The sequence below is a fragment of the Suillus discolor genome (genome assembly GCF_016758755.1).
Source record: "Suillus discolor strain FC423 chromosome Unknown F5147scaffold_148, whole genome shotgun sequence".
Classification (NCBI taxonomy): Eukaryota; Fungi; Basidiomycota; class Agaricomycetes; order Boletales; family Suillaceae; genus Suillus; species Suillus discolor.
Window position 1 is genome coordinate 1 of NW_024541395.1, and position 60,547 is coordinate 60,547.

The following is a 60,547-nucleotide window of genomic DNA, read 5'->3' on the forward strand; positions in this document are numbered from 1 at the left end:
AGCGTTAGAGGGCAAAACACCATATGAGATGCTCTATGGGAAGAAGCCAAATATGAAAGACCTACCAGTATGGGGCATTAAGGTATGGGTGCATGACCCCAACCAGCACAAAATTGGACATGCGGGCACACAAAGGTCATTGGATCGGGTTGATGCCGAAATGGGAGCACATAGAGTGTATTTCCCAGATTGCCAGACCATTGGAGTCGAATGAAATGTCTCGTTGAGAGACAATCAAAGGAGGGCCCAGCACCTCCACCATCCTCACTGATTGAGAAGGAGAGCGAAACTACAAAGGAACCAATTGTTACAAGTAACATCGGTCACATGGCCCCCTATCATTTTCCCTTCATCCTCGCCCTCACCATCTACCGGCTCGTCCTCCTTTACCGACTTTCCGTTGACAGATCCTCGGGACCATTCCTGTCCCTCGCATCGCCCGCCTCTATGCGCGTGCATGCACGTTCTTCCCCTGACTCGACCACCAATGTGGTCCCGCACCTATGACTCGGTCTGACTCGTGCCACCAATGTGGCTTTCCTCTTTCTTTTCCTTCTGACTGCAGATTCCCGCACGTTGTATTCTTACCGTTGGTTCGTTCCAACAGTTTTTTTTTTTTTTTTTTTTTGAATCCAATTTATGTCCTTTGCAGAGTTGTACTCTATGTAGGACACTACTTTCTAATCTAAGGGACCCCCCGGTGTCCCTATTTGCGTCCCTGAGTGCGCGAATGCCCTGACATAGGGCGTACCCCTGCCAGTTCCGCCGTTCCCGCCGGCCGTTTTAGACGCGCCACTCTGGTGGGGGGATTTATAGGTGCTCTTCGTGCTGATGTACTAATCGTGACATAATCTAAACACATACTCGGTCGCTCGAGGCGATCTAGTACAGGAGTCAGGTGGGCATTTGTATAGGGATTTTGGATAGTCTTTGGGCTGATCTGACTATTCTGGGTCCGTATGTCTTGTGCTGCTGTGGATGCTTGATTCCGTGTAGGCGAGTGGGTGAGTGAGTTGAGGGTGTTGTACATGGTGTTAGTACATGATGGTGAGAGGCGCATTAGTGTTTACAGGTTGGATCTACAATATGTGCTGTATCAGGCTGTTGGCTCGTGAGGTAACGGGATCACACCTATCGTATTTTTGAATCTTCCGGTGGTGTTGATGTAGCGCACTAGGTGCGACGTTGCAGCTGGGGTCTGAGAGGAGAAACGCGACAGAGGTGGCTTCGCGGCCTAGGGCTGTGATCATTGCGTGACGTTCATGGCGATATTGGGGGGCAGTCTAGGAGGAGATGGGGGACTGTTTCGTCGGTTCCCGGGCAGTGAGGGCAGTGAGGTGAGCGTTCCTTTCCTATGCGATGCAGGTACTTATGGAGGGGGATGTGTTGTGTGCGTAACACTATGTACAGGCCGGTGAGTCGTTTGGGGAAGGTCGTCATTAACTTAATGAAAGCGCGTTGCAGGATTTTGGTGTTGATACGGTTGATGCGTTCATATCTGGGCGATTTGCTCCAGAGTCCTCACCCAGCGGGCGTGAGTGGGCTTTGTGATGGGCTTCCTTAAGTGCCGATACGCTGAGCGGGAGTGTGCCGTATCTTAGATATTCCGGGAGGGATTCCTGTGGGCTGTTATTGCGGTGTCCTTCTGCGGCCTTCTTTGCGCATTTGTCTACTTCCTCGTTGCCATGAATGTCCGCATGGCCGGGTATCCAATGGAGGGTGATGTCGAAATCTTCGTGTGTCTTCGCTAGGCGGTTCATTCTGTTACAGAAGCGGTCGATCAAATATGAGCCTGGTTTCGAGTAGAGGTTCTCACCGGATTGGATTACCGCCTGGTTGTCCACGAAGATTGAGATGGGGAAGGAGATGTTTTCTTCGGTAGCTATGAGTTCCGCTGCAAGTGTAGTCCAACTGCTTCTGCTTCGAACACAGTATGTTCGTCTTTGGTACCTAGATGAAATAAAAGTTTGCGTGGGCGACGGCCAGCTCTGAACAAAATGGCTGCTGCACCTATCTTATCGTCGTGTCCTGACCCGTCCGTGTATACTTGGATACCGTCGTTGTTTGCTGCGTGGTCTTCTATTGCTTGAGTTTTGGAGGAGGTGATCCGTACCTTGTGTTTGTTGGAGGAGGTTGGGGATTTGCGATCGGGGATAGGGTCTCAATTTCTTGCGGGTCAATGCGGAATTGGCGTGTGAGGCGGTGAAGCGATGAGTGGTGCGATTGCACGTAACGTTTGGCTGCTCGATGGATTGGGATATACAGAGGATGGGAGTTGGGGTGAGTGGCTATACGTACGATTGCTCTGTGGCATATGTTCTGTAGGAGAAGGGATATAGGGAGTAAGTTAGCATGTGCTTCTAATACATCAGTGGCTGTAGTCCGTAAAGCTCCGGTTATTGCGATTTGCCGCAATACGTGAACGCGAGAGAGTTTTCTTGCTACCTTGATTGATCCGCGTTGCAGTTGATCCGTGCCATCGCGATACGTTGGTGTGAACCATAGGTCCGCCGCGTAGAGCATCTTGGGTATGGCGACTGCCATGTAGAGTTGGCGCATGAGTCGTAGGGGAGGCTTTTGGCTGTTGAGGATAGCCTGCGTAGCTGAAATACGTAGGTTGTCCCCTTGGCTACCGCATGGTCGACCTGTGCGTTCCAACGTAACTCTTGGTCTATGATTACCCCAAGGAATCTGTGGGTGGGAGTCGGATGAATGGTTATGCCTCGGATGTGTAGGTCGGGACGTGCTCGCTGACGATTCATCGAAAAATCTATAAAGCAAATTTATTAGTTTCGAACTTAGAGTTGTGAGTACGGGACCAGTCGTATCCTCCCCCTGGCCGTTCGAGCATGTCCGCTAACAGTTTGATGGGTGTCTTCGAATGAGTTACCGATAGCAATAAATGCCGTATCATCCACAAATGCCAGAGTGAGCTCTTTGAGCGTTTCGCGGCCGTTTCGTTTCTTCGCTACTTCAACTAGGTCAGAGCTGTAGATAATATAGAGTATCATAGAAAGAGGGTCCCCCTGGCCTATGCCGTTGTTGATGGGGATCCAGTCTGAAGTGAACCCGTCAAATCGTAACTGAGTCTGTCAGTTGAGTTAGTAAGTGTTCCGTGAATTCAACTACTTCTCTTGGTATGCGTCGCATACGCATATTGTGGATTAGTCTACTGGTGACCGCGTTGGGAAACGCTCCCTCGATATCTAGGAATAGGGCAGATACTACCTTATGCGATCTCCAGGTGTTTTTGACCGTTTCTTCGAGTAGATGTAGAGAGTCCGTTGTTGAGCGTCCTGGTCTGCCGCCGAAATGGGTGTGCGGGAGTAGATGGTGACGTTCCAGCGTGAAGGTTAGACGCTCAGCTACTACTGCGGTGAGAAGTTTCCCTAAGGTATTCAGTAAGGCGATAGGGCGAAACGCTTTGGGGATTGAATAATTGGGTTTTCCCGGCTTCCGGAGTACTACTGTGGTGAAGCGCTTCCACGGTTCGTAGAACGTTCGGTACGTGAAGGCCGCGTTGAAGAGGTGTGTTAGGTATGGTGCTAGAGTGTTAGTACAACGTTTATATACTATATTACATATATTGTCCGGTCCGGGTGCCTTGTAACCATTTAACTTGCTGATGGCGCGAGTGACTTCATGTTGGGAGAACGGGATGTGTGGAGATACCGGGTCAGGGTAGATAACGTCTGGGGGGATCAAATTGTCAACTGGGGGTGGCGGAAAGAATGACTCAGCTAGTACGGTGCTCTTTTCCTGGTTGGTGGAAGCTTCGAGGGGGGTGCCGTCAGGTCTTCGTGTGGTGAGGGTAGGGATCCTGGTTTTCCCGCCGTCGGAGGATTCTGAGGAAACATATTTGTTAGCGGTCCATATATCATTACCTTCTATATTTTCCAGCCACTCAATCCAGTGTTGGCGTTTGGTGGTTTCGATCTGTTCGGCGTATCGGTTCTTAAGTGTCTTGAGCGACGCGTGACATTCGTGATCCGGCAGTCCTCGCAGACGGTACGCTAGCCGGCTGGCATCCGTCACTTGACGGCGAAGTTTGGAGAGGTCTTTCGTCCACCAACGTTTGGAGTGTGGACATGGTTTGGAGATGGGGACCTTGGCATCCATGGCATCCGTGATGGCATTGGTGAGTCTGCGTGCTGCTTGCTGAAATTCTTCCTCAGACGCGAGAGGTGCCGGGGGGAATTGTTCGAGTGAGTCTCGTAGGTGTTTGTCGAATTTCTCCCAATCAACTTCCCTCCAATTCCTTCTGGGTTCGGCGTCGGTCCTTGGCGTGTTCAGTTCTAGGGTGAGGAGGATGGGTACGTGGTCCGTGCGAGGGCCTCGTTGCCCTGGGTCCGTGTCACAGGATACCACTGTTTCCACAATTAGCTCCGTGCCCAGTACGTTATCTGGTCTAGTCCAGTTGCCGGAGTTTGAGGCTTGGAGGGTAGGTATGCCACAGGGAAGCAGTTGGACCATGCCGTAGTTGGCGATTAAGTCGATGAGTGGGCTGGCCGCAGGCGTAATTGAACAGGTGACGGTTACGTGTTTCCTCCCATAACGGATGGTGTCGGTTAAAATCTCCCATCCATAACATGTTGTCGTTCTCGGTAGGTCGGATTGTCGCGATGTTGGTTTCTAGAAAGGAGTCCAGAGCCGTTAGTGTGTCTTGGTTATTACAATCATTATATACGTTGAAGATGGTACAGAGACCGTTTTGGCTTGAGAGTTGAAGGATGACAACGTCCGATGAGGGAAAGGGTATCTGTTTCCATGTGTTAGTATTGATTGATGTATTTACAAGCGTTACCGCGCGAGAACGCTGTTGGGGATTAGTGCGATGTTTAGATGGGTATAGGACGTGCCAACGGTGGTTGGCGTTCGTGTTATGAAGGAAGTTTATATATGGTTCTTGGATTAGTATTAAGTCCCAGTCTTTGGCGGTAGCTGAGTTGTTGAGAAGCGAAGCTTGAGCGACCATTGACGTGTTGAGATTTTGTTGCCAAATACGTAGTCTATCGTTCTGGAGGTTGGTGTGTTCAGGCATGAGGTGGGGAGCTAGGGGGGATGCTATCAGTAGAGTCGCGAGTAGGAGGATAGAAAGGGGAGGCGGAGGCAATTAGTTTATGGATTTCATTATCTTGGGGGCGTTGAGGTGAACTTTCGCGGGGAGTTGAGCGAGAGAATGGGATGGTGGTTTGATAGTATTGGCTTGGGACAGGCTCCTGAGAGTGGCGTATAGACGGCGAGGGTGGAGTAGGCGTTTTTGAGGGACGAGGGGATGCGCTACGTGGGTCCATGCATGTTCTGATGGGAAGTAAGGCATGCGATTTTCCGGAAACCTCTCGTCTATTTCTTTGCGGCATTTGACGAATTCGGGGCAAGATCTGCTCCAGCTGGCGTGGCTTTGGTTGCGACAATTAACACAGCGATTAGTTCGGTATGCGTTGCAGTTGGCTGTGCGGTGTTGTTCTCCGCATGTACCGCATACGTCCTGGGGGGAGGAGCAGTTCTTAGCTATGTGATTGAATTTTTGGCACTTAGCGCAGCGAAGTGGTTCTTTCTTGTCTTTCCGCACGTTAATCCTTTCACTTTCGACACATAATCCCTCCCGAATGATGTTGTTGGCGACGTGGATGTTCGATACTAGTAGGAGCGCAAATGCTTTACGTTGGCCTGCGGAACGTTTCTGCGGGGGTTTTATCCAACGAATTGAGGCGAGAGTTGCGTCTGGAAGATAGTTCTCTTGTTCGATGTCCCTGAGAAAACCGTCTCTGTCGATCTGCGTGATGGTAGGTAAGTATTCTAGGACTAGGGTGTAAAGATGTTGGCGGAACGACTACTGAGGTGTCTAGTTGGCTTTCTATCGCAGCTTTACCATTGGGGGAATTGAACCAGGAGGCTAGTGTTTCGTTTTCTAGTTCTACTATGATGCCCCCATTGCGTAATGTGGAGACTGAGCGAATAGTGCCTGGCGGGGTTGAGTCGTTTCGTACTGCTGTGAGGGCATTCTTGAGTTTGTTGGCGATGTCCTGGTTGGATGTATTCTGCGGGAATAACTGTTCGCCTGGCCTTGGGTCCAGCAGGACTTGTCGAGCTCGAATTGCCGCTCTGCTGATGGCTTGGTCTACCATTGGCGGAAGTTGTGCCGCTACCACCGAGCTGTAGGTGGGACGTGGAGCTTGCTGAGTCTCAGGTGGGTTTTTCGATATCTGTGAATGAAGTAGGTCAATTTTCTCCTGCGTAGCGTCTAGTGAGGGGGTTAGTATTTGTAAAGCTTTCTGATACGTCTCTACTGAGTCGTATAGTGCATCCGCTGCTTCCTCGATCCGGTCTGCTGCCGTCTTGACGTTGTCTTCTTTTTCAGCTCTTTCTCTGCCGATGGAGGTGTGTAGTCTTGTCGAGTCTTCGATGGTGGCATTGAGGGTTTGTGAGGCGTCGTGGATGAGTGCTACTTGGGGAGATATTGCCGCTACCACGTGGTCTACTAATTTGGCTGTGAGGTTGTCAGTGATTTGTTTTGCGGCCAGTTCAGCGATTTCGCTTGCAGCGTGCTCTTTCATTATGAATGCTACAGCACGTATAGCCGAGGTGACGTGAACCGGCGTAGTGCTGGACATCTGGGTGACTTGGAAGAGAGCCAAGATTAGGTGGGGTAACGTAAACGGTTCTCCCACATGGCAGAGTAGTTTCGACTCCAGGAATGCTTTGCCAGTTGTCGAGTCCTTAACCTTGTTTGGCAATGCTTCTATATTTTCCTGGGAGGTATTAGTCCTAGTCGTTCTACGGGTGTTTAGGCCATATGTCGGAGAGGTTGTGCGGGATGATGTCGTAGAGTTGGCGCCGACACTGACACTTCTGCGAGGGCCAGTCATGGGTGATGATATCTAAAGTTAGTAGTATTTGGAATAAGAACTAAAATGAAAATGATCCGCTCGGAACGGAAGAGCGCCTGTTGGCGCTGTTGGCGCTGTTGAGCGCGGTGTTGACAAAGTTTTTTCGGGGTCCTTGTCAGGGTGCCACTTGGTTCGGGTCCAAGAGGCGATCTCCTATTGACTTACCACCTCCACCTCTACCTTTGGTAGTCCTCCGCTGTTTCCTTTCTAGTTTGGACATTGTCTGGATTAGTCTTATCACTTGTTCCTGAATGTCTGCCGGAGTTCCCGCGCATCGGACTCCGGATGTTGTCCATTAGCCCTCGGAAGTTAGGGGCACATACTCGGGTAAGGGGTGCAGTGCACAAGCTGAAGCCAAGCCCTTCAGATACGACCCTTGAGCACGTTCTTAACACTGTGTAACTATCTAATTAAGGAAATATGACTCATAGTGACTGAGACAGAAAAATGACTCATAATGACTCACTGAGTCATGCTTGAAATGTCCCATGATGACTTGTTCACTTCTCAAATATTCCCATCTATTAACTTTCTTCCTTCAGTTTCCTGACTAATCCATCTCATCTTACTAATCCATTTCATCTGACTAAGCCATTGATCACACATGAACTGTCAAAATGTTGGGATGTTACCGTAAATATGTTTCAGAACATACAAAAACATGTGAAGACTTGTAAAAAACAATCATAAGAATTGTGAGAGAATGCTGAGTAATGTGTTGTGGTATGTTTGGAACTTATCTTTAAACTGGATAAGTGTTAATTGAATTATTATGTAGCATTATGGGTTTGTCTGAAAATTACTCAAATCAATCATAATGTGTTTATAGAAAATTCTTAGCAATTTCATAGAGTAAAACAGAGAACATCAAAGCTCAAAAGTAGCCATGACTATGCACAAAACAAGTTTGGTGCATGTCATCATGAGAGCCAGATGAGAGGTATTCAGACCCGAGAAATCACTGGCTGATTGCATGGTCCACAAGCATGAAGTTCTGGCCAATTTATCAAAATTTAAATCCAGTATATCCAGGCGCAAACTGGACAAGGCAGATGTTGGATTGGGGTATATGCAGATTGCCTTTTAAAAACAAGGTCTTTCTCATCATGCATTTCCCCATGCTTTATACAATAAGTCTCTGGATACATTGACATTCATGGTGCTATAGTTGACTAGCTACAGGTTCTCACATTGAGTCACAGGCTGCCACCAGTCAAAACATTACTATCCAGTTGGATTGACATTGGGACATGTGTATTTCGTAGTCATGCACTATTTTTTTGTATCATACCAAGTACATCATGCATCATTGTGTATATTCAATTGATTTTTTAACAGAATGATTCGCACTGGTAGTATCTAGTAGTACAAGTTTATTTGTACTGGCATTTGTCGCTCAACTGGAACAGCATAACTATGATAGCTATACATCCTGTTGGAACTGTGTGAATTACCTGTCTGTGCTTATATGCCTTATGTGAGCGCTGTCTGCTCTGTGAGGGTCTGTGGGCAACTGTGTGAAACTGTCAAAATAGGCATTATCTGGGAGAAATTTGTGTTTTACTGATGTGGCATCTCTGTCTAATGTTACAATGAAGCTACCTTCCTACAGCCTTGACCATGTCCGCAATGTTCATGATTCTGGAGCTCTACATGACCGGCAGACTATTGTCCTTTATTGCTCTGCCATTCCTTGAGTTCAGGCATAAGATTGGAGCAGTGACAGATACAAGGGTACTTTGCATTCTATCGCTCTTGCTCTTTGACATCTTGAATTTGGTACCTGGAGTGAAGGCAATAGGTATCATTGGTGAATTTGTTCCATTCAGTATAGGGGCTCTCATTGTGCTAGGCATGTATTTCTGAGATGAGCTGTGACTTGTTGAAATTCTGACCCTGTGTTAAAACCGTGCACAAAGGGTAGGACTGATTCCGAGGGGCTTGGCTTCAGCTCATGTGCTGTGCCCCTTACCCAAGTATGTGCCCTGAATTTCAGAATGAAGTCTGGTGTAGCACTTGAGCTCACGCTAGGCTCATATTCACTGATTTCCCGATACATGTTCAATGCCCGTCACTATCCAATGTAACCCGCACAACCCAACACAAACCCGACACTTTGACTAGCAGACCTGACATTTCGGCCGCATCAGACCCGATATTTTCCCATGCACTTGTCCTATCCATGTCCCGTCCTGTCTTGCTAGCCCCACTAGGTGCATAGTTGATTATTTCACACATTACTCATGTCATAGCAAGTGCTATTACATGTTTTCCCATCATCCGCAGTGCCTCATGTTAGTTTACATGTACTTTGGACCCGAAATTGTCAGCCACTACTTTCGCCTATAGGGTTCCGGATTTCTATGGACTTACATATATATTGGACTGACTACGAGTATTTTCATTATCCAAGTAGTAGGGAGCCGTTTCCTGATACTTAGTGGTCAAACCCGATATTTCATAGTTCTTAGTTGACATTGCGAATATTACTGCTCTTTCTATCCAAAACACCCATCATTATTGTTAATCCGCATACCACTCGCTTTCCCGATGTTTGCTATCGCCATTCCCGCTAACCCGCTAAACCCAAACCCGAAACCCGCTAACCTGAAACCTGAAAACATCGGACCTGACACTTTGGCATCAGACATCATAGATATACCCTTGGACTTTGTTTCTCGCACTTGGACTTTTGACCATTTATTGTTTCACTAACTACAGACCATTCCAAATAGCTAACCCCTCGGGTCAAATGCACTTGTCTTGCAAGTATAGCAGACTAGGCTGTGCACGATCACAACACTTTTTTATATTGCTAAACACTTACTTCGTGTAGTGTCCAGCAATTGTTGTATCTCTACATCGCCCAGGATTCAACCCTCATGTTCTCCTCATGGAGATCCCCACCTACATCCAAGAGCCGGTCACTGTGATCTGACCGATACAGTAGGGGCAAGTTGTGATGCTATGGAGAGTTGCTAAGCAAAATGTATGTGTATGTCCTTTTCATTATGTATCACCATTAACCATCATGTTTAGACCCTGCAACGCTAAGGATCAGGTGATTCCATACCATCGTACACATCGGTATTTTCCTGGGGAGACCCAGGACAAAGGTATATATACTACATAGGCAAGTCTCTTGTTATATCTCCAGCACTACTGCTACTAACATGAACCATCGTGGCCGTTGTCGACAAAACACTAAAATTCCCCAGGTTGAAGCTGCTCCTGAGCCTGTCGCCCCTGCTCCTTCTGCTCTCCCTCCTGCTGCTCCCACTCCCATTCCTGTCATTCCTGCTGCTGCTGCAACTACCACTGCAGCTGCTGCAATTGCTACTGCTCTTCACCGCCCTAGGAGACAATGGCAGCTTCCTCAGAGATTTAGGCAGGACAACACAGCTACTCATCTGGACAATGGCAAGTGGATCGACCTCAATAATGTCAGCAGCGGTGAAGATGAAGATGACCCACCTGAAGTCATAGTCAACGCCCACACACACCCGAGCCCACTACAGACAATGACTAGTACTCTCCTCACTGATCCCTTTGCCACGAAAAAGAGGCCTTAAGTCTACTTCTGATGTCCAGTTTTTCTTTAGGAAGAACTCGGACACTGGCGAGTGCATTTGCATTCCATGCGAATAAGTAACACATCTGGGGGTCTTCTATGTTCTTTCTCACCACCTTTACCAGGGATTTAAATAAGATTGACTCATCCTGTCCACTAACTATTTACGGTTCATCTACGAGCAATACCCCTCTTCGTTCCCACATATATAAAGTCCATATCGAACTCTACCTCCAGGAATCCGAGAAGCAGCAATGGCCAATTGGCATACATCCTGTTGGGGATCGCCTCAATGAAGGCTGGACCTTCACCCAGATGCTGGAATGACTCAAAGATCTTACATGCACAATCGAGATGCTTGGCCCTCCCCCAAATCTCAGACTTAGCGGTTCACAGCCCAGTGTTGGCAAGTCAGCATCTTCAGATCATGACTTACCAAAATTCTCCATCGAGGAGATGCATAAACATATTGTGAAGTTTATCGTAGCTGACAACTAAGTGAGTACTATCTATTTTCTATGTAATCTCATTAACTGCCATCTCTAGGCAATAAGTGTTGTTGAGTGTCCAGAGTTTCGTCGGCTGCTCTGCCTCTTACGTCAAGATATCAAGGATTTCGATATCCCTCATCGTACAAAATTTCGGCAATTAATTATCAATGCATGGGATGAATACTTTGCAGCTATCAAATGTGACCTTGCTGTAAGTGTACAGCTATCGATTACATATAGTATGTTCATATCTTGCAGGCTGCTCAAGGATGAATTTCATTTACATCTGACATATGGTCTGATTCTAAGCTCTGTCCCTTTCTTGCTGTGACCGCACATTGGATTGCCAAAGAAAGTGAGAAAGAAACACTTGTTTTGAAGGCTGCTCTCATCGCCTTTCATCATATCCCTGGTAGTCACACAGGGATGGCACTCGCTTCGAAGATATTAGAGCTGATTGATTGCGCTGAAGTGAAACATAATGTTGGTGTTTTATTGTACTTCATTGCATACTCTGACTTTGTCCAGATCGGACACTCTACCTTGGACAATGCCAGCAACAACAGGACCACGATGGATGAACTCTCACAACTATTGCAGAAAGATGGGATTGAATTCGACGTGGTCGATTACCGCATCCCATGTTTTCCGCATATAGTAAATATATGCGTCCAACACATCCTCAATAAGCACTCTACTGCAGACTTTTCAGATTTGGCTGACACTTTCGTAGCTGGCCCTTACACCTTCAATAAGGTGGAGTATGTCAAGGCTCTGCAAAATAATGTCATCAATCGGGCTAGAGATATTGTCCGTGTGATCCGCGTATCAGGCCAGCATCGTGATAGCTTTCGAGCCGCCATTACTTCTGGCAATGCAGAGAGATGGTTTGTAGACGACAAGGGCGAGCATATGGCCCTGCCAATAGTTGAATTGCTGTGTGACGAGCCTACTCGTTGGGATTCAACATATATCATGTTCAATCATTTGAGGATCCTACGACAGGTAACATTTCATCTTATTAGAATTTCATGCAGCCTAATGGTTGTCCAGGCTATCGACCATTGGATCGACCTTCCTGCTCAATGCAACATAGTCTGTTATAAATTGACCCCCATGGATTGGCAAGTCCTGCAGGATCTTGAGGTTATCCTGGAGGTATGTTTTAAGATGTCTGAAGTTTATAACTCATTTACTGTTCTACATTAGGCACTGCACCATGCTCAACAATGCATGTCCAGTGAAACCAGTCCTCTGCTAGGCAGTGCCATTCCAGCCTTCGAAGGGTTGATTGAAAGATGGAAGCTCATGGCTGACCTTGTCCCACACTGTGCACCTTTGGCTGCCATAGGTTTATCATGGGCAGCTAAGTATGATGACCGAATGAGCCTCACAGGAGCATATGCTGTTGCAATGTGTCAGTTGTGTATGTTTCTATAAGGTGAATTCTCATGATTGTATATAGTCATCGACCCCACAAGACGTCTATCATGGATGAACGAACATTGGCCAGTCGCACAAATCACAGAGGCAAAATCCTATATTCTCAAACTGGTATGTCTGCCTGGTAATAACAGTCAAACTTTTGACTGATATATCCCACAGATGTGGAACAAGAGATCAACAAATGTTTCCACACAGTCTGATCAGTTGATCCATCAGCCATGCCCTGCAACGCTAGGATCAACCATCTATGGACTTCCTGAGATAGATATACTGCCATGTCACCAGGATGGCCCCCAATCAGTCAATGACAAGTTCAATGCATACAGCACAGGTATTCTTAGCCCTACAGGAACAGATCTGCTTTTTTTTGGATGGTAAGAGTCCTATTCCTCTATTGCAGGTTTTGTTGATAACTGGGCATTGATGGTGAACTAGGTTTCGGCACCAATGTTTCCGACACTCTACAAAATCACAATGGACTTTCTGCCAATTCAGGCCTCTGCTGTCCCATGCGAGTGTGTATTTTCCTCCAGCAGTGACACATTTACAAAGAAGCGCAATCGTCTCAGCCCATATTTGATGGAAGCCCTACAGGTGATCAAATTTGTGCTGAAAAAAGAGCGACTGCACTTCACCAAGGGTTGGGCAGTGTCCCAAAAGGATATGGAGTATAACTTGATGTGTGCCACGGGCTCCACGAGCCACAAAGATCTCTTGACATCTGGCTCTAGTGATTTACTGATATCTGCCACCAGTGGAACTACTTCTGGTGGTCGTGATTATGAGGCCCTTCTCAGAATTATTGCAGAGGATGAATGTGATGATGTTCCAGATGATATCACAACTGTATCTATTGTCTCTTAATTCCTGCCTTTTACTGCTACCTTTACTGTTTCTGTTATCTTGCTCATACTGCTACTTTTGTCATTAGACTGATGACTATTGATTTGTTTCTCCTCTTGACACAACTTTTTCACCTAACTAACCATACCAGCTGCAGTTAAGGTGTCAGTAGTGACTGTGCAACTGGCTTTAGCATTTTTTGTTTGGCTGTCGAACTCACCCCTAGGACGAGCTTCTAGGCAAGGAGTACAATGACGAAGGTGAGCATTAAATTTCCTCTCTACTCTACCCTCACCCTATCTAACTACATGAACTCCAGCGAAGGCATCAGCAGTGACTGCGCAACTGGTTTTAGCATTTTTGCTTAACCATCGAACTCACCCCTTCCCCTCCTCCTCGTGCTCATTGTCATCCTTGTTGTCATCCTTGTTGTCCTCCTTGTTGTCATCTTCCTCATTGTCGTCCCCATTGTCATCCTCCTCCTCGTCCTTGTCATCCTTGTCCTTGTCATTGTCCTGGTCCTGGTCCTTGTCATCCTCATCCTTGTTGTCCTTGTTGTCATCCTTGTCATCCTTGTTGTCATCCTTGTTGTCCTTGTTGTCCTCATCCTTGTTGTCCTTGTTGTCCTTGTCCTTGTCCTGGTCCTCATCCTTGTTGTCCTCATCCTTGTCATCATCCTTGTTGTCCCATTTTTTCCCTCTCATTCAAGGTAGCCTGATGCACCAAGTAAATTTTCAGTGACGGCAGCTCAGGTAACGTTTCATTATCGATACAATTTCACAAATGCTAATTCTAATATCTATCCCTAACCCATACCTTTCAACACAACAGCACTTTGTGACCTAACTTACAGTACCTCCTCCTTCAATCTCAATGAATCCCACTCATTCCCGCCTATCGCCGCTTTGATCTCCCCGGCCATTGACCGCTTTCCCCTCCCCCCGGCCGTTGACCACTTTCCCCTCCTCTCTGCCTTTGAACGACACTTTCATTCCCTCTCTGTCTGCCTCTTTCAGCTCTTTGCCTTGATGCACAGTCTCACTCAGTCTTGTCTGACTTCGCCTGCTCTCGTAATTTTCATCCACGAGCAGCGCAGCCGTATAGCTAACATTTGTTTAGCTTTTGATTGAACATTGACGGAGTGACCTACGTTGTCTTGGGGGCCCATTGGTGTTAGATAGTATTGGTTTTAGAGCACAATGCAAGTTTGTATGATTTGTATGAGCCCCAGTAGGAACCATGTAGTTGTGAGATGACAATATGATTATTTGATGTTTGTATCACACTCAATATGAGATAAGGTGACAGTGTGACAGATAATATTGATCGCATTGCATCGTCTCGTTTTGCGTTGTATCAGCTTCAACATGCGTATAACTTTACTTTATCTTGCATTACATTATATTCATGGTACGTTCTATCAGCTGGTATTGACCTCAAGCTCTCTGATCAATATCACAGACGCCTGTTGACCTGCACCAAACTGGTTTGCTGCATGGACCAGTAATACTTTCCTATGAGTCTTATATCTCAAAAATCACTATGAACATTTTTTTCTCTTGATCTGAAGTCAAACTGAGGCTCAGGGAATATTTTTCGCATTTTTTTTCATTTTATGAGTTTGTACACGAGCAGACTGAATATTTTTGTACATTTAATTCTGCGATGAGTTTTGCTTAGTCAGCCATGAAGATGACTCAGAAAGATTCTCACGCATATCAGGTGACTGTAAAAAATATGTTCGCATAAGGTTACCCTGTGGGAAAGCTTACAAATTGCTAAACACGCACCCTATGTCATTATGCTACCAAATAGTTTATCAGCCACAGATGTCAAACATCTATTCACACATTATGTAATCATTTCTCACTCTTTTCTAGCTGAGTCATCAAGGGATCACCTGACCCATGGGCCATGCACAGCTCTTGCTGACTCATCATTATACCAACTAGAGTTATGAATATTTACTTTTGGCTCAAAGATACTGTGTAACTTGGTACTATCAAACTAAAGTTACAACTTTAAGTGTGAGAAACTAGTAGTATAGCCACCTAATTTGTCTATATAAGGAGCTGCTTTTTGCCCAATAGAAAAAGGAATTCCCCTGCTTTTATACTCTCAGAATAAAATTGTGAGTGAAGTGTGATTCAGCATTCAGCAAGTGTAGCAAAAGGTTGGAGCTCACTGTGCTCAACAACCAGCAGCACACTTCTGAGCTCACTGTGCTGAACATCTAGCACATACCTTGAGCTCACTGTGTCTGATGACTAGCAAGACTAATTTTTCCTTTTCTGTTTTTCTTCTGATTGTCTGTCTGAATTTCTTTGTTTCTTTTTGTGTCTTTCTCTGTGATTTTTTTCTCTGTGTCTGTGTGTTTGTTTTTCTCTCTCTGTTTCTCTGAGATTGTGTCTGAGATTCGTGACTGAAACTCGTGTTTCTGTTTCTTTGTCTCTTTCTCTCTCTCTGTCTCAAGTGTGTGTGTGTGGTGTGTTGGTGACTAACTGTGTTGATTGTTTCTCTGATCGCTGTCTCTGTGTGTTGTGATTGTTGTTACTAATGGTCTACGTGAATGTGATCGTGTTAGTGTTTCTGTTGTAGCGGTCTTGTTTTGTTGATTGTCTTGACCTATCAACTTTCTCTCAAGTACCAAAGTTTCAGTCTCATTCTTACCCAGAAGTTTGGTGTTGTCTCTTTTGTCCACTGAAGACTTAGGATAGTCTTGTGGGGAGACTTTAGGTGTTGATGGTGATACCTGACCTCATACATCTGTGTGTTATACCGGTCGAGGGTAGTCATTGCGAGTTAGACTTTAGCTATTGAAAGGGGATTTGGTATTGAAGTCCAAGATCGCCCATTCCTGAGTCTGTTTGAATACTCATTGTGAGTTCCTTGACAGCAGGTTCAATATTAGGCTAAGAGTACTACAGAGGCTTGACTAGGTCTGACAGTAGTTTCACCTGTTTTTGTAACTGAGGGGGACTCTCATCGTAACTCCACACAACTTTCTGCACTAAGTTTGTGTACAAATCATTGTTGCTGTGTGAAGTGTTAGGAAAAGTATCTGTTTTTTGTTGCCATCTCTATATTGTTAGAGTGATTGTGTTTCCTGATATTTTTGTTGCTATTGTTTTTTTTTTTTGATTGTTGTTGTTGTTGTTGTTGATCGCTGACTGACTGTGTGTTGTGTTTCTGATCACTGTGTTTCATATCCATACTGTTGGATCGATTGTTGATTACTGACTCTTGTGCAGAACTCATTGTGCTGACTGTACTTTAGGAGCATAAGAAAGCCACCCACAAACGACCATGTTATCAGTCATTGGTATTTGTCTGAATCACTGACCATGGAGATATTTGGTTTTATAGGTGTTTATCTATAGATCATCTATCTAAGAAGACACCGTGTCAGCTGGCATGTTAGCTAATACCCATCACCGAACACCTGCATTGCGCATTGTAGTGTGTTGCAACGTGTGGTGACAAGGCAGCAATATATGATTAAAACAAATCTCTACTCGGCTGCACCTGTCTTCCTTCCCTCTCAGACCATTACAACTTCAAGACAGCCTCTATAATACTAGGTGCATTATGTTGGATACAGACAATCGATAAGATGCAACCTCTAAGCACAGATAACGAGTCACTCTCAACTGAAAATCCTCTCCCAATTGGCATCGTCACCTAATGGTGTGGCATCAGGTCTTGCGCAGTGCATGGAGGCCTTATGTCTTGTTTCCTCCCTGCCAAGATCATCGCCTATCATGGTCGAGTATTCGGGTATGAAGGGTTCCATAACCAAGGCATTTGGAAGGGAGCATCTCTCATGGGTGCCGTTCAGGGTGAGTCTCGTCTTGTTTCTCGTGACTCACTCTTCTCCCAATTCCTATTCTCCCCAATACTAATCGATTCATGCAGACTGTATATAGGCTTGTCAAAGCCTCCATGGAGCTCCCTGACGACTCCCGTATCATGTATGCTGCATTCTATCGTGAAGATGGGACAGTTGATCCCACAAAGGTACTCATCGATGAAGACTCGTGGAAAGAGCTTGTACCATATGTGTTACAAGTAACATCGGTCATGTGGCCCCCCTATCATTTTCCCTTCATCCTCGCCCTCACCATCTATCGACTTGTCCTCCTTTACCGACTTTCCATTGACTGGATCCTCGGGACCGTTCCCGTCCCTCGCATCGCCTGCCTCTATGAACGTGCATGCACATTCCTCCTATGACTCGACCACCAATGTGGTCCCACACCTCTGACTCGGTCTGACTCATGCTGTTACGCTGACCGTCGGTCGGCGTGTGCGAACTAGGATAGGTCTTCTCAGCGACGACTCGAGTGAGTCTACTGAAGCTGAGGGTGGTTCTCGGCTTTGACGGAACGTCAAGGGTTCCTCCGGTGATCTCGGTAAGACGGCACTCGTCGAGATACAGGGCTAGCGGATACGTGCTAAGTCGTAAGGGAGCGACTTAGAAGTGCGGTCTTATGCAAGGAAGCTGGGAAGCTTAGTTGAACAAGTTCAGGGATGAACCTAGTAGATTAAAGTAAAGTCTAAGTACAATAATCTGTCTACTTATATGTGCTACATGTAAGTGTTCAAGCTCAGTCTGTAATCAATAGTATATCTAGGATCTATGATAACAAGACATGAGGGTCAGATAAGGTACATGAGGCTTAACCTCTGATCAAGCATGCAGCACCAAGTGCGACTGCGCATAAGTACATGAGGCGCCAAGGGCGCTCCGGATCTTCATGAAGTGACATGTGGTATACATGCACTGCTCTAGGGTGACCATGAGGTGTACAGCCTCCATGGACCAGGTACAAGGCCATCTAGGCCAGGGGCGGGTGTTACAGTAACATGGCATGAGTCCCCCGCCAGCAGACAGCCCTCTGCCACCGCACGGCTATAGACGATACCGGAGCCTCACCAAGCTCTATAAACGATAGATGACGAGAGATGATGATAGACGATAAGCGGCAACTGCCGGCTTAGATAAGCGGTCTGGACCACACGTGACATGATATGACGACATAGGTCTAGAAGACCTATTTATGTTATCAAGATAGAAGGCAAGCCTCGTGTTGCCTCATGTACTGATAGAAGGGTACCGCATGGACCCTATCTACGATAGAAGCCCACCTCATGGACGCTATCTCTGACTCATGTAGATAAGCAGATTAGAACCCAGCTTTAGGCTGAGCTTAGATACGAAGAGTAGCCTTATATAAGGTCGAAGATTAAAGTAGACGTTCCTTACTTTAATCTTACTAGGTTTACCCTTGAACTCCTTGTCCCGCTAAAGCTACCTGCTCGACATCGACTCGTACCTTCAGTGACGCCTCTCACTGTCTGTAAACCCTGCTATCATCTCAGCGTAACCCCTCGTTAACCACCACGAGCTACGTTCGAGTACGCAACCTTTGCTTGTCTGTAAAGGCCGACGACTCTCAGCACTCGGTACCACTGTTGTGGTTGTCGCTGTTAGATTATCCTAGTCGCACACGACCGTTTGTCGTAACAGCGGGGTCATAGCGCCAGGGGCGGCGTCACAGCAGTCCAGACCGCTGTCTTTCTAGGCGCAGGCGGCGCACCGTTGCGCGGGGAGTCTAGTAGAGCGGGGGCAGGCATAGGCAGAGCTGGGGCTCCTGTAGGTGCTACGGATGCCTGTAATACATGCCACCAATGTGGCTTTCCTTTCCTGTTCTCTTCTGACTGCAGATTCCCGCACGTTGTATTCCTACTGTTGGTCCGTTCCAATGTTTCTCGGTCTCATTCCACATTCGACCATCCACCACTAATCTGGCTCTGTTGCCAATGCACCTATACCATTCTTGTTTCCCCTCTACCCTTACCTACTATGCAGTAGCCTTGCCCTTAACCCTCTCCACTTAGTATAAGTAGTCAGTCACCCTGTACTAGATTCTCTAACTTGAATCTACTCAATCTTCCCTGGAACATACTTCCCTCTGAACGCCCCTTTGGCTTCAGTCTCTAGTATCTTTTCTTGCTCATCGCGACTGAGTCTACTTCAATCAACCTCATCGTTTGGACAAGACTGTCCTTACCTTGAGTGACTTCATAGACATCCGTCTTAGAAGTCACGTGACATGCGCGTACTGTGATCACTGCCGACTCATCGTTGCCAGACTCACTTGCTATACCGGATCCTTCCGGTTACGTCACGAATGTTAGCGGACGAAGCCCCTCTTAGGGCTCCGCATAACAGATCTATTTGAGTGCGTAACAATATGTGCATACATTGCACATCAAGGACGACTGTCAAGCGATCTCCCCAGCATGTATGTCATATCTTTCATTTGAGGTCACACAGTATTGTTCATATCAACCCCTAGAACTGTATCGTTGTCGATGAGTCTAGCATCTGTCAGGCCTTAGTCAATACGGTCAAAGCAATCGAGTCCTGTTAATTAGTTTTATCTAATATTAGATTCTATTTTTGACTTATAGTTTAAAAATATATTTGAGCCGGTTTTAACCACTTAATTTGACTTAACTGCAGTTAGTTAAGCTGAGTCAGACTGTAAATTATATAAGCTGGAACCATTTGCCAGTTCAGCTATTCATAGCTCAGGCCACAGCTAAAACCAGCAATAAGCCAGAGCCACGGTAACACTACCAGCTGGCGGAATGCACATTTGTGGACCACATCCCCCTCTGAAGGTATTCTCTCAAACACTACACCAATAACAAGTTCCTTTGGTTTCACTGAAGTAAGTGTTCAAACTCTTTTCAGGATCAGCAAAGTTTACTACCATTGTATCATAGGGTCTCAGTACTAGCTAGTGGTAGGTAGATTATATTACTGACTTCAACATGTACCTTTTATGAATCACTTTCGAGCTTACTTATTCTCGTGACTTTGGTGGAGTTTGATATTATTGCCCCAACATCCTAGCATGTCGCCAATACTAGTATACTGTAATATTCACTCCTTCACTTCTTGGTGCCTATAGGCTCTCTAACATTTTCGTATCACTTATCACAATCATATGAAATGGTGGGGTGAACATTGCACGAAATGTTTGCACAGCTTATACCTTGATGAAGAAATCCCGTTTGACGGAGACAAGTAACCAACAAAGTCGGACAGCATTACAGACACGTGACTGACGCGTCACGGGGTGACCTTAGCAACGATACCAGTGCACCGTGACCAAGTTTCACTGGCAAGAACATTAACCCAATACCGTCCCGACTGTACCAAGGCTACTCGGAGCGATATATTGCACGACATATAAAGTGTTTCAAGAAACTCTAGGTTCTTACCTGCTCACGAATTTAGCATTACCGGTTCCCAGTCTAACAGCCAGATCAACTGTGACAACGCGGCGGCGGCGCCTTGCGACATCACTATCCTCAATTTGTTCCAATTGTAACCGCCTATCAACCCCATCAGACACTGTCTTCGTGGCATGCAACAGTGGTGACTCAAAGAACGTCGTTCTAACCTTATTTATCATCACCTGTATTCGAAACGATGCCTTGCGACGTCACACCCTTGGCACTACTTCAAAGAGGTTCACACGGGGCTGCCCGGTTTCTTTATTATGGGAAACTGGGCTGAAAGCCTATCATCTCTGGGAGGGTTCTCCCTCGTTTCTACAATCCAAAAAGGATGAGTGCTGCCTTCGATCTAGTGTTGATAAATCATTCAGAGGTAATAAATGCCTCTCAGGCTTCCTGAATTTCCAACATCAAAGGCTATCTACGCCCGAGCTTCTTGTACGGTACCAGTGACCAGGATGGAACTCCAGCACGGCCGAGCGACATCTTTTCGTTCCGCGGTATTATGTTGCAGGTACGTCTGGGGTAATTCCTCCCTCTGAGACTGGTTGATGTCATCAGCTCCGCTTATAGGTCCTCACCGATAATACTCCCTATTATGACCTTCGGAATGATGTAGCCATCATCTGGGCTATGTAGAAGCTTGTAAAAGCCTTCCCGATCGTTATGCTGTGCCCCCTGAAAAATATTAGGGGAGAAGTTATCGAGCAATGTCGGTCTACTGATCCTCGGGACCGTCCATATCGACGGAGAGAGCTGATGTGACAATCAGGAATGAATATTACTCGCTGTCGAGATCTTGTTGAAATGTTTTTTGTAATACTGTTGTAGCCCACCCAGCTGATGATTTCAATCTATGTGGATATATACCAAATCTGATATTGCACAACCAACTTGAACGATGCCCATAATTCGGCGACCTTATTCGCTATGGTTTACCTTTAGCTATAGGGCGGTTGTTTCCAGATTCCCTTGCCAAAATCAGTGACCTCGAGAAAAGTTCTTGGCTATGGCGGCAGGACTCACCGATGAGTCGTGACACGTGAACTGTGACTCCGGAGTGACAACACACACTGACCACGATCTACGATGGCGTCTTCTGAGCTTTTGAAACAGATTCAGGCCGGCAAGAGGCTGAAGAAAGCCGAAACACATGACCGAAGTAGTCCTTTGATTGATGGAAAGGCAAGTGGTGGTGGCGGCGGCGGTATTGCTGCTGCTGCTGCTTCACGTGGAGTACCATCGATGGGAGGACCTCAACTTGGTGGATTGTTTGCTGGAGGTGTTCCTAAATTGAAGCCTAGTAGTCATAATTTGGGTATGCCGGTTTCATTCATCTTTCAATGTTTGAACTAACCTCCTACGCTAGGAAAGTCACCATCGCCTACTGCTAGACCATCAGCACCTCCTCCTCCTAGAGGTCCCCCGCCTGCACCTGCACCACCTGTGCTTCCTAACCGAAGTGTACCATCACTGCCAAATAGATCTGCTCCTTCAATGCCTCATCGATCTGCACCGTCACTGCCAAATCGATCCGCTCCTTCACTACCTTCAAGATCTGCTCCTTCTAGAAATACTCCTACACCTCCCCCCCCACCGCGTCGACCACCACCACCTGCAAGGACAGCTTCCCCCGCTCCTCCTGCTTTCCCGACCCGTTCACCACCACCACCACCAGCTCGTCCTGCCTCTTCACCAGTTCGTCCCGTCTCTTCACCAGCTCGTCCTTCCTCTCCCCCTACTGGTCCAGTACCACGTCCCATTCCTCCAGCTCCACCTGCAAGGAAAGCCCCTCCTCCTCCCCCAGCCAGACCCTTGTCGACCGCTGGTTCTCCTGCTCGAGCAGTCCCCCCTCCACCTTCTCGTAGGCCACCTGTATCAGACAGTCCACCTGCTCCTCCAGCTCGTGTCCGACCTTTATCAGAAGTTGATTCCCGTCCACAAACTCCACCTGTAAATCGCCCTCCACCTTCCCGTCCACCTCCCCCTCCATCTGCTCCTCCAAGACCTCCTGTATCTGCTCCTCCTAGACCCCGTACCGTTTCAACACCAGTCACTGAGCCTCCCGCTTTAGCTGTCGAACGGCCCTCCATCAATGGTAGTGCTAGGACACCTCCATCTCGCAAAAGTAAGTTGTATCTGTCCTCTACTGTTGCCCATAACTCATCCTTGTTCACCAGTACCTTCTCCCCCTCCAACCTCTGGCCCACATACGTTTCCCGTAACTGATTTCCCACAGCCACGTCCGTTTGTCTCAGCCACAAGGCGATATGCCAGTGGTCGAACCACTGGCAGTGATTTCGACCTGTCCACCTTATAGCCTGGCCCTCGCTGTACATAGTCTTACTCTAATCGCATGATATATCAGACTTGGTTGATACAGTTGCTTGGACTCTAAATTATACAGTAGATTACGTGGCGCTCGAATTTGTTCCACAACAGATTATCCCGCCAGATTTTCGGAAGTGAGGTCTTGCCACATAGCAGTCTTATATCGGCAATACTACACCGCCAAGGTGACACGTATACACTTACTTGCATTATAAAACCTGCTTCGTCACAATTTATTGGCAGCTAACTCTCACCAACGCATCGTTCAATGCGCTTTCCCTCTCTCGTGTCCGTGGCCTCTGCCATTGCCCTTGCCTCTTTGGCATCAGCTGACGTTGCCGAGTCCTCCGATGTGCTCGTCCTTACAAAGGACACCTTTACTTCTGCTGTCAACTCAGAACCTTTGATTTTAGTCGAGTTCTATGCTCCTTGGTACCTTTTCATCGTCCTTTTACGTGAATTCTCGCCGACTTTTACCATAGGTGTGGCCACTGCAAAGCTCTAGCTCCCCACTACGAGGAGGCAGCCACCACACTCAAAGGGAAAGACATCAAACTTGCCAAAGTCGACTGTGTCGACCAGGCAGACCTTTGCCAGTCCCATGGCGTCCAGGGTTACCCGTACGTCCATACCATTCGAAATATTCTCTCTAGCGCACTGACCATCCCTCCATAGCACCCTCAAAGTCTTCCGCAACGGTGAACCCGCCGAGTACTCCGGTCCCCGAAAGGCAGACGGTATCATCAGCTACATGCTCAAGTATACTCTACCCTTCTGTCACCTATTCGTACCTATTAACATCACCCTCAGACAAAACCTCCCTGCCGTTTCTGACGTCACCGCCTCTAACCTCGCTGAATTCCAAAACGCCGATAAGCTCGTTGTCCTCGCCTACGTCTCCTCCACCACAAAGGCCCCCGCACCTGAATTCAGCGCAACAGCAGAAAAGCTCCGCGACGAGTACCTCTTTGGTATCACCTCTGACGCTGCAGCTATCGCAGCCGCAGGCGTCACTCCTCCCGCTATCGTCGTCTACCGCAACTTTGATGAACACACCACCGAGTACCCGCACCCGCCGTCTGCAGTTACCACCGCTGAACTCGAAGCATGGGTTCAGCAGCTGTCTATCCCTATCCTTGGTGAGGTGAACGGAGAAACGTATGCCATGTACGCCGGCAGCGGTAAACCTATCGCATACTTGTTTTTGGACCCTACAGACGAAAAGAAAGACGAGACGCTCGCTATTCTCAAGCCTGTTGCTGCCAAGTACCACGGCAAGATCCACTTTGTTTGGATAGACGCAACCAAGTTTGGCGACCACGCAAAGGCTTTGAACCTTGCTGAACCCAAATGGCCGAGTTTCGTTATTCAGAACCTGGAGGATCAGCTCAAGTACCCTTATGACCAGAGCAAGCCTATAGAGGCTGAGGCTGTGTCTGCTATGGTCGGCGAGTACCTCGCTGGGAAGCTTCTTCCTAAGCTCAAGAGCCAGCCGATTCCTGAGAGTCAGAATGAGAGCGTGTTCACGCTCGTTAGTGAACAGTTCGATGAGGTTATGTATGATGATTCCAAGGATGTGTTTGTTGAATTTTATGCTACATGGTGCGTTGCTTTGGCCATATTTCATCACGCATGCCATTCAAGACCTGTTTAGGTGCGGTCACTGCAAGCGCTTGAAACCCATCTGGGATTCCCTCGGTGATCACTTTGCTGACGTGAAAGATCAGTTGGTCGTGTACGTCCACATTTCCTCCAACCTTGTCCACAAAACTGATCCATCGTTGCAGTGCAAAGATGGAGTCCACAGAAAATGATCTTCCAGCTTCAGCCCCATTCCGTATCAGCGGATTCCCCACCCTCAAATTCAAGCCTGCAGGATCGCGGGAGTTCCTTGAATATAACGGGGACCGGGAATTGGAATCTCTCATTGCGTACGTGCAGGAGCATGCCAAGAACAACTTGAAGCCTTCTGTCAAGGCTCCTGAAAACGAGTCGCAGGCCACGTTTGAGGCACCGCGGGAGGCTCATGATGAACTGTAATTTGTGCGCAGTGGTCTTACCTCTATTGTTATCTCATCTTTTGCATGCATTCAATATTCATGGGGGTGTAAGTGGAGCGACTCGTACGATTGCTCTAATATAAAGTGATGGAAGCTATCGATTTGAAAACAAGTATTACAGTTTGACTTCCTTGAGACCGTGCTTCCAGAAGGTGAAGTAGGCTGTTGAGGTGTGATGATCATGATGACGCTACTTGACAGAAAACACGTACGGGTGACTCCATCCTCCTGAGATGAGAAACCATTGAGAATACGACATTGTTTATTCTAACATCGCAACTCACCCGGTAGTTCAACAAGGCTACCATTCCGTCAGCGTTCATGTTCTCGCCAGTGTACTGAAATTTTGTTTGTCAACGCGTATAAGGGGCAAAGCACAACGTACAAATTCATAGTCTTTGAAATTACCGATTATCTTCTTGGCAAAGACATTTGCCTTGGTCTTGAATTCATCAACCACACTAGGGTCTTTCAATTTGTCCGCTACAGCCTTCATGTAAGCCTAACATGAATATCCTCATCAGTTTCGATCTCCACAGGTATAGCAATAATATGATATGATACCTTGAGATGAGAAAGATATGCTTTTTTGTCATAAGCGGTAGCTTGAAGACGGAAGGAATGGGCGATATTGTTAACTGTAATCGCCCCATCCTCGAGTGTTTCTTCCTGTTCTTCAGCTGAGGCGTTAGCACCTACAAAATCAAGTAGATGAGCCATGTTCCTTTTTCTTTCGATCGGACGCATACCGATATCGACATTGCCCTCCTTGAGTGTGATCATCTGACAATCTACTTCATAGGCGATGCCATCCACCTCTTTCCTGTTTTTTTTGGGTAGTCAGTATATGATGATAGGCTCCAGCGCCAAGATTGGAGCATACATAGGAAACGCATCGGAAAACATCTCATCACCGGAGATGACATCTTCGTAAAGAAGCATTTTCGAACAGATATAATAAAGGTGTAGAGAAAAAGAAAAAGGGGGGTTCCAACGAGGGAGATAGAAGTTGAGGTAAGAGAGATCTTCGAGTCTTATGTACACCGACAAGATCAGTAGATCATCATCTCGTGGGATACAAAAATATTGTCATCCGAATCCCGACATCTGCTTCATGCTACCACATGGACTATCAGCCGGTAGTCGTACAGAGGCATGCTCGGCCAGCTGCGGCTAAGCATAGTCCAGAATCAAGATATTGGCGTCAATTCAAACACCCGGTATTTATCAAGGAATACGCACCAGTCACATCTATCCAGTTCTCTCCTTCTAAACCTCATAGGTATGCTGTAACAGCAGCAACGCGTGTTCAGATTTATGCACCCCGAACCCAGAAAGTGACAAAGACAATCTCGCGCTTCAAGGATGTTGCACGCAGTGGTAACATCCGTCCTGACGGCAAGCTCGTCGTTGCAGGTGATGATACAGGTCTCGTGCAGGTATGGACGCATACCCACGGTATATTCACATCCCTAATCAATCTGCTCGCAGGTCTTTGACATCAATTCACGCGCCATCCTTCGTACCCTGGACTCGCATAAGCAGCCAGTACACGTCACTAAATTTTCCGCCCTCGCACCCACGCAAGTACTCTCCTGTTCAGACGACACCACTGTAAAATTATGGGACGTCCCATCACAAACTGAAGTAGTCACATTCCATGCACACACCGACTATGTCCGCTCTGGTGAAGTTTCGACCTCGAATCCCCACCTCATCCTCACTGGTTCTTATGATGCAACCATGAGATTATTCGACACGCGGACCAGCCAATGCGAGATGATAATGGGCGGCGGAGATGCCTCGAGTGCAGTACCAGTCGAGCAAGTCAAAATGTTCCCATCTGGTACAATGGCCTTGTCTACCGCAGGTCCTATCCTGCGCCTCTGGGACTTGGTCGCTGGCGGCCGTTGTTTACGTGCATTTTCGAATCATCAGAAGACTATTACCTCGCTAGCATTTGATGGGTCTGCGGGTCGTCTGTTGACGGGGAGTTTGGATCATATGGTGAAGGTTTATGATGTCAGCTCGTACAAGGTCGTGCATACCATGCGATACCCCGCGCCTGTTCTTTGTCTTGCCATTTCCGTATGTAAAGTTATAGTTTCCTGTCATGCTCCTTTGCTAACAGCAGTGCAGCCGGATGAAACTCATATCGCCGCGGGAATGTCAGATGGCACGCTCTCTGTTAGACGGAGACAGCCAAAAGCTTCAGAAGGCGCGGATCCGCCCTTCGCTACTGCTTTAAAATCTGGAGCTTTTGAGACATTCTTAGGAGGTACCCTTCCTGTAATTGGTCAAGGACGCACAAAGTCCAAAATCAAGCCCAAACCTACCGGAGATGTGGACGAGTTGAGAATCGAAAGCAGAAGAGCAAGGCGTCTGAAAGAGTACGACAGGCTTTTGAAAGGGTTTAAATATTCAGCAGCTTTGGATTCGGTGCTCAGAAAGGTGATGTTCGTTCACCATAGTTGGGAAATTCAATGTTGATTCGCCTTATAGAACGTCCCACCGACAACGGCTTTCTCTCTGATACAAGAACTGATACATCGTGACGGCCTTCGGAGCGCATTGGCAGGTCGAGATGATGTTCTTTTGGAACCAGTCTTGCGTCTTCTCGTGAAGCATGTCACTGATCCCCGTTTTGGTGAAATGGTGTCCGACGTCTCAAGTCTGGTCATCGGTACGTGATTGATCGTCTTGCATTTTTGCTGGCTTGACGTATCTATGCAGAGATGTACACGCCGGTCCTTGGACAGTCACCTCTCATCGATTCACTCTTCATGCGACTTCGAAAGAAAGTCCTTGCCGAGATTCGGTTCCAAAAAGAACTGGTCAAAACAAAAGGCGCACTCGAAATGATTTTCGCGTCCGCTACACTGACTGCCGCATAGCAGGCCACACGACTTGTACTCTACGCATATATTGCTACATATTTTAATGCCCCGTGTCCGTTATAAACATTCATGCAGAAAGTCGACGAGATGTTGAAGGATCTCCTTTTGTGATAGTGCTCCACCTTCTGGTGCGTGATCAGTGGCTAGGCCATTGCTCTGTGTGTCAGCGTCGAGGTTGTCGCGGTATATTTGAAGGGTTGAGATGATATCTTTCAAGGACTGGTTCTTGCGCTCAAGCATTTGTGTGATATGGCCGCGAATCTGGAGTGTTGCTCGACTTAGCTATCACAGGTTATCGAAAAATGTTGCTTACTCCATCGTCCTCCATGACTACCCACGCGAGGATATAATCGACGGTCTGCAGTGTGAACAGTCCGCCCTCCAGTCGGCGCAGATAAAACAGATCCTCGTCTTCTGACTCAATTTCACCACCGTTAGCAATGGTTTCCTGCGCATTCAGCATTCGGACTGGATGTTCATTAGTGAATATTACATGGCACATACCTTTTTCTCCGCCGCGATCTCCGCGTCCACAACTTTCAGACGATTACGAGCATTTTCCCGCACCTCGAGTAGTTTATCTGCTTTCTCATAATTATTTTCCACAAACTTGGCAAGCAGACGTATTCGATCTGGAGAGTCTGATGGAGTGTTTGAAAACATTGAGGAGATAATGCCAAGGATATGTGGGATATCTTCGGAAGCTGCTGCTGGTGCATTGGATTTAGATTTTTTTGAGCCCTGCGGAGTAGGCTTAATCAGTTTGAACCGTACTGAGAACACTGCATCTATACCTTTCCCATGAAAGTAGCAAAGAGCGTCTTTAGTCCAAGGACCTCGATAAAGTTTGCGCAAGTGGCGGTGCCTGCTGGGCCAGACATCGCATAGTCGAGAGTTTTGATTGCTCTCGACTTCGATTGCAATTTTTCTCTACCAACGGCACAAGTTAGCATTGCATCGACATCCCCAGGACGCACTCACCTCATCATAAGAAGCATGAGGTCGACACCTTCGCTCGCAAGGAAAAAAGACTTGACCTCAGGCTCGGCCAACGCAGAACAAAGAGCGTCGAACAAATTCTCCATGAATTCGGTCTCGTCTGCATCAACTGGGTCACGTCTTCGGAATTGCTATATCATAGGAATTAATATTAAAGCTTGTGATAGTCAACTGCAACTTACAGAAAGAACGTTGAGAGCGATCTCGACGCCGTCTTTCTTGCCAAAATCTTGACGGTTCGCTGCATTGTTCTGTAAAAGAATAGAAAGCAATTCTGCGGAATAGCCACGGTTTTCGTCATGAGTCTTGGACTGGACGCGATTGAGTAACCAATTCATCAGCTTGGTCTTCGACACTAGTATAAGGGAAAGGTCAGGGTTAAAGCCAAGTATGTTTTCAAATATGCCTGGAACGTAGGTCAGTAACGAATGACGAGAGATTCTGCGCACGAATACCGAGAATATGGAAAACACCCTGTCGGTCTGATTCTTCAGTCTCGTTTAAACGCGAAAGATTATCAACGAGCAACTCCAGGATTGAATTCTCTAGCTGCGTGGGGTGGAAAACATAGCACTTAAGAACAGAACCATGCCGAAATATGGGAACGAACCAGGGCTTCAATAAGGGTCTTCAGCGCTACCTGCGCCTCCTCTTGTTCCTCCTCATCTTCTAGCTCATTCCCAACATCTTCGTCGGTCAGCTCATGGATCACATCAACGACATCAATGACAATATCGGCGTTTTCATGGCTGAGGAGTCCAATGAGTAAACTGACAGAACCCGAACGCACGAGTTCTGGGTAGGCCAGGACAGGAGACTGTGCCAAAGATAGAAGAGATTTAAGCGCACTATCGAGGTCTGCTTCAGAGTCGATGAACCTGCAACAGCGCACGTATAATCAGTCCTAGGACCATAAGACGTCCAATGTAAATTACTTTGACGGGTCATCCGGGTACTTCGAGCGTTGGTCTTGGTTTTTGTTGGCAGCTCGTTCAAACTTCAGTAGCGTTCTTCTTATACTTGTGATCGATATTCCTTCCGGCTTCACGTCGTGTCAATATTTACGCATTTCGCGAGAATTTTGTATGCGCTCACGTCTTCCGTTGTCCCTTCTCCTTCAGCACTCTCAAAAATACTCAAAATTTGTTTCTGTTCCGAAGTCAGTCCTCCTCCGTAGAACCGCCCTTCTTCATCCTCTTCGACAAAGTAGTCCGCGTCACCCCCTGGAGCAAAGGAGGTGTCAACCATTTTGTCGTCCCCGTCTTCTACAGTTGCGCGTCGCGACTGTCGGCGAGGAGCCGAGCTGCTTTCAGGGATTTCAACGTCCATGGCCGAATCCACCGAGTCCTCATTCAAGGGAGTATCGAGACGCATCTTCTTTAGCATCTCCGGGGTAGGATTATCTGGCATCTTCCGCTTTGAGCTCGTAGGAAGCCTGGGTACCTGGGGCGCGTAAATATCACAACATACATGGAAGAGTGCAAGACAACCCCTTACTTTGAAAAGCTTGTCGATGTCCATGATTCAGTATCTGGCTAATGGCTAGCTAGTAATGCGTAAAGACATGTACATTCCATCATGCATAAAATCACGTGCTCTAGTCACAGTCGATTGCTTGGTGATTGCTCTTCAGAAGCTTCAAAGAAAATAGATTTTTACAACTGTCTTCATTCTTGTAGGGGGTGACTATAAGTCTACGCATACAAAATTTCTACAGCGATGGGCATCCGGCTTATCACAGCGGACGACAGCGTCCCCCGTACTTACATTGCATATACTTGCTCAACAAGCAATTTGAAGAAAGTGCGTATAGCAGGCCTGACTGTAAAATGCAGAAAACGAAGTGGGTGCGTGAGGAATCAAGGGACGGTACCCACTATGATCGTGTGGCTTTAGTATGCACGGTGTCCAATTATCATAATTTCATAGTTGAAATACATAACACGGTGAGCTGCGCTCCAGTATCAAAAAATAAAACATACTGGCAATGTCTTCGTAGACCAGCCACATCGTCTAAACGCACAGCGGCGACCGATTAGTATGGTTTGCCTCTATTCTTCTTCAAGTCCTTTTCGAGCTGTCTAGCCTTTCGGTGCCCTATCTCTACAGGTCGGATAGCAGTATCATCCGCCTTCTTGAGCTTGACTGGACGGTTACCTACATATTTACCTGAAATATGGCTGAGCGAGATTTCGGTGAATTGGACAAGGGTATTTCTCACCATCCATCTCTTTCCAAGCTTTGAGGAAATCTTCTGGATCTGAAAAGGCGACGAAACCATACTTAGCCTAAGAATGTTTTGTCAACAAAATTTGTAGAGCAAGAGGAAACGTCCACACCTTCTGGCTCAACCTGTCGCGTATGACACGAGCTTTCTGGAAAGATGTGTATTTATTAAAGGCATTCGCGAGGACATCATCGGAGACATCGTTGCTAAGATCTCCTACGAACAAGCGGAACCAAGCTACGATAAAGTTTGTCAGTGGCTGACTTTCGTATCAAGTGGCACACTTACATGGATTCCATTCTAGAAGAGTCTGATCTTCCCAGACCTTTCCACCACCCTTACGGAGCACGGTGGTGCGCTTTCCACCCTTTGCAAGTTTCCCACCAGCGCCTCCACGCTTGTCGATCATAGCCCCAGGAACATAGACACTCTGTTGCGCAAGTATGCCGACATCATATTCATACGCATTCGCTGGAACAGGTGCGCTGTGGTTCGACGAAGATCCGGGCAAAGGATACATGGGACCTTGATAAGGCTGGTGGTAAGGATTAACATCATAAGCCTGTTGCTGTTGGCTGAATTGAGAATACTGTGAGTCCATAATGCGTTGATGTTGGTACGATGAGAAGCCGGGGTTATGGGCTATCACCTCACTTACCAAATTGATAATCAATAAAAATAAAAATAACTAATTAAATAAACAAATCAACAAATGTAAACAACCACAGAAACTTTGATTGAAAGGGTGTACTCGCTGTCCCCGCCGTCCTCAAGATCCCTCAAGGTATGTCTTTATGACTGTTCACCGTCCTGGGGCACCGTCTAGTCTTTAACAACTGGCCATGCCAATCGGATTGTTCAAATATTGCCGGTTTCCGATGGATGGCCTATAGCTGCCCAGGATGCATATGTGCAGTTCACTGACAATTCCCACTAGATGCCGTTCGTCAAAAAAGTGAAGTCTGATGCCTACTTCTCCCGCTTTCAAGTGAAATACCGCCGTAGAAGAGAGGGAAAGACCGACTGTGAGCATCCTGTAGATTTCTTGATCGCATGTGCTAAGGTCTACTTAGACTATGCCCGCAAACGCCTCGTGACCCAGGCTAAAAACAAGTAGTAAGTTATCGCAGCATGAAGAACAGCGACATGTTTTAACAACTCGGAAGCAATGCCCCAAAATACCGTCTAGTAGTGCGCTTCACGAACCGGGATATCATCGTCCAGATCGTGTATGCACGTCTACAGGGCGACTTCGTCTTGACCGCTGCACGGTCACAAGAGCTACCAAGATACGGAATCAACCACGGTCTCACTAACTGGACTGCTGGTATGATTCTTTCACGTAATCTACTATATGATATTTGATGAACACCTTAGCATACGCAACTGGTCTTCTATGCGCTCGCCGTGCATTGGCCAAGCTGGGTCTTGCCGATAAATATGAGGGTGTCGCGGAGCCCGACGGTTCCCTGACGTTGACTGAGGCATTGGATGAGGATGATGCACCACGACCTTTCAAGTGTTACCTCGATGTTGGTCTTAAGCGCACTTCCACTGGCCACCGTGTTTTCGGCGCAATGAAGGGCGCAAGTGACGGTGGTATATTCATCCCCCACTCTGACAAGCGTTTCCCTGGGTACGACCCAGAGAGCAAGTCTCTCGATAGCGAAGTGCTCAAGAAGTACATCTTTGCTGGCCACGTTGCTGAGTACATGGAGTCGCTCGAGGAGGAGGATGACGAGCGGTAAGCCATCCCATATGAACCTCAAAAATGTAACATTTATGGTTTTTGCTCAGCTTCAAGAAGCAATTTTCTTCATATCTTGCAGATGATATTGGTTCAGAAGATATTGAGGAAATCTACACCAACGCGTATGCCGCCATTCGTGAGGACCCCACCTTCAAGCCTTCGGAGAAGACCAAGGACTGGAAGGCGGAGAGCCTGAAGTACAAGACGTATAAACTCACGCTGGAGGAGCGCAGAGCTCGCATCCAGGAAAAGATCGAGGCCTTCAAGGCTTCAGGAGGCGAGGCTGCTGCTGCCGAGGACGACGACGACGACGAGTAAAAAATTTCATGCCTTTACTTACTTTTGCATCCACATTTTCATCCACTCAGCCAAGTAGGTCATATGCTTATGATATCATGCAACACGATTATTGGCCAAAACATTTTAAGATTCTAATATGGTCTTCTCGAGCAGCTCTTGAAGCCATGCTACGAGAGAAACTGAGGTCTCAGGAGTGTATGTTTCTAGTAATGATAACTGGTGACTCGCTCTGTTCAGACGGTATGCCGACGAGTGGATGGTAAAGTCCTTGTCGAATATGACGCGGAAGTTCCTGGAAATCTCCTTAGTCTGTGCTGGAAAGAGGAAGAACAATATTAATGTGCTCACAATATATTTCCTTCCCACCTTCCGACCGCTTTGCCGCTGACGAAATCGACAAACCATGTTGCACCGACGCGTTCACAAACTTGTAAGCCCACTTCGCACAACCGGTTGAGAAGGCACCTCTCGACTTCATCTGAAAGAAGCTGCACTAGCTGAGGGATGGATGCAATCGGTAGCGTTGCTTGTGGCAGATGGGCTGTAAGAGATGATGGCGAAAGGAATGTCAAACGAAGAGTTTGCCTGTTGCGAGGAACATAAATACATGCTCAGGAATGTGCTCCAGATCGCAACTTGCCTGACGTCGATACGGAGAAGAGCCTCGCCCCCAATCCTTCTTGCCGTTTCATTGGCGACAAAATGCTCCACTAATTGGTGCCCACTTTCACCTACAGCATCGAATCGTAACGAGGACGGAACACCGGCCTTGAGCAAGGCAGAAACCATCTTATCTAGCTCTACTCTGATTCTGTCACAGAACACCTGATATTGAAGAAGATCAATAATGGGTTGCAACAGAGGAGCCTTATTCGGAAAGACCGAGGGTAGATGTTGTGTGTTGGCTGATGATAGGCGTTGAGATTTCTGCGACGCATGCAGAGACAGGAGGAGTCCTTGCAGTGCGAAGTATATGAGATTACAAGTAGCGGACAAACGTTCATCACTCTTATTGGATTCTTGAGCATTGACAACATCACCATCAACCTACACAAGTTGAGCGCCACATCTCGGTCTGCAATGATAACTCACGAGTTCAAACTTGAGTTCCATTCCCTGGGCAGCGTCGATGACGATTAGCCGCTCGGCCACTCGTGCTGACGCTGTCGGTAAAGTGCTAGCCTCTTTAATCAAGACAGAGAAAAGCTCTTCCTCGACCATTTCCCTTTGCGCGATTTTAAGAGAATCTTCCAATGACGCATCCGATAGGCTTGTTACACTGTTGGAAGCAGTGCGAAGGAGGCCGTTGGAATCGGTTAGAATAAGAGAAACTTGGAGGCGGACTCGCTGACGGTGAGGAAACACAAGAACATGTGATGCAGTTTCATAGGTTGTCATGTGTCCTACCGCTCTTCGTCTGAAGTGAGCTGGGGCTGGACGCATGGTTAAATTCAAGATAGTAAACATGATCAAATGCTTACATTCCTCTAGTCCGAAAGAGACAAAGAAGTCCTTTGACGTTTTATCAGCACCCTTGCCTGTAGGTGCACCAAATGGGAGGGGTGCAGGCACCAATCCCCAATTGGCACGCCGGGTCTTGAGTGCATCAACCCAATACCTTTGACCTCGGAGGCGGCTTCTCTCCAGGTTGTTTGCGGCGACCTTGAATATACTCGAAGCCTTTCTCAGAGCCTCGTCCTTTCCACCGATAGTCAGCTGAGCATTGAATGCGTCCACTGAAGGTATAGGCGAAGGCTTCGTGACAATACTGGCAGTCAATGTAGAAGAAGGTAAGGCAGGGACGGGAGATGGATCAGTTGGTGCAGAAGAAGCCAGTAGCAACGAAAGCAGCTCCCTGGCATGCGTCATCTCTCCTAGTGCGGTACTAGCTTGCGAATGAGACTTCCGACGTTGCCGCCTGGAGGATCACATACAATAGCTGGGGCATGATTTCCATGCGCATTTTGAACAATTCCTCTGGGTTCATATGGGCTTTCGAGACGCCTTCCTCCTGCTGATCCGATTCGACCTTATCGTCTTTGGTATCCAGGGCCTGAGGAATGGACAAATCCCCGGTAGCCCTCAGGGCATCTTGGCGCTCAAAAAAATCTACACCGCGCTCGATGAATATACGTCTCAGGTTTTCACCCAAGAGTTTGGTGGGATCTTGTTGACTGATGCTTGGTTAGCGATAGAATATAACGACGGTTTCGTGACATACGGCTCAAATACTTGCACTCCATCTGGAGCTATGTCTAGAAGGACAGGTATGCGCTCTCCTTTGTCATCCTTGTAGGGTCTTTCCAAGGAGAGTTTAGTTTTCTTCCAGGACGGTTGTTCCATTATGAGCGCTAGGTCTGAGTCGATTTGTGTTGTTGAGGACATTGCGGTAAATAGATTGTATTAGAGATAACCTTTGATGAACAATCCGGATAGAGTCTGTCGCGCCTGGGTAATAGCCGGAGTTCGCTAACGCTCGCACATGATGCCAGCAGTGCCACCTGCACGTGCAGATCGGACTCGGAGACGGAGTCATTGATTTGCCTGTCACTCTCTTCATCTTTCTATTCAATTTCCAAGGCCATCGTCTGCTCCCATCATCCATGGTCAAGAACACTTCTTCAGCTTCCGAAACTTCTAGTCTCAAGAGGAGGAAGACCGAGGATGATGATGGCGATCATATACAGGTCAAGAAACCCAGATCTAGAGTCAGGTTTGTCATTTTTTTGCGCGCTTAGAGCGACCCAGAACCATTTTGTCCGCAGTTTCTCCTGTGGTGAATGTCATCGTCGAAAACAGAAGGTATGTCCATACTCTCATTCAAATCACATTGCTAAAATATTCCCCATGGCAGTGCGACCGGCAGATACCGTGCTCTCATGTATGACTCTTTCATATTGTTTATTACCCGTTCGTCTGACAGTCTTCCCAGTGTATAGCACGAAAAGTACCCGAGCTTTGCAAAGCATACACTCCTGGAAAAACAGACCAAGATCTGGGCGTCCGCTTAGCCAGGCTTGAGCACATCATCGAGCAGGCTTTGCCCCAGTACTTCAATTCGCCGTCTCAGTCCTCCTATTCAGGTGCAGACAGACATCAAAGTTCTACATCTGAAGGCCCAGATGACGATAATCGTTCGATGACTGATGAGCAGGATCCAAGTGGCGGTACCTTCCACAGTGGAAAATGGTATGGCAATAGCGCCTCGGGAAGTGTAGCACCCGCCTCCGTTCTGGAGCAAGTGAATGTTTTGATGGTCATGCTATTTATATTCTCTGACATCCTTTTCACTAGCTGGCAAACGTTGTCGTTGCCAGTTCAATTCAAGAACAATGGGATTCGCCTCATTCCACTTCTAATCTCCATGCGGGGCCTTCCGGCCAGCATGGAACTGGCCATGGCGAGCATAAATCAGCCTTAGCGACCCCATCAATAATCGAGTCTGTGCGACAAGACTCTGAACCCTCAGCAGCCGACAACCTCAAGAGTCTTGTCCAAGAATGCGGTGTATCACCGCACAAAATCTCGGAGCTCCTTCAGGAGCTCCCTCCACAACGGTTTTCCGATGTACTTATTGATCATTATTTCGCTGCAATGTCAGTTGATGTCCTATATGTTGTCCAGTCTTGATGATTTCCCCCCTTGATTGTAGCAATTGGACAAGATATCCCGTTTGCGAGGCTGACTTTCGGACTGCCTACGCATCTCTTTGCGCCAACGGGGTGGGCGCCAATACTAACGATGCACGCTTCCTTCCGCTGTTGTTCGTGGTACTTGCTATTTCAGTGCGATTGGCACCTGAACATCTTGCTGGTGACGCACGAACAAGAAGAGTGACATCTTTGAGATATTACTGGTCTTGTACGTCGCTGATCGACTATAATGTGTTTTATGCCCACCCGTTCTATGTATAGCTCGACGTTCTCTGCTTATTGCCGCAGCTATCCAACCAGATTCGCTAGATATCGTTCTCACTCGCTTACTCGTAAGTGTCAAAGGTCATCTATGCTGCGCGGAGTTCCGACATAATCACTAGAGCGCACGATTCTTGACTTTTGATCGTCGCATTACGGAGTGTTGGAGTCAGTTGGGTGCTGCTGTGCGAACAGCCCAGGCACTTGGATTCCATCGTGATGCTGCACCTACGGTAAGCTCGTAAATATTCTATTGGTATGCCTGTTTTGATTTAGCTTGCACAGGGACTCGACCCTGCTCAGGTTGAAAACAGACGCCGCATATGGTAAGGATATCAATGTCCCCTCGAGATCTAAACTTAGGGAATCTTGAAGGTCATATCTTTATCACGCCGATCGTTCTTACGCACTTGTGCTTGGAAGACCTCACGCTATTCAAGACGATTACACTTCCACCCTCCCGCCTCTGAACATTGATGACGACTTTTCCCCTGCCGTCATTCGCAATCCACCTTCCCTTTCGAGCCCTACGCTGATGACCTTTGTTATTCTCAGGCATCAGCTGGCCTCCATTATTGGAAGGATGGTACATCATTTTCAGAAGGTCAAGTCACCCAGTCATTATTCTGATGTCTTGACGCTGGATGACGACCTCTTAAAATTCGTTTCCAACTTACCACCTCACTTTTCATTGGATCCCGACACATCCCTCGACGAGACGAAACCATTCATTCCTGTTCATCGCTTCCTTCTCATTACCGAGGTCTTGTTCGTTCGCGTCGGCCTCCATCGTCCATATTTATTGCGGAAATTGAGTTGTGATCGTTACCTGCGTTCCCGAAGGGCATGCTTCGAGTCTTCGATCAAGGATTTCCAAGTTCGCAAGGCCTTCCGCGACTTGATGCCAAAAGAAGCTCGCGATTCTCTGAGCAATGCCTACAGAGAGTTTCAAACAGCGATGATTAGCGGCATTTATTTAGTCTTGCATCCCAAAGGCAAGGATGCGGACATGATGCACACCATTTTGGACGGTTTCCTGGCGGACCATGAGGGCGTGCGCGAAATGGACGAAACGACTCGGAGGGAGCTAAAAACTATTGAGTTCCTTAAGAACCGCGCATCACAAATGGCAGAAAGTGCATCGCATGGCGTGGATAGAGCAAACTCACCTACAAACGGGCATACTGGGGAACAGCATTCCACAATCTTCTCCATGTCGACTTCTCGTTCTGTTCTACCTCCATCTACGCGAGCTTTCACGATGGGTACAATGTCGCCGAAAACCTTGTCTCCCACGACGTCTTCGCCTGTAGTATACACGTTATCGCCTCCTTACACGCATTCCCCCACTATTCAGCGCCTGCAGCACAATGGATCTAACGACGGTACGGGTACGCTCAACTCACCCGCTGGCAGCGGCAGTCCGAGTGGGGAGGAAGAATCAGCTGCTCAATCTCTCTTGGATCATTGGTGCAGCACTTTCAGTGGGGGTCCTGTAGTCGATGCGACAGCAGGCATGCCTGCTTTATCTTGGGGAGGGCCTGGTGGTGCTGAATTCTCAGGCTGGATAGGACCTAACAACAATCCAATGACTGGGGATCCTGGTTTGATGGAAGTGGATGGTTCGGATTGGAGTTACTGGGAAGCACTGGTTAATCAAATCAAGGCTGGACCGCAACTTTAATCTGTGTTTGCTGTGTGTATATCATATTATCGATCTGTTCATATTATCTTTTTATAGTGCACTCTTACTTTGCGCTGTAGATATTTAGTCTCTTTCTCTATTACTTATTCTTACAGGCAGGTAGTAGTACAAATTTGTAGCCATATCTACGTTCCTGATCTACAAAACCATCAACCACAATGTTGCCAGAGCACATAGGATATGCACGCTCAGATCAGGGCCTCCACGACTACCTCTGCTTGAAGGTCTTCTCTCTCGCATGGGCTTGGCTTGATCTGTTACGGTGGGGCGCAAGACTATGCGTTGTCGAAGAAGGGGGTTAGCGGGACTTTTAGTATGGGAGAACGAAGCGTCCTCCGGGGATGTCATGCATTGATGATGTTTTAGTGTTTCGCATGGAGGAATTGGTAATGGACGGCTCCGAGGTGAAACGTTTGGGCTCGATGGATTCGTGCTCTTGGGGGTTACAAGATATCCGACCCCCCACGGGATAGGAGCCCCGCCAGGCTGTTTGCTGTTTTCCGGGAGAGTAGTGTTGCCAGAATACGAAGCAATCTTGGAAGCTCTATGATCAGCTTTCACACGTAGAGGATTTATCACGATGCTTACTGTGAATCGAGAGGTCCAAGTGGATCCAGTCGGCACCCCGTTATTCGAAACCTGTTGTACCTGTTTCAGTAAAAGATCATATGGGACTCGCATGGCTATGCACCATACCTGGTAAAAGTAAATGTTTGCATTGGGTGCCACGTCAGGGCATAGCCAGTTATACGATGTCATGTTAGTCTCATCTAGGTGCTCGACAACGGTCGCGACCATCGACATGTTCAGGTTGGAGCCGGACATGAGGTCTGTATAGTAACCAATGTTAAAATAAAAATAGGACGAGTAATGTAATTGCATACATATGGTTGCGTTTTTCCATGACTGGGTGGAACCGGACCGGTCGGTATCCCAAGAGATGGGACAGGGTGATCCAGATTTGAACACGTCGCCGGGACCGGGGGACACAGGTTTTATGGCGGCACGGGCGAAGGACGGAAGTAGGATTAGGCTTAGGAGCCGTTGGATTGACATTGTGAGCGAAGTGAACCTGCACGGATCTAGCGTCGGGATATATTGTTTCACCCTCGTGAGGAGCAGCCAAGGTGTTCCGGAGGACCATGTCGGAAGAGTGGTGTTTATATGCACTGTCAAAGCAGTCAGCCGCCATGTTAGCCGCTGGAGCAAGCTTGTTCGGATCTGGTAGTATGTGATTCAAAACCGCCAAAGCGCGACATCCATGTAGCACGATATTGAATGGTCCACTAGACAATTTTAAACTGCATGTAGGAAAGAAGGTCTGAAGAGACGCCGAAGATGATGTGGTGCCAAGCCTGAATTACCCTTGAAAACCGAAAGAGGCAACATTCTCCAGTTCAGCTACAGCACTCGATCTCTCATGCAGACCATTAACCGCTTTTTCTATGGACCGACACCTGAAGATAGAGTGCGCGCATGGCAAGGAAAACTGCGTTCAGAAAGCCGACAACTGGACAGGGAGATGAGGCAGGTCGGCACCCCGTTCTGTAGTGCTCACATCCCACGCTAATCCCTGGTACAGCTCGAAGCTGCGACTGCAAAAGCACGCACGACGGTGAAGCAACTTGCTTCCAAGGGAGATGTGAAGTCTGCGCGAATCCTCGCCAAGGAGGTCGTCCGCAGTAATAAGCAGAAAGACAGATTGTCTGTTAGCAAAGCGCGCTTGGGATCGATCGGTACCCAGTTACAGCAGCAGCTTGGTGAGGGAATACTCTTAATTTGAAGTCTGGCTGATTTACATGCTATGACTCTGCAGCTATGGCCAAAGTTACAGGGTCGTTGCAGAAGTCTACGGAAATTATGAAACTATCCAATTCGCTTGTCAAACTACCCCAGATAAGTCAAGTGATGCGGGAAATGAGTATGGAGATGACGAAGGTGTGCTGTTTCTCCATGGCGCTCCCCTGACTATCTGACTTGTACCACAGGCTGGGATCATGGAGGAAATGCTTGAAGACACGTTACAAATGGACGAAGACGAAGAGATAGAAGAAGAGGCGGACGCTGAAGTTGACAAGGTACTTTTCGACGTCACCAACGGGAAACTTGGGCTAGCTGGCTCAGCCGGAACGGAACTACCAGTAGGTCATGTTCTTGTCTTGAGTAGTTCTACTCTGAATTTAGTGGCAGACACCACAAGATCAACTGGAGGACGATGAAGCGGAGAGGGTAATGGAAGAAGCCCGAAAACAGCTGAACGGTCTATTGAGCGGCTAATCTCATGTTTGAACGAAGTAGACATTACCGATACCTCCGGGCAGCTTCCCCTAGTAGTCTGTATTCTAGAATCTAAGTTACCGCACTGTATTTCTGATAAGTTCAACAAGCTACTTGCTGCGCTGGTCGCAATTTATGGTTATCAATGAAAGAATCGATCGATATTAATCATAGTACCAAGTCTACTGCGAAACTACAGTTGAAACGCATATTGTAATGTTAGAAAGGCGCGAAGCATAGACTTGCAGAAATGGATAACAAGTCATGCATTATACCCTCATCTTCTCGTAGAAGAATGGTCTCGGTCCTCGCCATTTAGTGGATCAACATCGAATGATTAGCTGGCCACCTGGGTTTAAGATAGACCTGAGTTGTAAGATGAAGAAGATGAGCAAATTGCACGATGAGAAAACTAATCAGCTTTAGGGCCGGTCAGACAACGTCAGAGCGAGTAAAGCGAATTAAACTGTTACGTACGTCTGCTGCTATAATGGTTGTTTAAAACCGTCAGCTTCGATGTGAAACTTCTTCCCCGGGCCCCGAGCTGGGCATATATATAAGAGACACTTGAGACAAAACCCTCGTGAGCTTCAGAAAGACGCCTTTTTTCCTTATCTGACCTGTTGGCTTTACTAATATTGGGTTGTTGAGCCCACGGGCTACTTATTTCAAACTGTTTCACCACGACATTTCACGGGCCCATTCTGGTCGTCACAAGTACTGCTTGCTGCTTTGCAGACTTCAAGTACACTAGCTATCGCGCAAAAATATTGCGTTTGATACCAGCAGTTCCTGTAGTCGACACTCCTGTGTTTTCAATGCAGCCGTCGGCATCAGCTATACCCGACTTCTACTATGCCCTTTTCGCGTTCTATGAACCTGCTTTGACGATACTCGGGTTCATAGGAGCGGTGCACGACCCTGAAACAGTGAGTGTGATAGTCTCCTCCTTCCATCAAACATCTGATAACCACCTGACAGACCCACAATACACAAGCACCATGGCCAGCAGATAGTCCCCCACCTACTAGTCTTCCAAAGGCATCCATCGTGACTGTGATCCAACTAGCTCACGTCTGTGCACTCATGGGGGTCGTCAACTTTTTTGTATTAACGGCCATCCGGAAGAATCTCTCGACGCAACTCGCTATCCAAGAGAAGATCATATTTGCTCTCATGACCCCCCTTCTCATGGGAGACTGTATGCACCTCTTTGTTACGCTGTGGGCTCTCGGAGATGAGAGATGGGATATTTCACAGTGGAGTCCAATGCTTTGGACCACCGTTGTCCTTGGATTTAGTCTTATGATACCCCGGATCATGTGGCATCTTGGAATTTGGAGATATGTTGATAGTCGCGACAGACAACCCGACGTTACTACAAATGAAAAGGAATAGAAGAGAATTTGAAGGGAATATTATATACATCTTCATTTATATTTAGAGAACTTCTGCGATACACCTATCCTACGTTACTGAAGACGTTAGGTATACAATCCGCAATACATACAACTACCACAACAATCCCGTCTCAGAAAACATCCTCTAGTACGGACTATTCACAATGCCCGACCGACTGTGAAGACTAGACATAGGGGCCGCAAGCGAATTTCTCGTGGGCCGTTTGAGGTTCTTCTTGTTAATTGCAAGGACGTTGTTCTGCAAGGCCACGATCTGCAATGATCTGCATGAGTGCGCTGCGCCGTTACAGACTGCAGAACACTCACGATTTGTTTATCATCCCCGAACTTGAAATTGTCTTGAACGACCATGTCTTCGTACTTCTTAATCTCATACTTGTCAAGCTGCCCTTTCTTAACCTTCGCGAAGTCCCATGCGATGACATACTGCCCTGTTGCGGTGACAATAGCATTCTCTTCTTGCCCCTCGCCTTGATTGAAGCTACGGTTTCGGTAAAGTCAGTCAAGGTCGTGGCCACTCCTAAAGGCACATACCGCGCAACGGAGAAGTTGATATCATGATTCATATATGCAACGTGCTCAGAACGAAGTTGAAGTCTTCGTGGCATAGGCTTGGCGTTAGCGGGGAAACTACGATCGAAACCCAGATTTCCGGCGTATCTCCCTTCGCCGATAAGAGTGTCGATGAGTAACAGGTAAGTCTTTGTTGTTGCGACAATCCACCGGCCACTGGCAGTGACATCGATACCAAGAATAGGATCACCCAGAGGTGGTAAGGCTGTCTTCGCATTCTTCCCGATTGTATCGAAAAGTCTGATATCTCCTTTTTCGCTTGCCACTGCCAACTTGCCACTGGCTGTTGTAGCAACCCCAGAAAATTTATTCTTGCTGACATATTGCTTGTATTGGCTCTCAACCATCTTGCTGCCAGAGATACGCGGATCTACTCTGAACAGCGCATTGTGAGAAGCACCGACAAGAGTCTGCTCGCGAGTAGTTTGAGCGAATTTATTTTCGGGGGCAATGTGATCGACTGTGATATCTTCGTGGATCTTCCACTCTTCGACCACTTTGCCTCGTTCAATGTCCATGCTGAATAATGAATGAGGATCCAAAGGATTCTTGAGGACCATCTTCGTGTCCTGATCGTGCAACATGACCTGCAGGAAAAGATGATGATCTCAGGACTTGTCATCATGCGAAGGAATTAAAATTAAGTTACCTCCTGTGGCTTGAATTCTTTGCCCTGCGGCGTAGAGATTTTACTAATAGTCGCATAGTACTTCACCTGATCGTCGCTGGAGTGACTGAAGACACCAATATTATTCCCACGGACAACATAAGAGCGGTCGCCCTTATATCCGATCGTTAATTGCGAGTTGCGTTCCCCTTGTGGCATGGGAGAAACAGCGTCATCTTCCTCTTCTTCTTCTTCCTCCTCACTCGCTTCTAAGACGCCACTCAGGGGTTTCCCATATGCAATAGCAGAATCCACGTACCTTCGTCAGGGTCAAGTTCTGTTTCAACCTCTTCTTCGTCTTCGCCATCATTTTCTACATCGTGCATTTCAATATCTTCAGTTGTTGAACTGATAACGTAGGCTTGCTCATCGGGCTATGTGCACAGTAAACAACTTGAAATATTGAAATCGCGAGATTTCTACCTTGGCCTTTCGAAATTCTATGCCATGCAATGTTTCCCACAGACATTGAGCGAAGGCCGTCTTAAATTCATCGTAAGCTTCTGTAGATGCGAGTTGCAGAGCCCAACTATCGTATCTGCCATCGTTGGCATAGTTCCATGTTAATGATGATGTCTTTGGTGCCCAGCGAGGATTCATATCCGAAGAAATTTTGTCAGAAACGAAATCGCCATCCTCATCAGAGATTATGAGCCAATAATTGAAGTTGCCAGGGGTGCGCTCAACGATTTTGGCAACAATAACTTCCTCGCGCTCAGCAACAAAGCCTTCTATTTCCAGGTTCCAGGAGAAAATATGGCCTTCTTGAGAAGTAACTGTCGGGAGTGAGGAACTCGCAAAGGATGGCCTCGCCGCTGCACTTGGCGTCTTATTCGGCATCGCTCGTGGCTGGACCGTAGAGTCGTCCACAGTGTCTGATGGAAGGTCCCCGAAGTTTTGTTCATTCTTCGGCGACTTCCGGTTACCGGTTTTGCCCCTAGCTTTTGTGGCAGGTCTGAAAACGTTATCAGGGAGCGATTAAGGACGACATGACGTGAAGCGCTAACTGCCATATAAACTGATCCAAGTCAGAGTCCTTTGTGTTATCCGCACTTGCCTTGAACTTGCGCTCGTACATTGCGCGATACATGCAAGTCTCAAAGAATGCACGAGTCGGTTCGTTGGTGCCTGAGGCTACGAATTCGTACAATTCGTCGACATCCCCATCGAGGTCGCGCCAAATGAAAGTTGGTTCATCGTCTGTCACCCCAGAATGGAATTCAAGTTCTTCACTGATCAAGAACACCCTCTCTTCATCAGCTATCATTCGTCACGTGTGAAAGCCTGTGCTAGATGACGTATCCAATAGATTTACGCACTTTCGTCTTCATCTTCGAGAAGTTCCTGATCGCCATCTTCATATACTCGTGTAATAACCAGCTGAAAATTGTGGTCGAGTGCGGGGACACGGCGTATGGTCGCTATTGCTTCGTTGTATCTGCAATAAAATCAGGGACAATTAGATGATGCACCGACAGAAGCTCGCACATGCATTCCCTTGATGACCGGATGTTCCCCGGCCTGACAAGGTACAACTGGCCCATCTCGATCTTGACGACTTCGGCAGCATTGGGGTCCTCTGAGAGTAGTAAAGTCAGGCCATCGGACATATCTTCTAGCAAGATCGAACGTACGCCATACTTTTCCAAGGACTATAGCAGACAATATTAGAAGTAGACAGACCAAAAAACGACTGCACTTACGACTCTTGAAGATGTTCATAGTGGCAATATCGAAAGGGAGATCGGAGCCACAGGACCAGACGGCGCGGGTGTGACCAGTCGCGTTATCAGTAGCGTCACGCGTCAAATGTCACACACGCCAACTTAACTTGTTGCATACCACCGTAGCCAATATTGAAGTACAGGCACAGAATACTATGTCAGCTCAACATACATTTGCTGCATCAAGAAACAAGCTTCATGGTCGGAAGTATGCTGTCCCCTATCATTCCTATGTTGAATTTTGTTGCCTAGACGACTCCGGAGTGGGCAGTGCCGCAGCAATCCCAGAATTGCGAAATCGCAAACAGCATCCCGTAGAGGTTAGCATATATATAGGGGAACTTCCGAATTTATCTACTGATCATGCATGTCAAGGACCACGCAGCAAACTCTCCGACTTCAACTACTATATCGGAGTCTGGAGGCAGTCTCTACCGCATGGACGAACCTTTGCGGCCCACACTCCGCAGTTTGCCAGTCAATTTGAACACTCCTCGTAAAATCACCATTCGCTCGGACATAGCTTTGGTCACCTGCTTTGACCCTGCAGACAAGGAATTATACACCCTTTGGGCTCCCAAACCTTAAGAAAAGGCAATGCCACCAATCTTATCGCGGTCACATCGTTGTTAATAAATTCTTAATAACGAGTAAGGTATTGATTTTATAAACATACCAAATGTTCTCGCCGCAGTGAACTTCTTATGAGCTCTATACTGCGGTCATCTTCACTCACTGCCTCACAATTTACGTGAATGACTACGGTGTCGCACTGCGCGGCGAAGATTTTGATGGACCCTCTTTCGTCCTGCAACATAAAAACTGAGTTTTGTTCGATAGAGGGCATTCATCATCAGCATCTTCTTCATGACTCGCTCCATCTTAACCAGTACTTTATTTTCCTTGACTCTTCTTTTGACTTATGTCACTTCGACTCGGGCAGCCAGCAATTCTACCCAATGTCCTTCTGATCCTTACCTAGACCCGCGCAACGACCCGTGTAATGCCCTTGGATATATCGCTAGCATTCCGCCAACTGCCGTCGCCTTTAGTGAGTATTCAGTAAGCTTGGGGACGCACGTAACTCACTGTTTCAAGGTCTTGTGCTGCTGATCGCTTTCATCCAAACTTACCGAATTATCTATAAGGGTGCGAGGTGGATGTGGCCCATGGTCATCGGGGAATACAGCACGTCACAATCTCATGCTTATGTTGGCTCTTTCTGATATTTGGCTGTAGTTTATGCTATAGGCTTTGGGTTTCGCTTCGCTTTGCATTATAATCCTGATTCACTGGTGATTTACATCGTCGAATACTTGATGATCGTTTTATCTGTGAGTCAGCGTCAAACCGCAATAATGGCCATTTGCTGATCCTTTGTGAAGCCCTGTTTCTTCATTGCCGCAAATTACGTTCTCCTTGGTCGCCTTGCCAGGGACATTGGCTGCACCTATCAGGTCTTGCTTCCAGTGAGACGGCTCACCCTCATTTTCGTCTTGTCCGACGTGACTACCTTTGTCATACAGGTGGGTATCATATTTTTTCAGCGAGCTTCTCTGATGGTGTTTTTTCAAAGGCGGCAGGAGCCTCAATGACTACGTCCACCGTTTATAATTCTGCTTTAATAGGACTTCATGTATGTTTCTTGTACCCACGTTTGTCTCAATCCGAGTGAGGTCTAATCATCTCTGTCAGGTCTTTTTGGCTGGCCTCGTTGTGCAACTGGCCTCATTCCTTTTCTTTTGTGTCATTTTCGCACGATTCCTCTACAAGGTCCACGCTGAAGTGCAGGCCATTTGGATGCAAGACTCAAAGCAACACTGGAATAACGACTGGCGAACACTCGCCGCTGCCATGATGATCAGTTGTATCGGCATTCTGGTTTGTCTTCCATGCAGCAACCTTGTGGCCTTTAACAAACGCTTTTGCAGATTCGTTCATGCTACCGCGTTGCGGAGGTTGCTCAGGGCTTTCACGGCAGCCTCACATCAAGCGAGACAGCCTTCTACCTAGGCGATACACTTCCCCTTCTTGTAGCCATCGGGATCTATGTTCCATTCTGGCCCGGAAGGTTCATTACAGCCAAGCTAGCGCCCTCCGCCAACGAATTGCAAAATGGTCAGGAGTTAACAGTGATTTAGGTTACAATCATGAAGTACGCACAGGGGTGCTTAGTGACTACTGACTACAGTTATTCTACTTTTATTTATTACTCAGTCTACTTGTTATATCAGGATATTCATAGCACACAAATAGGTGCTATATAAGGACCTTTCAGCTCGGGTAGTGTTAGTTCACGTACGTTATTTTGAGAATGCTTGTCAATCGACATGGACGGTGTCAAGGTACCGCCTTAAGCGTTTATGTAGAGCACAGTGCCAGTTACTATATAATAGACTCGCTTATCCACCAAAAAGAAACTTGAATTACCACGCGTAAGAGAGTACTCATTGTCATCATAGAAGGAACGACTATCCTCCTATATGGTTTGAGTATCAGAGAGTACATACTTGAAGGTACTGGTAACCCGGGAGATAACGAGTACTAATAGACTGATTTTCACTGAATGAACCATTTGCCATCCGCGAGGGCCCGGTCGGCATTGTCTCACACCGAGTATACAATGTATCACCTCACTACCACTTACTTGAATGCCTCCCGCTCGTTCTGACTGACGGGGTCACATTCTATTAATTCAGTGTGGATACTAGTCCGGCGCAAATGCTACCAGCGGCCCTGCATTAATAAATCTATGCAACTTGATTGAATTTCACGCAAGATTTTGATTTTGGGTGCATAATGCCCATCATGATTCAGCAGGTATTGTCACCCTGAAAAGTCTGGCAAAGCTGCGTGAGCAACCTCAGGGGTCCCGGTGTGACCAGGCGCGTGACTTCTAGTATCACGCGTCAATGTCATATGCACATGACTCGAAATTTGAAATTTGAAAGCTTGATCTTGCGGGATAGCTATACCGTCGCCCAACAGCCTGCCCGCATCGAGAATGTTCCGAAGTATGTTGCATTTTTATTCTCTCCTGGACCTGTGCTCAATTCTACTAGTATATTACCTAGACGACGGCTTCAACCCGCCACACAACTGAGCACTGACTGCCAGTAGTATAGTATTCCGAGCTGTCCGCACATACAGTGGTGTCTAAATTTCTGTACAGCAAGTAACACACGACTACCTCTCCGACTTCAGCGCTTCAGCCACCATATCAGAGCTTGGAGGCAGTTTCTAGTGGACGAACCTCTGACCCACGCTTCAGACTACAGTGTTCCAATCAATTCTCGTAGATTTATTATTTATCTAGTCCTAGCTCTGGTTAATTGAATACTCACTTTGATTTTGCAGACAGAGTGTCATATACCTTTTGAGCACCCGGACCCTGCGAACCTCCAGTGGCGATACCACAATGCCACAGGTACATTACTCTCTAAGAGGTATGATTTCAAAATATTCTTGCTGTTCATTGTTACGGTAAACCTTAGATGAGTTCTATGCGTGCATGGGGTGTCAAAACTCACTGCCTCGCGGTGCCCATGGATATCACTTGACACCGTGTTGTGGTGTATATTTTGGTTGGACTCATTCAAGCATAAAAGCCAAGCTCGTTGATCTATGAAGGGTATCTTTCATCTTCTTATTTTTCGTCTTCCTTCTTCATGGCTGGCCCAATCTTAGCGAGCACTTTGTTTCTCTTGACTCTTCTTGTCACCTCGGCTCAGGCAGCCACCAATTCTGTGACATGTCCTTCCGATCCTTATCTAGACCCACGAAACGACCCATGCAATGCCCTCGGATATATCGCTAACAATACGCTCACTGCTGTCGCCTTTGGTGAGTGACCACTAAGCCAGGGAACCACAAAACTTATGGTGTGAAGTTTATGTGCTGTTGGTTGTTCTCATTCAGACTTATCAGGTAATCTATAATGGCGGAAAGTTCATGTTGTCCATGGTCATCGGGGAATACGGTAAATGTCAGTTTTTTTGCTTGTTTTGGCTCTTCTTTATGTTGGTTATAGTCTATGCTCTCGGCTTTGCGTTTCGCTTTGCTTTGCATCACAGCCCTGACTCATTGGGGATTTTCATCTCTGAGGACTTGATGATCGTGTTGTCTGTGAGTCAGCACTAAACTGTGACTATGAACATGTATTGACCCTTAAAAAGCCCTGTTTCTTCATTGCCGCGAATTATACTCTTCTTGGTCGCCTTGCCGGTGAAATCGACTGCGCTCATCACGTCTTGCTTCCAGTGAAGCGGCTCACCCTTATATTCGTCTTGTCCGACGTGACTACCTTTGTCATCCAGGTGAGCATTGGATTTTTTTAATGACCTTCTCTGATGATGTGGTGTCAAGGCGGGAGGAGCTTCATTGACTACGTCCAAGGTTCAAAGTTCGGCATCGACAGGACTTCACGTATGTCCTTGCACCTAGAGTTTGCCTGTGGGAATATGGTCTAACTATACCTATCAGATTTTTTTAATTGGCCTCATTATGCAACTGGTCTCCTTCGGTTTCTTTTGTGCCATTTATGCACGATTCCTCTACAGGGTCTACACCGAGGAACAGGATGTCTGCATGCGAGACTCGAAGCAACCCTGGTCTAACGACTGGCGAACACTGGCCGCTGCCTTGTCGGTCAGTTCTATCGGACTTCTGGTTAGTGTTGCATGTAGACAGTAATCTCATAGTCTTTAACTAATGATTTGATAGATTCGTTCTTTCTACCGTGTTGTGGAGGCTAGTCAGGGCTTCCGCGGCAATCTCAGCACAAGTGAGGCAGCCTTCTATCTGGGTGATACAATTCCCATTTGCTTGGCTATCGTTGTGTACGTTCCATTCTGGCCCGGAAGGTTCATCAAGCCAGCGCACCCCTACGTTAAAGAACAGAAGGAATCATCCACTTCTAGCCCTTCTCTAGTGTAACCCTTCTGGGCAGCCACGCTCATTTCATTTCTTTGGTACATTACATTCATTTCAAGAAATTTATACATAGTACTGTATAGATACTTTACGAACCTTGCTACTATAGTAGTGTTGTCATTGATCTGGAGAAGGTACACACGCGGATAGAATCTAGCAGGTAAGAGTAGTCTCAGTCTCTGGGAACAGAACTGAGTATTGACAAAACGTGTACCTAGCAGGTAAGAGTACTACGTCGCGTCAGCGTCTGTATACAAATAGCTAAGGTATGGGTACTCACGTCTCAGTCTCTGGGAACAGAACTGAGACGCTCATCTGCGTGCGCGCTAGACTTTATACTGTAAGTGATTCCTTATCGGACATATTAGAATGAAACATTGATACTGTGCAGCCGTCGGCCCCGACGTCACATCCTCCTCGTGCCTGCCTTTTCTCCCCTTGCGCTCGCATCATCTACTCGTCACGGCGTGCCTTGCCCTCGGTTTCATCGGCGTCGTTCTCGGAGCATTCGGTCGACGACACTCCCCCTCGAGCGCAAGCTAGTCCCATGTGGGCTCTAAGCTTTTGCAAACGGGGTCGTGGCACTGCCTTCGTGAAGGCGTCGGCTACGTTATCGTCTGTGGGGCAGTAGTGGAGCTTGAACGTCCTGTCCTTGACGTGTGAACGGACGAAGTGGTACCGGAGGTCGATATGCTTGGTGCGTGACTGAAACTTTCCGTTCGACGCGAGTGCTATAGCGGCTTGATTGTCGCAGAGGATGGGGATGGGCTGCGTAGGAGCTTCGTAGAGCTCTTCGATGAGAAGTCGGAGGTACAGGAGCTCGCGGACAACGCTGGTGAGTGCGATGTATTCGGCTTCGGCTGTGGACAAAGCGATTATAGGTTGCTTACGAGCACTCCAGGCCACGGCTCCCCCGTGGAGGAACACAATGTAGCCCGACGTCGAATGTCTATGGGCTTGGGAGGCCCAATCCGCGTCAACGAAAGCTTCAAGCCCTCCTTCTGTTTGGCCCAACGTCAATTCGAAGGTGTCTGTACCTTTTAGGTAGCAGCAGTGCGCGCTTGGCTGCCTCCCAGTGGGGTCTGCCTGGGCTGCGCATAAACTGGGACAAGCACGACACGGCGAACGCAATATCTGGGCGCGTGCTGGTTGCGGCATACATCAAGGAGCCGATGGCCCTCTGGTAAGGTACGTCGCGCATATCCTGCAGCTCTGCGTGCGTCGAAGGGGACTGGTCTGACGAGAGGCTGACTCCAGGTTCCATTGGGGTCTGGACGTTCTTGGCGTCGGCCAAATGGAAGCGCTCGATGAGAGTCGCCACATACGCTTTCTGCGACAGTGTTATTGTACGTGCTCTCCTGTCTCTCGTTACCTTCAAACCTAACAACCAGTTTAGCTCTCCCAGGTCCGTAATTTCGAAGAACTGCTGGAGCTGGGACTTGAATTGGACGATGTGGGAGATGTGGTTTGCCGTGACGGCCATGTCGTCGACGGATACGGTAATGACAATGTGCTCCTTCGGCATGCGCTTGAAGTAGACTGCCTGGTCCACTCTCGAACGGCTGAAACCCAGGTCAGCGAATACTCCCGCTAGCTCCTCCGCCCACTCAAAACCGGCTTGCTTGAGTCCAGGTAGGCTTCTCTTAAGCTTCAACACCTTTCCCTCCTGCCTGGCCTTCAGGTACCCAGGCGGCGGCCTCATGTAGATCTCCTCTTGGATGCTGGCATAGAGGTACGCACTTTTTATGTCCACCTGATGAATCTCCCAGTCCTTCTGAGCCGCCATCGTCAGTACTGTGCGTATGGTGGTCATATTTGCGGTGGGCGCGAACGTCTCGAAGTAGTCGACGCCGTAGCGCTGGTGCTGGCCGTTGGCGACTAGGCGAGCTCGCAACTTGAGCTTCTCTCCGTCCAGGTCCACGCTTCGTGGTGAGGACGAAGTGGCAGGGAATTATGTTGGCGCCTCGAGGTGCGTCTACGATTTCCCACGTACCTAGCTTCTCAAGCTGACCAATTTCGTAATCCAGCGCCTCTTGCCACTCTACTCCATCCGGACCGTTTAACGCCTGCTTGAGAGTAGGTTCTGGCTCTGCAGCGGCCAATGCAAGGTGGATATGTCCTTCTTCGTCTAGAAGATCTAACTCTGATGCCTCCAACAGGGAATCTAAAGCTAGGGACGCGGTCTCCCCCTCATTGAGGGCCGCATAATATCCTGGAGGGGGTCTGGTGCGGGTGGTTCTTGGTGCTGGTGGGGTTGTGGGGTGTTGAGATGGGGTTCTGGCTGGGGTTGGAGGTGGCGGGATGGACTGGACGACAGGTGCGTTATTAGTATTGCCGCTATTATATTCGTCGTACCGCATGACGTCTGGCTCCCCCTCGTTCAGCCCATCCTCGGCCACCGTTACCTCCCTTGGTCCAAAGGTAACGTTCCTCTCCACAGACACTCTGCGCTTACCCGGCCAGTAGATTCTGTAGCCCTTGCTCTCCGCATCCACTCCAATGAAAAGGGCTTCCTCCGCCCTAGGCTCGAGTTTGCCTGCATCCTGCAGGTGGACATAGACCTTCGCGCCGAATTCGTGCGCTTGGGCGAGGCTTGGCTTGGCCTTTCGGACGAGCTCAAATGGGGTGGTACCAGGAGTCGCTCTAGACGGTAAGCGGTTCTTTAACCAGGTGGCATAGTTGACAGCCTCTGCCCACAGAAACTTAGGCATGTCCTTGGCGATGAGCATGGCCCTAGCGTGTTCTACCAGGGTCCTGTTCAGTCGCTCAGCGACCCCGTTTTGCTGCGGTGAGTCGTGGACAGTCAACTGGCGCTCGATACCCTGCTGACGCAGGTACTGGTCGAACTCGGCAGACAGGTACTCTCCCCCTCGGTCCGAACGGACCTTGCGTAGGCGCGCTCCTGGGGTCTGGCGTCCTAGCCACGCCTCGTAGGCTTTGAAAGCGGTAAGTGCTTCGCTTTTGAGCTTGAGGAAGTGGAGCTTGGTCTGACGACTATAGTCGTCAGTGAAACTGATATAATAGAGGCTCCCGCTGATGCTAGGAGTCTGGGCTGGTCCCCACAAGTCCGTGTGGACAAGGTCGCCGTAGGTGAGTGCGCGGCTCTTACTTTCGTCGGGAAAAGGCTGACGTGCTGACTTTGCCTTTGTGCACGCGTCGCAGAACTCGGGCTTTGAGCTGTGGTCCAGCTCGAGGCCCGTAATCAGACCCTTTTTGACGGCTTCTGCTGCTGCAGGCTGGGACACATGTCCCAGCACCTTATGAAGCTCCCCAACGGTAAGCTTGCCTTGGGCTACGTTCGCATGATGCTGACGTGCCTTCGCTACTGCCACACTGTACAGGCCTTCCACCTGCGGGATTTCGGCGATGACGCGCCGGTTGGGTCCTTGCGAGAGGACCTTGCACATCCGTCCTTCGAAGAGGACAGCCATCCCGGCGGCAGCGATCCGATTGGTGGAAATGAGTGTGAAGGCCATGGAAGGTGCGTACAGTGCGTTTCTCAGCGTCACCTTCGTGCGCTTCTGACCAAGGGGCAACTCTAGCTCGACATCTCCTCGACCAACGGCACTCAGACTGGAGCCGTCGGCGGTGCGGATCTCCTGGGGGGGTATGGAGGTGAAGTTGGTGAACTTCGTCCGGTCTGGACAGAAGTGGGAGGTGGCGCCGGAATCGACTGATGGCGCCACGTCTATCGGCAGGGACCTTCAGGTCCTTGGCTATGCTTGCCAAGTCGGACGACACGAACGCGTACTGGTCCTGGGATGCGGACTCTGCAGCTGAGTTCGCCGTCTCTTTCTGCCCTCTTTCACCCTTCTTCCTCTGCTGATTCGGGCCTTGGCCCTCTTTCCCTCCGCCAGGTCTCCAGCAGTCCGTTTTGTAGTGACCTTTACGGTCGCAGTTATAGCAGGTAACGTCTGCATTCGCCTTGCTCGACGTAGCTGACCTTTTTCCCTTTTCTCTAGACTCTCTCGCACTAAGTGCGGTCCCTGCACTCCCCTTCTTAGTGGGGCGCTTCTCGGTGAGCTGTCGATGCTCGTACTCCTCCGTAACGATACTGATTAGTTCATAGGAGGACAAGGGGGTCTTTGTGATTTTGGCGGCCGCGTTAATGGAGGACAGGAGAGGGCGATAGGATTCAGGGAGCGAGCCGAGAATGATGGCATGGAAGTCCGTATCGAGGATCCCCGCACCCATGCCCGCGAGCAGCTCGCGCAAGCGCAGCATCTCGGCGAAGTGGGCTTTGACATCAGCTCCCTCGTCGCACCTTGTCTCCTGCAAGCGCCGCCGTAAATCGATCTGGACGAGCTCGGTCTTGTCTTCGTGGATCTGGCAGATCTCCTCCCAGACCTCTGAGGCAGACTCGAACTTTTGGACGCGCAGCAACAGTCGGTCGGTAATCGTACTGAAGATTTGCTGCTTAACAAGTGAGTTCTTTTGATCGTACTCATCCATTTTCTTATCGCGCTCATCTATCTCCTTCTGGGAGGGAATCGAACCGTCCGGTTTCTCCGGTACTCCCGAATCCTTGCCAATGAGGTAGGGTAACAGTTCGACGGCACGACCATCAGCATATCGCATCAAACCTCGGGCACTTATCGCCGTCAACGTTCTCTCCTTGTAGGTAATCCAATTCGTGCCATCTTCGGCAAGTTTTGGGACGTTGAACAGCGAGGACGTAGTGCCGGGGAGCGTATTATCGACGGTCATGTCAGGGCTCATAACCTCTGGAGAAGGTACACACACGGATAGAATCTAGCAGGTAAGAGTAGTCTCAGTCTCTGGGAACAGAACTGAGTATTGACAAAACGTGTACCTAGCAGGTAAGAGTACTACGTCGCGTCAGCGTCTGTATACAAATAGCTAAGGTATGGGTACTCACGTCTCAGTCTCTGGGAACAGAACTGAGACGCTCATCTGCGTGCGCGCTAGACTTTATACTGTAAGTGATTCCTTATCGGACATATTAGAATGAAACATTGATACTGTGCAGCCGTCGGCCCCGACGTCACATCCTCCTCGTGCCTGCCTTTTCTCCCCTTGCGCTCGCATCATCTACTCGTCACGGCGTGCCTTGCCCTCGGTTTCATCGGCGTCGTTCTCGGAGCATTCGGTCGACGACAATTGATCCATCTTACTCCTGTTTGGCGGAGTCGCTCGCCGTCTTCTTGCTGTTTTGGGCATTGTTCCAGCTGAAGATATCTGCCACTGGAATACTTTTTCGAAAACGTAGTGCTGCAGAAGCACGTCATCGCATTCAATCCATTGTCAGTGTGGGGCCACCAGTTGACCTCACCATACTCTTGCTTTATACTATCGTGACAGTTGACGCTCAGTGTTATAGACTTGGTAGAACGGGTATGTCTTGTGTACGTGTGATCTTGGGCAGCTGCCAGCGGGTGTTTAGGCAGAATCTATTTCCTCTGTTCATTTTGCTCGGTTGTGCCTGGTCCACGGCAGAACTCACGCGAAGGGAGGATGGAAGAACCTGACAGAACTCCAGGGTATCCAGCCGAGACTCGCAGAGATGTCATTTAGATCTTATAACACAATTTGAATTCAATAGAACATCAAAAACGACGTCCCTAAAATAAGATGGTGTACGCCGGAGCCTGGAGGATGCTTCGTGTCACTGTTTTAATCAATTCTGAGATCTACCTACTCAAGGTCTTTGCTGTGACGATCCTCTGAGTCAATTGTAGCTATGCATGCAGGTAAAACAACACAATCTACGCGACGGTGCAGTCTCTCAGTTGTGTCCTTTCCCTTGCACTCCATCTAACACTCGCTCGATGAAGAAATCACTCTCCCCTTGATGGAAAGTACCGCACATGCACACTGCAGTAATATTAAACCTCTTTATCTTTATCTTTGATGCCCCCTTTTTGCACTTTCATCATCGTCATGACACGCGTTCCCATATGACCTTGGGGGTCGACTATATACCAGATCTGTCACGAATCACGATCGGCAACAAAGTGACGTCTCGTTGGCTCCATCACACACTGCAAAGAGAGGCCATGAGCTAGTCCTCGAGGCCAACGTTAGACGAACAGATTCAAGATTGTCTGCGCAGTACGTTCTATCTTCGTATGACCTCCCGATAATATTAATCTTAACAACAATGATCGCTTGTTTTGACAGCCTCTCGAACTGAAGCTTAGTGGGCGACGAGCAACCAGGCACGGTCGTTCTCATATACAAGTTCAAACATCCACTTTCTCCAGAAACAACTGTACCGATTGACTCCGAACTATGTATTGCACCATCAACCATGATACCAAAGCGAAAGTAGAAACATGACTCACTATTGCGATGTGCCGCTCGGGTCGCTGGCTCAAATTTGAATCTACATGCAGTCCTTGCCTCCATGCTAAGGCGCACAGGTCAATCATGTGCTTGAATTCTGGTTGCACAGCGACTTGTACACACTCACGTAATTATCTTCGCAAACCATGAAATCGCAGCAATCATCATCTACTTTGCAAGTTGATGAACTACATGCGCCAACAGACATAGATGTTGTCAAAGCAACAACGGCGAGGAAGAAGAAACGCATTTTCTGTGCGAGGTGATATGGAATCTTCTGAGGGCGATCTCGAATGATATCTTTGAGGATAGTGGAACACCGTAGGACAACGGCCAGCTTTTATATCCTGCGTATGCTGGGCACGATTCTGATCGATTTGGCAGAAACGTTATTGCTGTAAGATGGCGGAAATTTCGGTAGAACCTGCAATAGCGTGTTCAATTGATTACGACCCTTCTATCATAACCTGCCATTACTGGGACTGAACACATTTGAAATACTCGGCAAAACTTGTGCAAACCTTCGACAAGACAGCGTCGTAAAAGCCGTGGAGGCTGGGGAGTCCTCCTACCGTAGACATGCTCACATGCATACTCGTGAAGAGTTCGACATTCTTGTTGAGACTGCACAGAATCTTGAAGCATCCTTCGCGTGCACACCTCCGCTCTCGACCAAGATTCGTGATGTAAATGACCTTCTTCTCGTACAGAGAGTATCTCTGGCTGACGACGTTGCTGCTGAATTTGTGGCTCTCGAAGAGATGAAGACTCAAGAGCAGTGAAGAACTTCAGAGCACTAGTGAAGCTGAAGTGCTCCAGAGAATGCTTTTGATTTTGAGTTTGATTAGGTCAAAACAAGGAATAACACCACAGGCAAAATATTGATGTTAGGGTTACTTATATTTCATTCACTTGATATGTCCACTTGAACTCGATATTGCCTCTGCCCATTTCTCAATCAGCATCGTCAGACTACGTATTGTTCGATCAACAGCAGCACCAATGCAACAGTAAACGCCTGACTCACGTTGCCATAGCAAACTTGGTGACCAAGCACCTGATAGGGCAAGGCGTAAAAAGTGAGTCATCCAGTGAAAATTTGATGCAAAGCAAACTATTCCTACCATCCCGCAGGTCAAGCCTTTACAGCAGTCATTTGTGTCAGGCAATCCAGGTATGCTCCTAGACATGCATTGACAGACATGATAGATGCCGTCAAAGTAACAATGACGATGAAGAAGGGGAAACGCATTGTTTGTGTTTGGTGGTATGAACTTGAAGTACTGAGGTGCTCAATAGTTTCTTGAAGTGGGGTGGACGGCAGGAAGACGACTTGCTTTTATGCTGTCGCGAAATTGACCCTTCGTGTTGTGCCAGCAAAACGGGCCTGCATTGCGTGCGATTCTGGGCAACGGGTGTTTAGGCAGAACCTGTCCCCTTCATTTCGCTGATTTCATAATGCTTTGAGTTCAATGATGGCTCTTGATAGGACACTCGCACTCAGTTATTTCTCGGTCTCTGCTCACACATTTCGAGCAAAGGATCTTGATGCGACAATCTCCGGTGTACGACAGATCTCGATGCACATCAGTAGAGGCTAACTTGGTGCGTGTAAAACATGAACACTATGATCAGACCTCAGACCCAGATAACAGATTGAAGGAAGAGAGTATCTACGAGAGTTCGGCCGTTGGTATTACAAACGTTCAAGCTAACATCAGGAAAACGTAATTCACTACAGAGTGCTACAAAGCGCTCTGTAGCGTTCTGTAGGTTCTGTATACAATCCGACCCGCTGATAAGCGATGAAGCTCCACATTCGCATCGGCATTTAAGCTTTAACAGTGTAATACATCCGGTGCGATAAATATTCCACTGATAGCATGCTAAACTTTGTTATTGAACTTGGTGTACAAAGGATCTTGTTGCGACAATTTGGTGCATGTAGAATTTAGCGCAATGATTCAAACTTGGTCCAAGACGACTTTGAAACAGAAGGCTGAGTTTGCTTTCCACAGTGCTGGTACTAGATCAGCGGGATCGATATCCGGTCATGTATGATCCCACGGCAGGTTATACTTCATTCACTTAACATATCTATGTGAACTCAATATTGCATCTACTCATTTCACCAGCAGTATCCTACTCTTCGTTCGATCAACAACATCACCGGTGCAAAAGCGGAACCATGGCTCACCAATGCGAAAGTGGACACTTAGCTCACTATGTTGAGCAGAGTCTTTCAGGACCCCCGCCCTGATATTACAAGGCGCAAAAGGTGAGTCATCAGGTGAAAATTCGATGCACAGAGACTATTCCTACTCACAATAAATTTGCAGGTCGTGCCTCTACAGCAGTCACTTGTTGTTACACACAACCGGCCCGCACCTTCACATGCACTAACTGATATTATAGAAGCCGCCAAAGCAACCGTAACGGTGAGGAAAGAGAAACGCATTGTTTGTGAGGTCGTATGAATTGCTGAGGTGCTTGGATGGTCTGTTTGAGATAGGGTAGAAGGTGGGAAGATGATTTGCTTTTATACTATTGCCATAGCTGATGTTTAGTGTTATAAACTTTGGTAGAACAGACTTGTCCTGCATACGTGTGATCCTGGGCAGCTGCCAACGGACGTTTACTCCCTCTATCATTTTGCTCATCCATGCTTTGATTTGGTGACTTCTGATAGGACACGCTTATTTTATTTTATTCCAATTTCTGCTCACACACGTTTTGAGCAAAGGATGATCTTGGTGTGACAATTTCGGTTCACGACGGATCTCGGCATGCACATTAGTAACTTGGTGCGTGTAAAATCTAAACGCTATTTTCAGACCTCAGCAATCAGTCCCAGATAACGGACTATGCTAGTGTATCTAAATGCTATGATCAGACTTGGGTACAAGTTGACGCATAAACGGGTAGGAAGTGAAGTCAGAAATGTACCCCCTCCCAGATAATGGACTCAGAAAAGAGGGATACTATTTGATTTTGGTCATGTATGATCGATCAGTGGTATTCCAAACGTTCAAGCTAAGCTGCATTCGCATCAGCATTTGAGCTCTAACAGTGCATGTTGACAAACTCGGTGAAATAATATTCCAGTGACGACAAACTTGTTATTGAACTCAGAACAAAGGATCTCGTTGAAAACAAATTGGTGTACGTAGAACTCAGTGCAATGGTTCGACATTCAAACAAGACAACTTTGAAAACAGAAGGCTGACTTTTGAGTTTGCTTTCCACAGTGCTGGTGCATCAACGAGATCGATGTCCGGCTATGTATGATCCCACGAACCATAATTGTGAGAACGTAGGTTACTTATACTTCATTCACTCGACATGCCTACATGAACTCGATATTGCCTCTACCCATTTATTGATATCAGCAACATCCTACGCATCGTTCGATCAATAACAGCACCGAAGCAAAAGCGGAACCATGGCTCACTAATGCGAAAGTGGACACTTGGCTCACTAGGTTGAGCAGATTCTATTACCCGCAAGCTGATATTACAAAGCGAGTCATCAGGTGAAAATTGGATACAAAGCAAACTACTTCTACTCACAAGTGTCACGCAGTTCAAGCTTCCACAGCAATCACTTTTGACTCTGCAACTCTGGAACGAACCTTGACATGCACTGACAGACATGATAGATGCCGCCAAAGCAACAATAGCGGCGAGGAAAGAGAAACGCATTGTTTGTGTGAGGTGGTATGAATTGCTCGAATAGTCTTCTTGAGATGGGGTAGACGATAGGAAGATGGCTTGCTTTTTATACTGTCGCTACAGCCGAAGCTCAGTACTGTGGACTTGGTAGAACGGGTTGTTTGCCTTGCGTGTGATCCTAAGCAGAGGATGTTTAGGCAGAACCTATCCCCTCCATTCATTGCGTAATCGCTGAGTT

The 60,547-nt window shown here is 47.7% G+C and overlaps 20 protein-coding genes across 20 annotated transcripts; 13 read left to right on the forward strand and 7 right to left on the reverse strand.

The window, feature by feature from the left end:
• Nucleotides 1–10,063: 10,063 nt before the first annotated feature.
• On the forward strand, nucleotides 10,064–10,462 carry F5147DRAFT_781676 (uncharacterized protein; the record flags this gene model as incomplete). The annotated part of the gene is made up of 1 exon (XM_041442685.1): nucleotides 10,064–10,462. One exon carries the CDS (start codon nucleotides 10,064–10,066, stop codon nucleotides 10,460–10,462), a length of 399 nt encoding a protein of 132 aa, XP_041284856.1.
• Nucleotides 10,463–13,618: 3,156 nt separating this feature from the next.
• On the reverse strand, nucleotides 13,619–14,482 carry F5147DRAFT_659250 (uncharacterized protein; the record flags this gene model as incomplete). The annotated part of the gene is made up of 3 exons (XM_041434570.1): nucleotides 13,619–13,783; nucleotides 14,168–14,345; nucleotides 14,388–14,482. The coding sequence occupies 3 exons, from the start codon at nucleotides 14,480–14,482 to the stop codon at nucleotides 13,619–13,621; spliced, it is 438 nt and encodes a 145-aa protein (XP_041284857.1).
• Nucleotides 14,483–16,897: 2,415 nt separating this feature from the next.
• F5147DRAFT_544554 (uncharacterized protein) lies at nucleotides 16,898–17,312 on the forward strand (the record flags this gene model as incomplete). Its single annotated transcript, XM_041430302.1, has 2 exons — nucleotides 16,898–17,080; nucleotides 17,157–17,312. Coding segments are annotated over 2 exons (339 nt in total), but the record flags the coding sequence as incomplete, so codon positions are not given.
• A 4,541-nt stretch (nucleotides 17,313–21,853) lies between these two features.
• Nucleotides 21,854–23,012, forward strand: F5147DRAFT_77890 (uncharacterized protein). Its single transcript, XM_041442206.1, has 3 exons — nucleotides 21,854–21,873; nucleotides 21,930–22,683; nucleotides 22,736–23,012. Exons 2-3 carry the CDS (start codon nucleotides 22,053–22,055, stop codon nucleotides 22,873–22,875), a joined length of 771 nt encoding a protein of 256 aa, XP_041284859.1. The 5' UTR covers nucleotides 21,854–21,873; nucleotides 21,930–22,052; the 3' UTR covers nucleotides 22,876–23,012.
• A 142-nt stretch (nucleotides 23,013–23,154) lies between these two features.
• Nucleotides 23,155–24,926, forward strand: F5147DRAFT_781681 (thioredoxin-like protein; the record flags this gene model as incomplete). The annotated part of the gene is made up of 5 exons (XM_041442686.1): nucleotides 23,155–23,318; nucleotides 23,369–23,506; nucleotides 23,562–24,488; nucleotides 24,541–24,621; nucleotides 24,674–24,926. 5 exons carry the CDS (start codon nucleotides 23,155–23,157, stop codon nucleotides 24,924–24,926), a joined length of 1,563 nt encoding a protein of 520 aa, XP_041284860.1.
• A 55-nt stretch (nucleotides 24,927–24,981) lies between these two features.
• On the reverse strand, nucleotides 24,982–25,985 carry F5147DRAFT_729153 (translationally-controlled tumor protein). The gene is made up of 7 exons (XM_041439354.1): nucleotides 25,830–25,985; nucleotides 25,696–25,769; nucleotides 25,511–25,641; nucleotides 25,332–25,448; nucleotides 25,231–25,284; nucleotides 25,159–25,174; nucleotides 24,982–25,108 (listed from the first exon to the last, which is right to left on the reverse strand). The coding sequence occupies exons 1-7, from the start codon at nucleotides 25,886–25,888 to the stop codon at nucleotides 25,062–25,064; spliced, it is 498 nt and encodes a 165-aa protein (XP_041284861.1). The 5' UTR covers nucleotides 25,889–25,985; the 3' UTR covers nucleotides 24,982–25,061.
• A 66-nt stretch (nucleotides 25,986–26,051) lies between these two features.
• Nucleotides 26,052–28,179, forward strand: F5147DRAFT_841593 (WD40 repeat-like protein). Its single transcript, XM_041444395.1, has 5 exons — nucleotides 26,052–26,385; nucleotides 26,438–27,034; nucleotides 27,086–27,397; nucleotides 27,449–27,629; nucleotides 27,680–28,179. The coding sequence occupies exons 1-5, from the start codon at nucleotides 26,071–26,073 to the stop codon at nucleotides 27,838–27,840; spliced, it is 1,566 nt and encodes a 521-aa protein (XP_041284862.1). The 5' UTR covers nucleotides 26,052–26,070; the 3' UTR covers nucleotides 27,841–28,179.
• On the reverse strand, nucleotides 27,871–30,417 carry F5147DRAFT_77923 (Catenin-beta-like protein). The gene is made up of 11 exons (XM_041442264.1): nucleotides 30,340–30,417; nucleotides 29,938–30,285; nucleotides 29,778–29,884; nucleotides 29,453–29,720; nucleotides 29,298–29,391; nucleotides 29,025–29,248; nucleotides 28,825–28,973; nucleotides 28,638–28,773; nucleotides 28,348–28,584; nucleotides 28,157–28,291; nucleotides 27,871–28,104 (listed from the first exon to the last, which is right to left on the reverse strand). The coding sequence occupies exons 1-11, from the start codon at nucleotides 30,361–30,363 to the stop codon at nucleotides 27,901–27,903; spliced, it is 1,926 nt and encodes a 641-aa protein (XP_041284863.1). The 5' UTR covers nucleotides 30,364–30,417; the 3' UTR covers nucleotides 27,871–27,900.
• Nucleotides 30,418–30,502: 85 nt separating this feature from the next.
• On the reverse strand, nucleotides 30,503–31,696 carry F5147DRAFT_729159 (RNA-binding domain-containing protein). The gene is made up of 4 exons (XM_041439355.1): nucleotides 31,358–31,696; nucleotides 31,182–31,306; nucleotides 31,064–31,130; nucleotides 30,503–31,011 (listed from the first exon to the last, which is right to left on the reverse strand). The coding sequence occupies exons 1-4, from the start codon at nucleotides 31,668–31,670 to the stop codon at nucleotides 30,878–30,880; spliced, it is 639 nt and encodes a 212-aa protein (XP_041284864.1). The 5' UTR covers nucleotides 31,671–31,696; the 3' UTR covers nucleotides 30,503–30,877.
• A 98-nt stretch (nucleotides 31,697–31,794) lies between these two features.
• On the forward strand, nucleotides 31,795–33,238 carry F5147DRAFT_729160 (60S ribosomal protein L5). The gene is made up of 6 exons (XM_041439356.1): nucleotides 31,795–31,853; nucleotides 32,007–32,094; nucleotides 32,143–32,185; nucleotides 32,236–32,396; nucleotides 32,447–32,813; nucleotides 32,867–33,238. Exons 2-6 carry the CDS (start codon nucleotides 32,007–32,009, stop codon nucleotides 33,135–33,137), a joined length of 930 nt encoding a protein of 309 aa, XP_041284865.1. The 5' UTR covers nucleotides 31,795–31,853; the 3' UTR covers nucleotides 33,138–33,238.
• On the reverse strand, nucleotides 33,111–35,590 carry F5147DRAFT_729164 (subunit 17 of mediator complex-domain-containing protein). The gene is made up of 7 exons (XM_041439357.1): nucleotides 35,341–35,590; nucleotides 35,054–35,293; nucleotides 34,601–35,004; nucleotides 34,212–34,552; nucleotides 33,760–34,166; nucleotides 33,468–33,704; nucleotides 33,111–33,411 (listed from the first exon to the last, which is right to left on the reverse strand). The coding sequence occupies exons 1-7, from the start codon at nucleotides 35,502–35,504 to the stop codon at nucleotides 33,243–33,245; spliced, it is 1,962 nt and encodes a 653-aa protein (XP_041284866.1). The 5' UTR covers nucleotides 35,505–35,590; the 3' UTR covers nucleotides 33,111–33,242.
• Nucleotides 35,591–35,645: 55 nt separating this feature from the next.
• F5147DRAFT_78022 (fungal-specific transcription factor domain-containing protein) lies at nucleotides 35,646–38,797 on the forward strand. The gene is made up of 10 exons (XM_041442420.1): nucleotides 35,646–35,832; nucleotides 35,885–35,921; nucleotides 35,974–36,000; nucleotides 36,052–36,360; nucleotides 36,414–36,715; nucleotides 36,772–36,980; nucleotides 37,034–37,104; nucleotides 37,156–37,266; nucleotides 37,319–37,359; nucleotides 37,409–38,797. The coding sequence occupies exons 1-10, from the start codon at nucleotides 35,723–35,725 to the stop codon at nucleotides 38,715–38,717; spliced, it is 2,526 nt and encodes an 841-aa protein (XP_041284867.1). The 5' UTR covers nucleotides 35,646–35,722; the 3' UTR covers nucleotides 38,718–38,797.
• A 79-nt stretch (nucleotides 38,798–38,876) lies between these two features.
• F5147DRAFT_588608 (uncharacterized protein) lies at nucleotides 38,877–39,794 on the reverse strand (the record flags this gene model as incomplete). Its single annotated transcript, XM_041432100.1, has 4 exons — nucleotides 38,877–39,272; nucleotides 39,327–39,377; nucleotides 39,435–39,568; nucleotides 39,623–39,794. 4 exons carry the CDS (start codon nucleotides 39,792–39,794, stop codon nucleotides 38,877–38,879), a joined length of 753 nt encoding a protein of 250 aa, XP_041284868.1.
• A 271-nt stretch (nucleotides 39,795–40,065) lies between these two features.
• Nucleotides 40,066–41,151, forward strand: F5147DRAFT_729176 (vacuolar sorting protein Vps24). Its single transcript, XM_041439358.1, has 5 exons — nucleotides 40,066–40,269; nucleotides 40,321–40,498; nucleotides 40,555–40,676; nucleotides 40,727–40,879; nucleotides 40,929–41,151. Exons 1-5 carry the CDS (start codon nucleotides 40,159–40,161, stop codon nucleotides 41,013–41,015), a joined length of 651 nt encoding a protein of 216 aa, XP_041284869.1. The 5' UTR covers nucleotides 40,066–40,158; the 3' UTR covers nucleotides 41,016–41,151.
• A 682-nt stretch (nucleotides 41,152–41,833) lies between these two features.
• On the forward strand, nucleotides 41,834–42,413 carry F5147DRAFT_588576 (uncharacterized protein; the record flags this gene model as incomplete). The annotated part of the gene is made up of 2 exons (XM_041432099.1): nucleotides 41,834–41,944; nucleotides 41,997–42,413. 2 exons carry the CDS (start codon nucleotides 41,834–41,836, stop codon nucleotides 42,411–42,413), a joined length of 528 nt encoding a protein of 175 aa, XP_041284870.1.
• A 147-nt stretch (nucleotides 42,414–42,560) lies between these two features.
• On the reverse strand, nucleotides 42,561–45,398 carry F5147DRAFT_791919 (VID27 cytoplasmic protein-domain-containing protein; the record flags this gene model as incomplete). Its single annotated transcript, XM_041443081.1, has 11 exons — nucleotides 42,561–42,689; nucleotides 42,743–42,917; nucleotides 42,971–43,596; nucleotides 43,659–43,882; nucleotides 43,936–44,050; nucleotides 44,100–44,631; nucleotides 44,663–44,936; nucleotides 44,996–45,114; nucleotides 45,165–45,255; nucleotides 45,311–45,328; nucleotides 45,380–45,398. The coding sequence occupies 11 exons, from the start codon at nucleotides 45,396–45,398 to the stop codon at nucleotides 42,561–42,563; spliced, it is 2,322 nt and encodes a 773-aa protein (XP_041284871.1).
• A 102-nt stretch (nucleotides 45,399–45,500) lies between these two features.
• On the forward strand, nucleotides 45,501–46,142 carry F5147DRAFT_644650 (uncharacterized protein). The gene is made up of 3 exons (XM_041433145.1): nucleotides 45,501–45,601; nucleotides 45,653–45,720; nucleotides 45,776–46,142. Exons 1-3 carry the CDS (start codon nucleotides 45,556–45,558, stop codon nucleotides 45,986–45,988), a joined length of 327 nt encoding a protein of 108 aa, XP_041284872.1. The 5' UTR covers nucleotides 45,501–45,555; the 3' UTR covers nucleotides 45,989–46,142.
• A 15-nt stretch (nucleotides 46,143–46,157) lies between these two features.
• On the forward strand, nucleotides 46,158–47,722 carry F5147DRAFT_841603 (RTA1-like protein). The gene is made up of 7 exons (XM_041444396.1): nucleotides 46,158–46,451; nucleotides 46,499–46,549; nucleotides 46,640–46,734; nucleotides 46,786–46,926; nucleotides 46,977–47,036; nucleotides 47,096–47,281; nucleotides 47,332–47,722. Exons 1-7 carry the CDS (start codon nucleotides 46,268–46,270, stop codon nucleotides 47,539–47,541), a joined length of 927 nt encoding a protein of 308 aa, XP_041284873.1. The 5' UTR covers nucleotides 46,158–46,267; the 3' UTR covers nucleotides 47,542–47,722.
• A 1,346-nt stretch (nucleotides 47,723–49,068) lies between these two features.
• On the forward strand, nucleotides 49,069–50,635 carry F5147DRAFT_644651 (RTA1 like protein-domain-containing protein; the record flags this gene model as incomplete). Its single annotated transcript, XM_041433146.1, has 7 exons — nucleotides 49,069–49,243; nucleotides 49,290–49,379; nucleotides 49,431–49,525; nucleotides 49,576–49,716; nucleotides 49,766–49,825; nucleotides 49,883–50,068; nucleotides 50,123–50,635. The coding sequence occupies 7 exons, from the start codon at nucleotides 49,069–49,071 to the stop codon at nucleotides 50,333–50,335; spliced, it is 960 nt and encodes a 319-aa protein (XP_041284874.1). The 3' UTR covers nucleotides 50,336–50,635.
• A 6,590-nt stretch (nucleotides 50,636–57,225) lies between these two features.
• Nucleotides 57,226–58,857, forward strand: F5147DRAFT_659265 (uncharacterized protein; the record flags this gene model as incomplete). The annotated part of the gene is made up of 8 exons (XM_041434571.1): nucleotides 57,226–57,416; nucleotides 57,650–57,717; nucleotides 57,773–57,812; nucleotides 57,938–58,053; nucleotides 58,128–58,243; nucleotides 58,274–58,365; nucleotides 58,594–58,693; nucleotides 58,777–58,857. The coding sequence occupies 8 exons, from the start codon at nucleotides 57,226–57,228 to the stop codon at nucleotides 58,855–58,857; spliced, it is 804 nt and encodes a 267-aa protein (XP_041284875.1).
• Nucleotides 58,858–60,547: the final 1,690 nt, after the last annotated feature.

Bases quoted from the DNA above. Each gene is read 5' to 3' on its own strand.
- F5147DRAFT_729153 (XM_041439354.1), bottom strand. From the start codon at position 25,888: ATGCTTCTTTACGAAGATGTCATCTCCGGTGATGAGATGTTTTCCGAT. The intron at 25,642-25,695 runs GTATGCGTCCGA...TTGATTTTGTAG, and splicing joins GGAGGGCAATGTCGATATCG to GTGCTAACGCCTCAGCTGAA. The intron at 25,285-25,331 runs GTACGTTGTGCT...ACAAAATTTCAG, and splicing joins ATTTCAAAGACTATGAATTT to TACACTGGCGAGAACATGAA.
- F5147DRAFT_729159 (XM_041439355.1), bottom strand. From the start codon at position 31,670: ATGGACTCACAGTATTCTCAATTCAGCCAACAGCAACAGGCTTATGAT. The intron at 31,307-31,357 runs GTAAGTGTGCCA...ACTTTATCGTAG, and splicing joins TCTTCTAGAATGGAATCCAT to CTTGGTTCCGCTTGTTCGTA. The intron at 31,012-31,063 runs GTGAGAAATACC...GCCATATTTCAG, and splicing joins AGCTTGGAAAGAGATGGATG to GTAAATATGTAGGTAACCGT.
- F5147DRAFT_729176 (XM_041439358.1), top strand. From the start codon at position 40,159: ATGCAGACCATTAACCGCTTTTTCTATGGACCGACACCTGAAGATAGA. The intron at 40,499-40,554 runs GTGAGGGAATAC...ATGACTCTGCAG, and splicing joins CCAGTTACAGCAGCAGCTTG to CTATGGCCAAAGTTACAGGG. The intron at 40,677-40,726 runs GTGTGCTGTTTC...CTTGTACCACAG, and splicing joins TGAGTATGGAGATGACGAAG to GCTGGGATCATGGAGGAAAT.
- F5147DRAFT_729160 (XM_041439356.1), top strand. From the start codon at position 32,007: ATGCCGTTCGTCAAAAAAGTGAAGTCTGATGCCTACTTCTCCCGCTTT. The intron at 32,095-32,142 runs GTGAGCATCCTG...AGGTCTACTTAG, and splicing joins AAGAGAGGGAAAGACCGACT to ACTATGCCCGCAAACGCCTC. The intron at 32,397-32,446 runs GTATGATTCTTT...TGAACACCTTAG, and splicing joins TCTCACTAACTGGACTGCTG to CATACGCAACTGGTCTTCTA.
- F5147DRAFT_729164 (XM_041439357.1), bottom strand. From the start codon at position 35,504: ATGTCCTCAACAACACAAATCGACTCAGACCTAGCGCTCATAATGGAA. The intron at 35,005-35,053 runs GTATGTGATCCT...TTCGCAAGCTAG, and splicing joins GAAATCATGCCCCAGCTATT to TACCGCACTAGGAGAGATGA. The intron at 33,705-33,759 runs GCAAGTTGCGAT...TCCTCGCAACAG, and splicing joins CTTCTCCGTATCGACGTCAG to GCAAACTCTTCGTTTGACAT.
- F5147DRAFT_841603 (XM_041444396.1), top strand. From the start codon at position 46,268: ATGACTCGCTCCATCTTAACCAGTACTTTATTTTCCTTGACTCTTCTT. The intron at 46,550-46,639 runs GTGCGAGGTGGA...ATTTGGCTGTAG, and splicing joins TTACCGAATTATCTATAAGG to TTTATGCTATAGGCTTTGGG. The intron at 46,927-46,976 runs GTGGGTATCATA...GTTTTTTCAAAG, and splicing joins TGACTACCTTTGTCATACAG to GCGGCAGGAGCCTCAATGAC.
- F5147DRAFT_77890 (XM_041442206.1), top strand. From the start codon at position 22,053: ATGCCTCATCGATCTGCACCGTCACTGCCAAATCGATCCGCTCCTTCA. The intron at 22,684-22,735 runs GTAAGTTGTATC...CTTGTTCACCAG, and splicing joins GACACCTCCATCTCGCAAAA to TACCTTCTCCCCCTCCAACC.
- F5147DRAFT_644650 (XM_041433145.1), top strand. From the start codon at position 45,556: ATGTCAGCTCAACATACATTTGCTGCATCAAGAAACAAGCTTCATG. The intron at 45,602-45,652 runs GTCGGAAGTATG...TTTGTTGCCTAG, and splicing joins ATCAAGAAACAAGCTTCATG to ACGACTCCGGAGTGGGCAGT. The intron at 45,721-45,775 runs GTTAGCATATAT...ATGCATGTCAAG, and splicing joins GCAAACAGCATCCCGTAGAG to GACCACGCAGCAAACTCTCC.
- F5147DRAFT_78022 (XM_041442420.1), top strand. From the start codon at position 35,723: ATGGTCAAGAACACTTCTTCAGCTTCCGAAACTTCTAGTCTCAAGAGG. The intron at 36,716-36,771 runs GTCAGTTGATGT...CCTTGATTGTAG, and splicing joins GATCATTATTTCGCTGCAAT to CAATTGGACAAGATATCCCG. The intron at 37,360-37,408 runs GTAAGGATATCA...GGAATCTTGAAG, and splicing joins GAAAACAGACGCCGCATATG to GTCATATCTTTATCACGCCG.
- F5147DRAFT_77923 (XM_041442264.1), bottom strand. From the start codon at position 30,363: ATGGACATCGACAAGCTTTTCAAA. The intron at 29,885-29,937 runs GTGAGCGCATAC...CACGACGTGAAG, and splicing joins GAGAAGGGACAACGGAAGAC to CCGGAAGGAATATCGATCAC. The intron at 28,974-29,024 runs GTAAGTTGCAGT...CCTATGATATAG, and splicing joins TCGCTCTCAACGTTCTTTCT to CAATTCCGAAGACGTGACCC.
- F5147DRAFT_841593 (XM_041444395.1), top strand. From the start codon at position 26,071: ATGGACTATCAGCCGGTAGTCGTACAGAGGCATGCTCGGCCAGCTGCG. The intron at 27,035-27,085 runs GTATGTAAAGTT...ACAGCAGTGCAG, and splicing joins TTCTTTGTCTTGCCATTTCC to CCGGATGAAACTCATATCGC. The intron at 27,630-27,679 runs GTACGTGATTGA...GTATCTATGCAG, and splicing joins CGTCTCAAGTCTGGTCATCG to AGATGTACACGCCGGTCCTT.